We start from the raw sequence: 69,364 nt of genomic DNA, 5'->3' as shown, positions 1-69,364 counted from the left end.
GAATTTCCCTGTAACATTCAACCCCAGTGATGGTCCTTTCATGTCACAGAGGTTCTGAGGCCATCCCACAGCACAGCTCCAGCCCTCAGTAAGATTCATGGGTAGCTGGTTTCTGTGTCTGTGACTTACAGAAAAATGATTCAAACAAATCATCAAAAATTTGGGGATAGGAAAAGAAATCCTTGTTAGGCAAGAGCTAAAGGGCTCCCCCTGATTATCTTGCCTGAAGCAGAGAAAAATGCTGACTTTGGTATATGTTTACAGGGAAAGATTGTCTGGTACTAAGAAACTTCTAAATCTGATTGAAGAACACACGAGTCTGACTGGGAGCTAAAGAATTAAATGGATCAGCAGCAAGGCAGGAGCTCTGGGGGTGCTGGAGGTTAAACTGTGCCACCCAACCAGCGACTGGTACCTGCTCCAGCTCTGGCCAGGAACGGTGACCAGCAAGAGCTTTTCTAGGAGCCAGCAGCAGAAAGGCTCTGTGAGGATGCTGCAAATGGGAGAGATCCTCCCTGCAGGGCTGTGCTCAACCCTGCTGGGGCCAAGGGGCACTCAGAGCCCCACCCCAGGCATTGCTGTGGCTTAGGAAATGCAGGAGCAATGGATCCCCCGAACACACTGGCCTCCTGTGACGCAGCCCTGTGTGCCCTGCACAGCTGGACACTGTGAATCCCTGCACATTGTGACCCCAGCCCCTGCACAGCTGGGCACTGTGAATCCCTGCACATTGTGACCTCAGCCCCTGCACAGCTGGACACTGTGAATCCCTGCACATTGTGACCCCAGCCCATGTGCCCTGCACAGCTGGACACTGTGAATCCCTGCACACTGTGACCCCAGCCCCTGCACAGCTGCACACTGTGAATCCCTGCACACTGTGACCCCAGCCCTGCACAGCTGGACACTGTGAATCCCTGCACACTGTGACCCAGCCCAGCGTGCCCTGCACAGCTGGACACTGTGAATCCCTGCACACTGTGACCCAGCCCATGTGCCCTGCACAGCTGGACACTGTGAATCCCTGCATAGCTGGACACTGTGAATCCCTGCACACTGTGACCTCAGCCCCTGCACAGCTGGGACACTGTGAATCCCTGCACACTGTGACTCCAGACCTGCACAGCTGGACACTGTGAATCCCTGCACAGCTGGACACTGTGAATCCCTGCACACTGTGACCCCAGCCCTGCACAGCTGGGACACTGTGAATCCCTGCAGACAGGTCCCTGTGTTACAGACAGGGCAGAAGCTGCTCAGCTTTTTGAGTGAAAAAGAAACTGCAAACAAGTGAGACATTTCCTGGCACTTCAGCTGAGTGCACATGCCCCTGCACACATAGACAGAAAAATCACAATCTCTCCAGTTAATCCTAAGGAAGAGATTATAATAAGATTTTGTGCATAGCCTGTTGTTCTGCATGTTGACACCAACAATTCCAAGGCACACAGGGTAAGCAAAAGGAGATAAGATGCAAAATGATTCTGTAAAGGGTGCTGAAGATTTTCTGGGGAAGGGATTTTTTTATTTGTTTGCTAAGCTTTCAAAAATAACACTGACATTTATACAATAAGGAGATTTTTATTTTTCCCTGGAGGTTAACAGCCTGCTGTGTCCCTCAGTGAGTTATCCTGTGGGCACTGCTAGCACAGGTAGAGGAATTGCAGCTTCTAGTCCAGCTGCCAGCACCCAGCAAGGCAAAAATTTGGTGGTGTTAATAATGGATTTAATAAGAAGCCATTAGCAGTAATTCCATCAGTGCACTCAGGCTTCTGGTGGGCTGGGCTGCAGGCTCACAGGGCTGGGCAGCGACAGCCTGGGTGCCTTCCTGGCACGCCCTCTGTGTGTGCCCAAGAGAGAAATTGGCAGGCACTGAGCCAGCAGGATCCCTCACTGCCTGCCTGTGTCCTGGCCAGGAGTGTGGCAGGCACAGCTGTGGCTGCACTGGGGCAGCTCTGGCATGACAGCAGGGAGGGAAGGGCCACGAGGGCGAGGGCTGGGATCCTCTGCAGTAAGGGGGGCAGAGACAAGATCAGGAGGTAAAAGCACCCACTGGGTAGTGATGCTGTCTTTGTCCAGCCCATGTCCAGCTGGAGCAGTGTCTCTCACACCAGTGACAGACCAGTACATTAGAAATTCCATTCCCTTTGCCCATCAAGGAGCTAACAGGGCAAACTACCATTGAGATCATACAATATATTCAGAATATGTGCAAGCTTGCATTAGCTGCTGCTGGAAAAAACCCCCCAAAGCACATCCATGCAGTGTCCTGCAATGTGACACGTGTGTCAGATTAAGGCTGGGACACACAGCTGTATCTGATGGCACCACAGCCAAAGGAAAGACCTCTGAGTCTTTGCCAGCCTCTTTGCAAAGCTCCAGCTGATGGTTTTGTGCTGAATGAATAAATAACTTTTCCTCTGCTCTTCTACAGAAGGCAGATAAGAAGCCAAAACACAAATAAGCACAGCAGAACAGCAAACATATTTGCTTTAAGGAGGGGAAGCCACGGCTAAGTTTCTAGACCATGAAGCTACAGACTAACTCAAATGAAATTAATTTAATGGTTTATACATTTACTCTGTAGAGACGTGGGCACTGAAATGTGCAGGGGCAGGGGAGGCAGGGAGGCCTGGCAGACACTCATGTCACCCCTTGGCACAGCACAGATGCCATGTGTACATCAGGGACAGCTGGGAGAGGGGTGGGTGTTCCAGGCAGCGCCCTGCCCTGCATCCTCCAGATCTGCCCTGCTGGCACCAGCCCTGCCTGCCAGAGCCAGAGCCAGAGCCAGAATCAGAGCCAGAATCAGAGCCAGAGCCAGAGCCAGAGCCAGAGTCAGAACCAGAGCCAGAGTCAGAACCAGAGCCAGAGCCAGAGCCAGAGCCAGAGCCAGAGCCAGAATCAGAGCCAGAGCCAGAGCCAGAGCCAGAGCAGAGCCAGAGCCAGAGCCAGAGCCAGAGCCAGAACCAGAGCCAGAGTCAGAGCCAGAGCAGAGCCAGAGCCAGAGCCAGAGCCAGAGCCAGAGCCAGAATCAGAGCCAGAGCCAGAGTCAGAGCCAGAGCAGAGCCAGAGCCAGAGCCAGAGCCAGAGCCAGAGCCAGAGCCAGAGCCAGAATCAGAGCCAGAGCCAGAGCCAGAGCCAGAGCCAGAATCAGAGCCAGAGCCAGAGCCAGAGCAGAGCCAGAGCAGAGCCAGAGCCAGAGCCAGAGCCAGAGTCAGAGCCAGAGCCAGAGCCAGAGTCAGAGCCAGAGCCAGAGCCAGAGCAGAGCCAGAGCCAGAGCCAGAATCAGAGCCAGAGCCAGAGCCAGAGCAGAGCCAGAGCCAGAGCCAGAGCCAGAGCCAGAGCCAGAGCAGAGCCAGAGCCAGAGCCAGAATCAGAGCCAGAGCCAGAGCCAGAGCAGAGCCAGAGCCAGAGCCAGAGCCAGAGCCAGAGCCAGAGCCAGAATCAGAGCCAGAGCCAGAGCCAGAGCCAGAGCCAGAGCCAGGCCAGAGCCAGAGCAGAGCCAGAGCCAGAGCCAGAGCCTGAGCCAGAATCAGAGCCAGAGCTGAGCCAGAGCCAGAGCCAGAGCCAGAGCAGAGCCAGAGCCAGACCCAGAATCAGAGCCAGACCCAGAATCAGAGCCTGAGCCAGAATCAGAGCCAGAGCAGAGCCAGAGCCAGAGCCAGAGCCAGAGCCAGAATCAGAGCCAGAGCCAGAGCCAGAGCCAGAGCCAGAGCCAGAGCTGCCCAAATCTGGGAGTGAGAGCCAGGGCTGCCCAAATCTGGGTGTGGGAGCCAGGGCTGCCCAGACCTCAGGAGGGGAGCCAGGGCTGCCCAAGCCCCACGAGGGGCTCTCTGGGGCCCCAGGCACTGACTGGCACTGCAGCATCTTCCACCCTTTCCCCACTCCCAGCTCTGCCTCCAGCCAAGCCCTCTGTGCCTTCACTGCTGGGAAGGGGCTGCGTTCCCACACTCCAAATTCGTTTTTGCTCATTTGGCCAAGTTCTAATTCATCTTCTGTCAAATATTTTTTCCCCCTGCCGAAAGCAGGGCTCCTGTTTCTCACATCCACTCTGGCCTAACACTGTCTGTAAATAAGGGATTTGCATAATGAGCAGGATTTACGAAGGACAATTGCTCTGTGTGCAGGTGACCTTGTGACTTCAAACATGCCATGTGCAGGGATGCAGGGATCATGGCTGTGCCAGCACCTCACCATGCCTGCCTTCCTGGCTTCTGGCTGCACTTGGCAACCCAGATTGTTCTCACAGGAATGTGCTGGGCTCCCTCAGAAATGGTGGTGGCAGTGGCAGACCACGTCCAGTACCAGTGGCACCACCTGCTCACTCTGGGGACCCTGCACAGCACTCAGCCAAGCTGCAGGGACAGAACCGAATCCAGAAACAAACTGCTATTTCCTCATCACTTGTTAATGATCAGTGATTAATTATTAGCAATAATTAATGCCAGTATGATGCAAACACTGGGGCCCTGTTGCTCTCCACAGCTCCCTGAGCAGAGGCTGCAGCCAGGGCAGGTCAGGCTCTGCTCCCAGGCACGAGCAGAGGAAATGTGCTCCAGGGCTGGGAGCCTGGAGAGCAGAGCCAGGGGCAGCCTGGGCAGCACTGACACCCAGCAGCAGCAATGGGCTGGGAGGAACACCTTTGGGACTGCTCAGGCAGGGACAGGGCTCTGAATTCTCTGTTTCACAACGTGAGTTTGGGTGTGACCACAAAAGCCAGAAAAAAACGAATGCAGTGAAAAATGAAAGTGATGGAAAAATGCAGTGATGAAAAGTTTGCTCAAAAGTGAGGAAAATGCTCCTAATTCCTTGGGCAATGATGGAATCCAACATGCTCAAAGTCTTATTGATATTTTTTAAAGAGTTAGGATAAAAATTTGGATGGATGAGGAGAAAAGTAAAGAAAATTGTCTGGTAAAAAAGTTCAGTTTTTCAAACTCATTTTGGCTTGGAATAGGAGGAAGAAATTGCTTTTCCCATCCTTTTCCAACAGATCTGGTTTACTAAATTTCCATAATGAGTCCATCTCATCTTTGTTCTTAAATAATTCCAGAGGTGATGCGGAGAACTGCAAATCTGAGCTCATATAAAACCTCCTGAGATGATAAAACTTGGGCTGCAAATGGAAGTCATTGTGCTAATACCAGGTTTCTCTGAGCTTTGCTGAACACGTGCAGCTGGCAGCAAGTGACAGCCTTGCCCCTACAAGTTACACACAACAGCTTGGTTAGCTCACCAGCAGGAATCTCAGGTATTTTGTAAAATATCAGGCTTTTCCAAGCATCACTGTAAATTTCCCACTTAATTTTATAACATCAAACCTGCCCTCATTTTTCCCTCCTCAGTATTCCATTTGCTCATGAGATCATGGAGTCCCTGCTGAGAGCAAGCTGTGATAAATTAAGTTTATCACTTAAAAAAAATATATTTGAGTTATAACCATTAACTCCAGCTGAAATAATTCTATGGATTCTCCTGAATGCAAAGAATTTCAGTCAGGAGAGTGGAGTTCTATACCTCTGTGATTTATATGCGTAAATATGAAAGGCATCAGCTAATTGGAGAATTAGAAGTGTCAGAAGCTCTGAGTGTAACACCCAGCACTCCCTGTCCAGCATTAAGTGTGGGCAGGTGGGATGTGCCCTGGAATGAAGAACCTGGGGGTGCTGGCACAGAACCTGTGGGCAGGTGGGATGTCCCCATGGAATGGAGAACCTGGGGGTGATGGGCACAGAACCTGTAGGCAGGCTTTGCTGGACCTTCAGCTTCATCCTGCCTCAAGAAAGTTGCCTTGGAAAGTCCAAGCCCCTGGGGGAACCCTGGATTTCCAGGCTGGGACAGGGGGGTCAGGACAGCCTTTCCCTCCAGTGCAGGTTTTTCAGGATGCTCTGATGGTGTCCCAGAAACATCCTGGAGCTGTTGGGGCAGATTGCCATGGCCTGGCTGCTGAGAGCCTGGAGCAGCCTGGCCTGGTGGGAGGTGGGACAAGAGGGGCTCCAAGGTCCTCTCCAGCACAAACCACTCCTGATTCTGTGGCCCATGGCTTCGTGCTCCTCTTGGTGATGGACCCTGATGCCACACACCGTGCCAGCCCTGGGGCAGCCCTGCCAGGGCTGGGAGCAGGACTGGGAATTTTCACTTGGAGCAAACCACTGGCCCTTGGGCCAGAGACCTCCTGCAAACCTGAAGCAGAAGAGAAAAGAAAATCCTTGAGGCAGAAAAACCTGGAGTCATGGACCTGAGCTGTGTGTGGCTGCCAGAGGTTTGGGATGACATCCTTGGGGACAGCATCATGGCCCTGGCACGAGCTCCAGAGCCAGGTGCTGCTGCTGGTGCTAAAGGGTCACTTGGACCCAAAACTGGCTGAATGCATTTATCACAGAAAGAACAATCCTTTTTCATTTATTTTTACTTTAAGTGAAATGTTATTTTAAAATAAAATTTGTATTTTAAGTGAAGCTTTTTAAGTGAGACCATTTCAGCCACTAATCTCTAGAAACTGGGAGAACATTGCAGGATTGCAGGCTCTGATCTCTTTCCCAGTTAAGTGCTGTCAGCCAGTGTGCAAGTCTGCCACCTTTGCTTTTAGGTCTGTCTCATTCCTGCACAATGTATTTCACATTAATTTTGGCACATTTTTGCCAGACTGCCAAATTTTCTGGCTCCAGGATTTTCTCTGCAAAGTCAGCCTGTGTTTTCCAGACCTGGTCTGTTACTCCCAGCATGAGGCTTCAGCTCCTGCCCTAGTAACGGGTTTGCACAGAGTTTTAGGATCTGGGATTTGGAAGCACACTCCTTTCTGGCACACCCCATGCTGGATAAATGATTATATGGACTTTTGGTTGGACCTAGTGGCTGTTTGTGTCTTCTGCTGTGTCTCTCAGGGTGGGAAATGGGGTTATCTCTCATCCTGCAGAAATAATACACTTATAGTCCCTGATAATCGGTATATTTAAGGTAAAAACTGTAGCTAGAGGTTCTATTTTTAGTAGAACCTCTGGTATGGTAGGTGAAGTTTCAGATGTGAAGTGCTGTTGTTTTTGAATCATTGTCTGTTTTCCCTCAGGTCAGGTGTCAGGTGTTGAGGTGAAGGACCATCTTCTGTGCCCCAAATCTCCCTCTCTCCCCCCTCAGTGCCTCGTGACTGCAGCAGCCACCCCATCCTGTGAGATGAGCAACATCATTTCTGTCCTTTGGGGAAAGCACAGCAGGCTTGGGGTCCCCCCAAGCACTGGTTTTAAAATTAGCCTCACTAAGCTGCTTATGCAGAAGATAATTTGATAAAAAGTCCCCTATAAAATGGAAAGTTCCCTTGGATTCCCACAGCAGGAAGGAGCTGCTTTCACGCCTGGTGCTGCACTGATGCTGGTGCAGGTCAGCCAGGCACACGGGGAGGATTGTCTGGGGCTGCCCAGGTGCTGCAGAAGGGAGCCCCTTGCAGGCCCCCACCTTCCAGAAACCCGCTTGGTCACACACAGACCTGTTTCAGTTTCTAATGAGTGGCACAACTGATGGCACGTGAGTCATGTGTCATAGGATGATCATAGGCTGATACCCTGTCAGACACCATTCCTCAAACCTTGTGGGGTTTGGCTTGTTCAGGTGTCCCCTCAGGTTCAATTTCTCTTTTTCCTGGGTTTTATGCATTTATTCAGTCTGTACTAGAGAGTGGTCATTATTCAGCACTGGACCACCTGGCAGAGCTCTGCCTGGAGTTTGGCTCTCTGGAGGTGCCTCATTTGTCTTGTGTTTGCCTTGAACATAAGTCATAAGCCACCAGGGCTGCCTGGAAATGCACCATTTTTCTGAAAGAAAAATCACTCCTCAAAAATCAAACCAAAGACACAATTAAAATGTAAATTGTGTGGGGTTTTCATGGCCGGGTTTTGGGAATGGGGGAATTACAAGGGGTGCTCCTGTGAGAAGCTGCCAGAAGCTTCCCCCTTTTCTGATGGAAGCAATGCCAGTGGCTCTGAGAGGGATTCACCTGCAGCTGACATCCCCCAGCCTCCCCATCCCATCCTGCTGCTCCCCTCCTGTCCCTGCTAACGGATGTGCTCCCAAACTCATCCTGAACAGGGTAACAAGCAGCTTTCAGGGAGGAAATTGCCATCTGGTGTGTGAAACAATGAGGGGAGAAAGCAAAGAGGAGAGGAGAGAGGAGAGGAGAGAGAAGAGGAGAGAGAGGAGAGGAGAGAGAAGAGAGAAGAGAGAAGAGAGAAGAGAGAAGAGAGAAGAGAGAAGAGAGAAGAGAGAAGAGAGAAGAGAGAAGAGAGAAGAGAGAAGAGAGAAGAGAGAAGAGAGAGAAGTGCAGCCTCAGGGCTGGATTTCTTTTCTTTGTTAGTACAAGGTTTTGGGAAAGTGGAATTGGAAAAAAAATCCCTTAATTTGAATTTCATTCAATGTCAACCTTCTCACCATCAAAGAATAGTAACAATACTGGTGGGCTGTTTAAACAAACCACAAAATGCCCACAAACCTGCTCTGAGGAACTAATAGGGAATCTGGGGGTTCCAAGGCATCGCTTGAGAAAAACAAAAAGCCAGATCATAATCGTATTTGGAGTGCCACTTTCTTCAGAAATGTTGTCTTGCTTGCTTCCACGAGATTCTCTTAGGCGTGTTTCCATCCTCATCATCTTAGCCACGGACTGAACTGAAATTTCCCCGCTCAGGAGAAGGTGCCAGTCGTTGAGTTTGGGGCTGAAACGCTGCCCCTGTTCAGCTGAGGTCATGGATGGGTTTTTGTCATGCAAACGAGATCCTCACAAGCCCTCCAAATGGGAGCCCTCCAGTCTCCTTACACAAGTCTTAATTCATTATTAACAGAGTAGCACTGCTAATTGTGCCATTGTAACGGAGCATTTGGTAATTGCTCACTGTACAAACACTGTGAAGCCTTAGAGAATGCGTCTAATTATGGGCTGTTGGCAGAGAGCAGGCTGGAAATGAGTCCAGGGCTGCTGAAGTGAGCGGCTCAGCCTCCTCCTCCTCACGGAGCGCTGGCAGACGGACTTACAAGCCAAGTGGATCCACTAGCCCGTGGCCACCAAAAGGGGAAACTTTCTTCACCCCGTTCTTCCACATGCTGCTTCCCTTCCAGCTGTGCTGTCCAGCTGCTGTAGCAAAGGGCTGAAGGGAGTTCCAGGGGTCATCTGTGGCTGCATTCTGGCATTAGTGGGGATGTAACTTAAAACTAATCCCAGAATGGACCTGGCTTCTACTGATCCCATGGAAGCAGTGTTGAGCACTTCGGAGTGGCTGTCTGTGAGTTGGCTGTGATGATTTCTTGCTGGGATGAAATCGATTTTCTTCCAGCAGCTGGTCTGGGGCTGTGTCTGGGATCTGTGCTGGAACCAGCATGCATCCCCTGGGATGGGTCAGACTGCATAGTGCCAGAGGCTGCTCTGCTCCTCAGCAGCCCAGGGGCTGGGGCACAGCTGGGACACTGATCCCGTGTCCCAAGGGATGTTCCAGCCCACGGGACCCTGCCCAGCAGAGCTGGGGGAGAGGGATGGGGCACGTTTGGGGTGATGGGGTCTGCATTCCCAAGTCATTGTCGTGTGCTGGAGGCTGGCTGGCTGAGGGATGGCTGAGCCCCTGCCTGGGATGGGAAGTGGGAATGAATTCCTTGGTTTGCTGTGTCTGCATGCACAGCTTCTCCTTCACCTGTTAAGCTGCCCTTACCTCCACCCAGCAATGCTCTGCTCCTGCTCTCCCTGCTCTCTGCCCACCCCACAGGGCCATGCAGGGCCAGGGGGAGCTGAGCTGCTGGCTGGGCTGGGACCAGGGCCCCGAGGGGCCAGGGCTGCTGGAGCTGCTGTGGCTCCTCAGGGACCTGCCTGAGCCCCAGCCATGGCTGGCACAGCCCTGGGCCCCAGTGCCAGCAGAGCCCCTGCCTGGGGTGTCCCCAGTGCCAGCCCAGCCCAGAGCCCTGGGGCTCACAGAGGGACTGGGGCTGTGACCCAGGGCCAGCCCCTGCTCGGGCCAGCAGCCCCACAGGGCACCCAGGGCAGCACAGCCCTGCCTGGCCAGCAGTGGTTTCACATCTTTCATTGGACCCATGTGAAACGTGGGAAAACCTGCACAAAGGAGCCTTGGTATTTCATGTGTGAGCTCTCTCAAACATTTTGGTGTTTCTCATGTTTGGAGAGAAAAGAAGGAACAAAAAAGCTCACTTCTGTCTTTCTGCTGGAAATCTATTGAGGTTTTCTGAATTGACAGGATAAATTTGCTTTAAAAAACTAGCCTAAAATCAGATGGAACGAACAGAATCTCTAGAAACGTTTTTCCAGTCAGATGGGCAAGGCAAAAGGTTATTTCTTTTTACTTCTGGTTTTTTAGAAAAGAAGTTAATTCACTGTTGTTGTTTCAGAGAGAGAGCTCTCCTTGCACTGCTGCTCTCAGACATGACCAGCAATGCAATCCTACCTGAACTGTGCCAGGGCCTTCATGACCTGTCTCAGATGTCACAAGTGATCATAGATGAAGCAGATTTTTGGGTCTATTGACTGAGAATGTCTTATACATGATATTCGTAATTTTCCAGAAGGTAAAAAGCTTTTCTGGAAGCAGCTCGTGAGGCTGTAAAATAGCTGTGGTGAAGGTTTTGGGTGCTTTTTTTATAACACACTAAGAGAGTAGGGCCAGGCAGGCAGGGTGGGACTGAGAGCAGAGGAGGGTGATTTTCCCACACGAGGGTGATACTGACACAGGACAGTGATGCTGACACAGGACAGTGATGCTCACACAGGAGGGTGATGCTCACACAGGACGGTGATGCTCACACAGGACAGTGATGCTGACACAGGACAGTGATGCTGACACAGGAGGGTGATGCTCACACAGGACAGTGATGCTCACACAGGAGGGTGATGCTCACACAGGAGGGTGATGCTCACACAGGACAGTGATGCTCACACAGGACAGTGATGCTCACACAAGAAGGTGATGCTCACACAGGAGGGTGATGCTCACACAGGAGGGTGATGCTCACACAGGAGGGTGATGCTCACACAGGAGGGTGATGCTCACACAGGACAGTGATGCTCACACAGGATGGTGATGCTCACACAGGAGGGTGATGCTCACACAGGGGGGTGATGCTCACATAGGACAGTGATGCTCACACAGGAGGGTGATGCTCACACAGCACAGTGATGCTCACATAGGACAGTGATGCTCACACAGGAGGGTGATGCTCACACAGCACAGTGATGCTCACACAGGACAGTGATGCTCACACAGGACGGTGATGCTCACACAGGGGGGTGATGCTCACATAGGACAGTGATGCTCACACAGGAGGGTGATGCTCACACAGGACGGTGATGCTCACACAGGACGGTGATGCTCACACAGGACGGTGATGCTCACAGAGGACAGTGATGCTCACACAGGAGGGTGATGCTCACACAAGAAGGTGATGCTCACACAAGAAGATGATGCTCACACAGGAGGGTGATGCTCACACAGGAGGGTGATGCTCACACAGGGGGGTGATGCTCACACAGGACGGTGATGCTCATACAGCACAGTGATGCTCACATAGGACAGTGATGCTCACACAGGAGGGTGATGCTCACACAGGACGGTGATGCTCACACAGGACAGTGATGCTGACACAGGACAGTGATGCTGACACAGGAGGGTGATGCTCACACAGGACAGTGATGCTCACACAGGAGGGTGATGCTCACACAGGAGGGTGATGCTCACACAGGACAGTGATGCTCACACAGCACAGTGATGCTCACACAGGACGGTGATGCTCACAGAGGACAGTGATGCTCACACAGGAGGGTGATGCTCACACAAGAAGGTGATGCTCACACAAGAAGATGATGCTCACACAGGAGGGTGATGCTCACACAGGAGGGTGATGCTCACACAGGGGGGTGATGCTCACATAGGACAGTGATGCTCACACAGGAGGGTGATGCTCACACAGGACGGTGATGCTCACACAGGGGGGTGATGCTCACATAGGACAGTGATGCTCACACAGGAGGGTGATGCTCACACAGGACGGTGATGCTCACACAGGACAGTGATGCTCACACAGCACAGTGATGCTCACACAGCACAGTGATGTTCACACAGGACGGTGATGCTCACACAGGACAGTGATGCTCACACAGGGGGGTGATGCTCACATAGGACAGTGATGCTCACACAGGACGGTGATGCTCACACAGGAGGGTGATGCTCACACAGCACAGTGATGTTCACACAGGACGGTGATGCTCACACAGCACAGTGATGCTCACACAGGGGGGTGATGCTCACACAGGAGGGTGATGCTCACACAGCACAGTGATGCTCACACAGGACGGTGATGCTCACAGAGGACAGTGATGCTCACACAGGAGGGTGATGCTCACACAGGACGGTGATGCTCACACAGGGGGGTGATGCTCACATAGGACAGTGATGCTCACACAGGAGGGTGATGCTCACACAGGACGGTGATGCTCACACAGCACAGTGATGCTCACACATGAGGGTGGTTGGTGTCAGCTCCAGAGCTCCGTTGGAGCCAGGCTCAGGCTGCTGTGGGCACACAGCTGTGGGGACCAGGCTGTGAGTGGGGGGACAGAGCTGACAACCCTCCTGGGTGCAGGAGGTGCCAGGCTCTTGGGCTCTGTGCCAGCACACTGGCACCCCAGGGGCCCCACACCTTTCTGGGCAGCTCTGACACAAAGGGAAAAGCACCTGTTTTCCTCTGATTTTTCAGCATTTCTCAACCTGCTCAGATGACCAAACCCTTTTTGCAGCCCCCATTTTCAAGGCTATGTGTCAGCACCAGTCTTCATCCTTCATGTCCTGTGTGGGCTCCCAGACATGTGACCTGTCAGGGCAGCAGCTTGAGGGTGGAAAGAGAGGGGTTTGGTCTGCGGGTGGCAGCACGGTCCTCAGCAGCCCCTCATCCCCTCCTGTTAACCCACACATAAGGAAATGTTACCCAGGGCCTGAGAAACTCAGGAAAAGCAGGAAAACATTCCTCTTTTGGGAGCTGGACTTTAAAAGAGAAGGAAAAACATCCCCGTGTTTGGAAGCTCCAGTGGGAAACAGAAGAGGAGAAGTAAAACATGAATTTTTGTCGAGGACAGCAGGACACTGGAGCATCTTGCCCAAGGGGCCAATCGAGTTTTTCCTGCTGAAGTTGTATTTCTTTAGCCCAGTCTGGATTCATTTCCAGAAAAGCTTCAAGCAGCAGCGAACCCACGAGCCGTGGCTTTGTGCCCTGTGGCTCTGTGTCTGTGCTCTGTGGCTCTGTGCCCTGTGACTCTGTGCCCTGTGGCTCTGTGTGCCCTGTGGCTCTGTGTGCCCTGTGGCTCTGTGTCTGTGCCCTGTGGCTTTGTGCCCTGTGGCTCTGTGTCTGTGCCCTGTGGCTTTGTGCCCTGTGGCTCTCTGTGCCCTGTGACTCTGTGTCTGTGCCCTGTGGCTCTGTGTCTGTGCCCTGTGGCTCTCTGTTCCCTGTGGCTCTGTGTCTGTGCCCTGTGGCTCTCTGTGCCCTGTGGCTCTATGTCTGTGCCCTGTGGCTCTCTGTGCCCTGTGGCTCTATGTCTGTGCCCTGTGGCTCTGTGCCCTGTGGCTCTGTGCCCTGTGGCTCTGTGCCCTGTGGCTCTGTGCTCTGTGCCTGTGCCCTGTGACTCTGCGCCCTGTGGCTCTGTGCCCTGTGGCTCTGTGCTCTGTGCCTGTGCCCTGTGACTCTGTAACCTGTGACTCTGTGCCCTGTGGCTCTGTGCCCTGTGGCTCTGTGTGCCCTGTGGCTCTGTGACTGTGCCTGTGCCCTGTGGCTCTGTGTGCCCTGTGACTCTGTGTGCCCTGTGGCTCTGTACCCTGTGGCTCTGTGTGCCCTGTGGCTCTGTGTCTGTGCCCTGTGTCTCTGTGTGCCCTGTGGCTCTGTGCCCTGTGACTCTGTGCCCTGTGGCTCTGTGTGCCCTGTGGCTCTGTGGCTCTGTGCCCTGTGGCTCTGTGTGCCCTGTGGCTCTGTGCCTGTGCCCTGTGACTCTGTGCCCTGTGGCTCTGTGCCTGTGCCCTGTGACTCTGTGCCCTGTGGCTCTGTGTGCCCTGTGGCTCTGTGCCCTGTGACTCTGTGCCCTGTGGCTCTGTGCCCTGTGGCTCTGTGCCCTGTGACTCTGTGCCCTGTGGCTCTGTGTGCCCTGTGGCTCTGTGCCCTGTGACTCTGTGCCCTGTGGCTCTGTGCCCTGTGGCTCTGTGTGCCCTGTGGCTCTGTGCCTGTGCCCTGTGACTCTGTGCCCTGTGGCTCTGTGCCCTGTGGCTCTGTGCCTGTGGGCTGTGTCTCTGTGCCTGTGCCCTGTGACTCTGTGCCCTGTGGCTCTGTGCCCTGTGGCTCTGTGTCTGTGCCCTGTGACTCTGTGTGCCCTGTGGCTCTGTGCCCTGTGGCTCTCCATGCCCTGGCAGGCCAGGCTGGCACGGTGCCCCTGCACTGTGCCTTAGGGATGGAGCCCTGCAGAGTGAGGGTGCTGTCCCGGAGAGGTGGCAGTGGAAGGAGTGCAGAGCTCCTGGCAGCAGGAGGGAGGGGGGGATCAGCAGTGCCAGCTCCTGACCCCATCCCTGACCCCTGGAAGGAAGCTGTTAGTCAAACACTGCGCCTTCCTAAGAAACAATTACCGCTAATTACCCCGAGTCACGGCATGCCGAGGTTCTAAACGCAGTCTGGAAGTCCTGTGTGATCTGAGACCTCAGGTGACTGTCGAAGGCGTTTCCACGCAGCACACACCTGACAGGGAGGTCGTGTCAAACAGCAGACTTTCAATGATGTTTAACCTGCACATAATGTTATTAAAGTAAAGCAGCGGGGAATGCGGGGGAGCAGGGGATGGGGGGAACAGGGGAACAGGGGATGGGGGGAGCAGGGGAACAGGGGATGGGGGGATCAGGGGATGGGGGATCAGGGGATGGGGGGATCAGGGGATGGGGAGCAGGGGATGGGGAGCAGGGGATGGGGGAAAAGGGGAACAGGGGATGGGGAGCAGGGGATGGGGGCGCAGGGGATGGGGGAGCAGGGGATGGGGGAGCAGGGGAACAGGGGATGGGGGAGCAGGGGAACAGGAGATGGGGGGAGCAGGGGATGGGGAGCAGGGGAACAGGGGATGGGGAGCAGGGGATGGGGGAGCAGGGGAACAGGGGATGGGGAGCAGGGGATGGGGGAGCAGGGGATGGGGGAGCAGGGGATGGGGAGCAGGGGAACAGGGGATGGGGAGCAGGGGATGGGGGAGCAGGGGATGGGGGGAGCAGGGGATGGGGGAGCAGGGGATGGGGAGCAGGGGAACAGGGGATGGGGGATCAGGGGATGGGGGGGGAGCAGGGGATGGGGGGAACAGGGGATGGGGAGCAGGGGATGGGGGGAGCAGGGGATGTCTGTGCTGTTTTCTGCTGCAGATCCTCTTGGGACTCTCGAGGAGGTTTCCACCCGCTCAGAGAGGTGTAGCAGTAATGCTGAGCCTGCAGAAACAAAAGGATAGTGGGTACCAGGAGCAATGAAGTGATTTTTAGCATCTCTGTATCTCCAGAAAGGGTTAAATCCAATCCTGCCTCAGGACCCTGAGCCTCATTTGTGTTATGGACACACACAAGACCCTGGAAGTGAATGCCCAGACCAGAGAGAAGAGCAGATCCTGGGTTGGAAATGTGAAAAGTGTTGTGGTTCAGCTGAGGAATTCAGCACTTGGAAATTGCTGAGCCTTTGCCTTATTAGATTATCTTGCTGCTCTTTCTTGCTCCTCTGTAGGGTTCTTTATTCACAATTTTCTCAAATATTTTCCTTCAGAAGATTTAATATCTCAAAGTGCAAATATCCAAACCCTGTATCATTTTGTAATTTCATACTCTGTGGTTCTTTCATATGCATATCAATCATTTGCCATCCTTTTGAAGGATGCAGCTTGAGTAATGGTAGTGAAAGAAAACCCATTCAGTGTTGATTTTAATTGAACAAGCTCAGAAGCAGTGGGGATCCATGCCAGACACCACTTCGCTCTTTTTTGAAGAGTTATTACTAGAATTCTTTTGCTTCTGTGTCTCTGATTTTTTTTCCAATTAGCAACTTCTCAAAAATATTAGTTATCCTATTATTTTCCTGGTTCTGCTTGTTTGGAATGCTTATGCATAATAATCACTAAATTCACTTTCTCCTCCTGTTTGAATGGAATATTGTATTTCTTGTCTCTGCTGGAGCAACACTCCAGCCTGCATTCCAGAGAAATTTTTGCAGTGAAAATTAACTCATTTTTGGTGCAACATTTTGATGTGGTTATAGCAGTGGTGAGCTCCTGTATGCTCTTCACTGCAACTGTAGAGACTGTAAACATGATAAATGGAAGACTGCATAGACCATAAATAAAATTTATTCTTTCTTCTGTGTACAAATGAGGTGTAGGGTAGCTTTTCATTCTCCCACCATAATCAGTTGAACATTAGACCTCAGCTAATGTTGCTGGGATATAAGAGAGGAGAGGGAATATCCAGAAGAGTCATAGTTTGAATTGCTGGACACCCTTTTCCATGCAAAACTTGGCTTAAGGAGAAGACTTAAATCTGCAGCTGGAAGAACAGCAGATTTCTGTCTGTTATGGGAGCGAGCTCTGCACGTGGCTCTGGCAGTGCTGAGGGAATTGGGGCAGGCTGGTGGCGGAGAATTTGCTGTTTTCTACTGAGAAGTCATCTGGACAAAAAGGAAAGAACTGTGTAAGAAAGAAATGGGAATCAGGAAGAATTTTAGAAGGCCGAGACCCAAAACTCCAACATGAAGAGAGTGCAAGTGAGAACCGCTCACCTCCGAGAGCCGCTCACCTGTGAGAACCACTCACCTCCGAGAGCCGCTCACCTGTGAGAACCACTCACCTGTGAGAGCTGCTCACCTCCGAGAGCTGCTCACCTCCGAGAGCCGCTCACCTCCGAGAGCCGCTCACCTCCGAGAGCCGCTCACTTGTGAGAGCCGCTCACCTGTGAGAGCTGCTCACCTGTGAGAACCGCTCACCTGTGAGAGCTGCTCACCTGTGAGAGCCGCTCCCCTCCGAGAGCCGCTCCCCTCCGGCCGGGCAGCAAGGAGAGCGCTCCGGCAGCAGCGGGATCGGTCCCGGCCACTTTTCGTACAATACAACAGCTCCCCCATCTTACAGACTAAAGAACTGAAAATGGAAAAACATGCCCTGCTGCCCCGCACTGCCGCCCTGCACTGCTGCCATGCACTGCCGCCCTGCACTGCCTCCCTGCACTGCTGCCATGCACTGCTGCCATGCACTGCCGCCCTGCACTGCCGCCCTGCCCTGCTGCCCTGCACTGCCGCCCTGCACTGCCGCCCTGCACTGCTGCTCTGCACTGCTGCTCTGCACTGCTGCCATGCACTGCTGCCATGCACTGCCTCCCTGCACTGCTGCCATGCACTGCCGCCCTGCACTGCCGCCCTGCACTGCTGCCATGCACTGCTGCCATGCACTGCCGCCCTGCACTGCTGCCCTGCATTGCCGCCCTGCACTGCTGCTGCTCTCCTTTAGGGTGCACACGCAGCACGCGGTACCGGCGCTCGCTGCCGGGGAAACCTGCTCGGAGCAGCGACCACATCCCCCAGCAGCTCCTGCTCAGCCCATGGCACGGCCACCGCAGGGCAGGCACGGGGCACCGGGCATCCTGTGCCACAGCAGCGCCGGGGTGCTGCTGGCTCCGGGCACGGCTCTGGGCACTGTGGGCACTGCGGGCACTGCTGGGCACTGCGGGGACTGCTGGGCACTGAGGGCACTGCGGGGACTGCTGGGCACTGAGGGCACTGCTGGGCACTGCGGGCACTGTTGGCACTGTGGGCACTGAGGGCACTGCTGGGCACTGCGGGGACTGCTGGGCACTGCGGGCACTGCTGGGCACTGTGGGCACTGTTGGCACTGTTGGCACTGTGGGCACTGAGGGCATTGCTGGGCACTGTGGGCACTGCTGGGCACTGCTGGCACTGTGGGCACTGAGGGCACTGCTGGGCACTGTGGGCACTGCTGGGCACTGCTGGCACTGCTGGCACTGTGGGCACTGAGGGCACTGCTGGGCACTGCTGGCACTGTTGGCACTGTTGGCACTGTGGGCACTGAGGGCACTGCTGGGCACTGCGGGCACTGCTGGGCACTGTGGGCACTGAGGGCACTGCTGGGCACTGTGGGCACTGCTGGGCACTGCTGGGCACTGTGGGCACTGTTGGCACTGAGGGCACTGAGGGCACTGCTGGGCACTGCTGGGCACTGTGGGCACTGAGGGCACTGCTGGGCACTGTGGGCACTGAGGGCACTGCTGGGCACTGCGGGCACTGCTGGGCACTGTTGGCACTGAGGGCACCGAGGGCACTGCTGGGCACTGTGGACACTGTGGCTGCAGGGCCACGGCATGGGCAGCCCCTGAGGCACTGAGGGTGTGGGCACTGTGGCCAGCAGGCTGGGTGAGCAGGGCACCCTGTGGCCAGCACGGTCGGTGAGCAGGGCACCCCGTGGCCAGCAGGCTGGGTAAGCAGGGCACCCCGTGGCCAGCAGGCTGGGTGAGCAGGGCACCCCATGGCCATCAGCTGCAGCACGGTGCTGGTCCCGTGCCCAGGTCCCAGGCCCCTCCTTCTGGGGGTGACTAAGGGTTAGAAAGTGCACAAATGAGCTCTCTGTGTTATTTAAACAAAATACTTTCCTCAAGGTCTCATTATTTCAGCAAAAGAAGAGAAATGATGAAATGATTTAAAAACCATACCTGTGAGGGGAAAAAGATTTCAGGTTAAGGAGTTACCAGCTCTGTCAGGAAAAAAGCATTTTAACACTAGTTGGCGAGAGCAAGGCAAAACCCCCAGCAAGGGCTTGTTCAGAAGGGTAACAGGGGAGGTGACTGAGCCCCAGCAGGGGTGAGGGTCCCAAGGCAGGGTGAATCCTGGCCAGAGCTAGGTGGGAGCTTACCTGAGTTATCCTGAGCCCTCCTGGTGCCAGGGCCATGCAGGACAGTGCTGCCCATGAGGTACACTGCCAGGGAATAACCATGCCAGGACACAGAGCTGCCCCATCCCAGGGCACTGAAGCTTGACCCACAGCAGCCTGACCCTGGGCACTGAAGGCACAGACACGCCTGTGGAGTCACTGGGGGCAGCCAAGAGCACCCGAGAGACCCCGGGAGAGGCCCCAGCAGAGGGGGAACAAGAGGAGTGGAACAGTTCCAGGGCAGGGCCTGCCCAGCACAGCAGCCACCCACTGCCCCTTAGGCCTGGGTCCAGGAGCCCACAAACAGCTTTCCATCCCAGCCATGGGTGAGCGACCCTCCCCAGCACCCCCACAGCTCCCACACTCCCAGATGCCCCAGGGGTGCAGTTTTCCCTCTGGGCACATTGACTGGGCAGTGCTGCCATCAGTCTCATGGCCAGGAGGGATTTAGGCTGACAAAGAAGGCACATCAGCCCTTGCTCCAAGGCCAGAGAGCTCAGGACTTGCTCAGCCCTTGCTTTATCTGCAAGGCTGTGGAGCCCCTGGGCTGTGCTGTGCTGGTACCAGTTCAGAGCAGCCCTGAACCAGCCCCCACAGTGTGTTTGTGCTGGATGGTGCAAACCTGTGCACCCCCCAGCACGCACCAGCCTCTGAGCACAAGCTCCCACTGAGTTTCCACCGAGCTCCTCCTATGGCCAGGGAAGCCGCACCCCGATGTTTGCACACACTGCTGGCACCCCCTGCCTCTGGGGGGACTGACAGAGCAGCAAATGCTTGAACCCGAAGCCCAAGGCACTGGTGGATGCCAGCCAAGACCGTGGATGTCTTACCGGGGAGCAACTTACTGTCTCTCTTCTCTCCACAGGGGAGCACACTGTGAACACTAAATCAAGGCTGAGCATGACACTGCCTCCAGCTCCAAAGGAGACCAGGGCTAGGACTGAGTGTGGGGCAGAGACCACCCCAGCAAAACCTGCTGACATGAGTTTCCCTTTGGGGGAGAGAAGATTTAGACTGATTTCCTCCTGCCAGCCTCTCTGCCCCTGTAACAGCTCGCACTAGCTCTGTGAAACAGCAGCTGGTACTTGGAGATAAACACTAACTCAGGCCCAGCCTGGCAGCCCAGCCCTGGACAGCTTCAGAGGCTGCCAGAAGGACAGAGGATGCCAGTGGCTCTGGCAGCTGTGTTCCTTGTGAGACCAGGGTCACAGGCTGCTGTGGAGACCACTTCAAAATCCTCAGGTCACACGGTCAGCCTTGAGTCCAGGAATACTGATGCGCTCCCTCTTCTCACCCTTACCGATGCCAACGCTGCATCCCAAGGCACAGAAAACTGCGCGGTATCAGCAGAGAGGCACGAGGGCTGCCAGTGTTGTCCCGTTTCTGGAACGGGGCTCCTACCGCGTGCATCCCCAGCGAGAAGATGCCGGTGTATCCCAGCAGCATCGCTCCCGTTGCCTCCAGGCGTGCCCAGCAGCCCATGGGATTCCCCTGCACCCTCAGCAGCAGCGGACACGCAGGCTGGTCCGGCTGCAGAGTCCCGGGGCAGCCCCGGAGGAGCCTAAAACTGCCTCCCATCGCAGGGGGAGAGTGTCGGGGGAGACGGGGCCATCGCCCAGTGGTGGCAGGGCACATCCTCCAGGTGCGGGGTCACCGGCCGCTGACGAGGTTCGTTAATTAGCTCCTCTTCCTCAGGTCCTGCAACATTCCCGGCGGTTCCCCACAAAAGAGCACTAGAAAAGGGTGTCAGTGTTCCATAGCACGAAATGCACTCTCCTTTCTTGTTAGAGATCCGGGAGACAGGTAACGATGCCGCAATCCCCAAAAGCGCTCCAATTTACTGCCCCCCCAGATGACCCAGCCTTTCCTTCTCCTGCCAGGATCATCCCTCCTGGAAGTGCGGTGTTGCCGTCCCTGTCCTCGGAGCGGCAGGATGCGGGGAGCTGCGTGTTCCGAGGGTGGTCAGGAGCCTTGGCCACGCCGGGCGGAGCGGAGCCGCCGCCTCGCTCCCGCCCCGCGCTGCCGCTCCGCGGGACGGCTCCGCCGGTGCCTCTGCGGCCGGGTCAAACTGCGCGCACCGCGCACACCCGCTCCGGCCCCGGGGCCCCGGGCGGCGGCCGGGAGAGGGCTGTGGGGTGCCCCGAGGGCCGCTGCCGCTCTCGGTGCCCGGCGCCGCAGCCCGGCCCCGGCGTGGCGGGGCAGGCGGAGGCGTGTCCGTGTCCGTGTCCGTGTCCGTGTCCGTGTCCGTGTCCGTGCCCGTGCCCGGTCCCGGTCCCGCCCGCGCCGCAGCCCCGAGCCCGGCGCGGCGGGGGGCGGCCCGGCCGCACGTCTGCGCGGCGGCGGTCGGGCGGCTGCGGCTCAGCCGTGCGTGCGGCGGGGCGGGGAGGGCCCGGCTGCTCCAGCCCGCCCCGGCGCGGCGCGGCGCGGCGCGGGGGAGGCGGCGGCTGCTCCATGCGGCAGCGAGCGGCGCGGCTGCCCGCGGCCGGGGCCGGGGCCGGGGCCGGGCGGAGGCCGGCGGCGCGGAGGATGGGCGCAGCTGCCGCCGCCGCGGAGGGCCGAGCCGCGGGCGCCGCGCTCCCCGCTCTGCCCCGCCGCAGCGCCCGCCGCCGCGGCTGCTCCGCCTGAGCGCGCCCGGCGCGGAGCGGCGCGGAGCCGCATGGCCCTGCCGCCGGCCGCCCCGCGCTAGCGGCACCGCACCCGGCAGGCGCCGGCCCGGCGGCGGGGCTGCCCGCGCCCCGGCCGCGTCCGTCTGTCCATCCGTCCGTCTGTCCGTCCGTCCGTCCAGTGCTGCGCCCGGCGCGCAGGATCCCGCAGCGAGGCGCGGAGCGGCATCGTTGGGCGAGGATTAACCTGGCGCAGGTACACGACAAGGTCAGCGCCGGCGGGAGCAGAACGGGGCGGGCTGCCCGGTGCGGGGCGATGCGGGCGGGCTGATGCGGGCGGGTTGTCCCGCGCCTCCCGCCCCCGCCGCGCGTGTGTGTGCGTGTGCCGCTGCCCGCCCGAGCCGCCGCGTGGGGCCGTCCCCGGGCCGCCCTGCCCGCCCCGGCCGCGGGCAGCTCCGCCGCGGACCCGCGGTAGGATGCGGGCGGAGAGCGCCGGCTCGGGGCGGAGCGGCGGGCAGCCCGCCTGCCGCCAGCGCCCGCAGCCCGCCGGGGCCCGGCCGCGGCCGCACCCGCAGGGGACGCGCTCCGGCCGCCGCCCGTCCCCGGAGGCACCAGGTAACGCAGGGGAGTCGCGCCCGGCACATCTGCATTGCACCGCGGTACCGGCCCAGGGGACCGGGCGGGAGGGTGAGGGGCGGCCCGGCCGGTGCCAAACGTCCCGGTCAGGACGGCCCCAGGGCGCGGCGGGGGCGCCGGGACGACGCCCTTCCCGGGAGGGCGGCGGCCGCGGGGAGCGCGGAGCGGCGGGGCGGGTGCTCCGCGGACGGGCCGGGTCGAGCCGAACCGAACCGAGCCGCGCTGCCGCCGCTGCCCGCGGGACGGCGCCGGCGGCTGCCCGCGCTGCCTGGGCTGGGCTGGGCTGGGGATGCTGCGGGGCCGGAGATGCTGCCAGGCTGCGATGCTGCGGGGCCGCCCGTGCCGCGGCCGCCGCCCCCTCCGCCGCGGTGCCGCCGCCGCCCGGTTACCGGCACCGCTGGCGCTGAGGCGCTGCCCGAGCGGGCGGAGGCGCCGCCGTGCGCGGAGCCATCCTGGGGCGGCTCGGGGTGCTCGGGGGGCGCGGGGCTCTGCCAGAGGGCACACGGACCCCGCGGCTCCCCGCGCCATCCTCCCGCCCCGTCCCGCCGCCCCGGCCGCCGCACACCCGCCGCTGTCCCCGCCGCTCTGTCCCCTGGGCCGCCGTGCTCCCCTGCGTCCTGGGATGCGGCTGCGGCCCCCGCTCCTCCGTCCCCTCCGCCCCTCCGCGGCGAACACCGCTGTGTGCGGGAGAAGAAATGTAGGGCAGGATGGACCTTCCCCGCCGGCAGGTTCCCGCTGGGGAGGCGGCGGAGCCTCGCAGCCATGTTGGTGTCGGAGCATCAGCCCTCGCCGCTCCGGGAGCCCAGCTGCGGCTGCGGGAGCGGGCACGGCCGGCCCAGGTGTGCTGGGGGAGCCTCCTCCCGCTGGTCCTTCCAGCGCAGCCTGGGGAGCACTGGCTCTGCGGCTCCTCTGCATCCTGGGACACCGGCTCTTCCCCTCCTGCACTTTCGCCTCCTCCCTCCCAGTCTGTTGCGTCTCCGGGGCACTCATCATGTTGTGTGTGTGTAGCAGAGAGATGTGTTGGTCCCAGCTGTGGTCATGCACCCGGCCTCACCAGCCCTGGGGACCAGGGGTGGAACAGCAGGTGCCCCCAGCCAAGCCCAGCCGGTGGCCTTTGGCTGAGTGCCGCGGGACCGGGCAGGCTGGGAGTCCCTGCCCTTGGCCATCGCGCTGTCGTGCTGCTGATGCTCCCCACCCACGCTTCCATTTCGCATGTTCCTGTGTGACACGTGGTGCCAGCTCGATCCTTCTGAGCATCCTCGGGTGAGCTGCGTGGCCAGGGCTGCTCAGGCCAGCACAGCCAGACAGCACACGGGCGAGGCGAGGGGAATCCGTGCTGGAATTGAAGCCTCTTTGGTTCCAGCTGTGCATCTGCAGCTGGAGAGGTCTGGGCTGGCTCTGGCAGAGAGATCCTGGCCGTGGCTGTGCCCAGGAGCACGGGGCAGTGCTGCCCAGATGGACTGCGTGTGCTGGGGCTGGTCTGTCCTGGTGTGGCATCCCAGCCTGGACTCCTGGGTGCCACAGGGACTCTGGGCGGGCTCTGGTCCTGTGTACAGTGCTCTGGTATTGCCACAGGCGGTCCTGGCAGGTAGAGATGTGCCAGGCCTGGCAATTCTGCTGCTGCTCTGGGAGTCAGGTTTGATTTTGCTCAAGCAGCTGTACCAGAGACTGAGTGTTCTCAGTGCCCAACACCTTCCCAATGCACGTTGCTAAATATATACTGCACTCAAGGGATTATGCATTTGTTTAAATGCATAATAAATGTGTTTAAATGCGTAAGACTGGATCATAATGCACACCAGAGCTTGCCAGTTTGGCCTCCAGTTACAAGCCTTTCTAAGATACATCTCCTGGCATATTACTTCATCTTTCTGCTTTCAGAAACAGCAGTTCCTGGTTTTATCATGGCAGGGCAGTCAGTGGAAGCAAATCCTGGATATCTCAGGTACCCAGCACAAGTTAAAGCTGAACTAGTTTGCCTGGTCATCAAACACTTCCAGCTACAGGAGGGGACTTGAGATTGACCCATTCCACCAAACACATGCAGATGTGGGACTGGGCTCCAGATTGTCCTATTCCAGTGGGAGCTGGTGGGCTGAGTGCTTGTGTCATCCTTACAACCAAGAGAAGCTGTGCTTGACTGCAGCACTGCTCAGGATAGTGTCTCAGGTGCTTGGTTTGAATTTTTTATGCAGGTCTGCTGTCTGGAAAGGCTCCTGTTGGTTATTGAAGGTGTGAGTGGAGCTGGGGGGGAGGCTGAGAGGTGGCTGCCCAGCCCAGGATCTGGGCTGCCTGGGAATGTGGAGAACCCAAGAAGAGATGTGGCGGAGCAGCACGGCAAGAAAAAACCAGATCTTCACAAATTTTTGTGAAAGATTAGAGGGGATGTGAAAGCAGGGGCATGGGGAAGGATGGCCCGGGCACACAGGTGCCTGCCTTGGGGAGATGGAGCATCCCGAGGTGCCTGGAGGGCTCGTCCCTCCACTGGTGCATGTGGAGATGGTTCAGAGGGGAGCTAATGGCTTTGCACTGCGGATCGATTGGCCTGTGCTTTCAGATGTGGTGAGGGGCTGGGTTTTACAGAGCCATCTCTGCATATTCCTGCACAGGCAGCTGGGCCCAGCGCCGCTCTAATGGCCTCGCTATTAGCGGGCTCAGAACCTGAGCCAGCCTGAAAGGCTCTGTAAGTGCTGCTCAAGCGTTTTGGGCCAGGCATATTCCATGCATTAGGGAAGATTTGTACTCCTTGGACCAGACATCACTGAGTGTTATCTATTTATACACATCTAAATATATCCTCTGCAGTCTTTAGACTTTTCTAGCTAGTAGTAAAATTACTTTTCAATATCATGCTATTAAAACATGCTTGCTGACAACTATCCGATGAATTTCGTGCTAGGAGAGGCTTATGTGTGTGTGTTTATTTTAAATAAAAACTGTTCTTGAGATACTTACCCAAAATGCTTTGGAAACAAAAGCTTGTTGTCTGTGTGGCTGGGAGAAGTGTTGTTGAACAGAAGCAGCACTGGAGATATGCTCAAGCCTGGAAAACCAAATCCAAACCTTATCCAAAGTATAAGGTTTTGTTGCTGAAGAGTGAACCATTCTTCCTAGAAATTTTTTACCAAATAATCATGCACTTTGCAACAAAATAGAAACATTTGCTTCAAATTAGTCAGATATACCTTCTGGTACTCTGGAATTTGAGATGTCATTCTGAAAACAGAATGACAAATCTTGAAGTAACGTCGGTTATGGAATTCCACTGCAGTGCCCAGACCCAGGCTGGTGAGGGTGTTCCCACAGGCCCTGCTGGGGGGGGCTCTGTGTCCCTGTGTGCCATTCTCTGCAGCTGGACTTGGTCTTGGTGGGGCTCCCCAGGAGGGGGGAGACCCCGGTACGTCCCCAGGTAGCCCCTGGGCTTGCTGGCCGGTGCTGGTCACAGGGTGGCTGGCTGGGTCCCTGCAGCCTGACGTGGAACAGTGTCCATTGTTCTGTTCTCTGGGAGCTCTTGCTGTCGGTGCCTGGAGAACTGAGGGGCTGCAGGGGAAGGGAAGGGGTTGATGCTCACAGGTGAGATGAGGAGAGGAGAAGACAGGGCGCTTGGAGAAGGCCGTGGCCCAGAGCCCCTCGAGCCAAAGGCAGGTGCTGATCCCCTGGGCCACCTCCCCCGGTCCCTTGGCTGGGGCTCTGGGCTCCACGAGCCAGAGGTGCGTGGTGTGGTGTCATGGTGTGGTGCTGTGGTGTGGTGTCATGGTGTGGTGCTGTGGTGTGGTGCCATGGTGTGGTGCTGTGGTGTGGTGCCATGGTGTGGTGCCGTGGTGTGGTGCCATGGTGTGGTGCTGTGGTGTGATGCCGTGGTGCAGTGCCGTGGTGTAGTGGCACGGTTTGGTGCCATGGTTGTGTGCCATGGTGGGGTGCCATGGTGCGGTGCCATGGTGTGGTGTCATGGTGTGGTGCCATGGTGCAGTGCCGTGGTGTAGTGGCACGGTTTGGTGTCATGGTGTGGTGCTGTGGTGTGGTGCCATGGTGTGGTGCCATGGTGTGGTGCCATGGTGTGGTGTCATGGTGTGGTGCCATGGTGCGGTGCCGTGGTGTAGTGGCACGGTTTGGTGTCATGGTGTGGTGCTGTGGTGTGGTGCCATGGTGGGGTGCCATGGTGCGGTGCCATGGTGTGGTGCTGTGGTGTGGTGCCATGGTGTGGTGCCGTGGTGCGGTGCCGTGGTGTAGTGGCACGGTTTGGTGCCCTGGTGTAATGCCACGGTTGTGTGCCATGGTGTGTTGGCACGGTGGGGTTCCATGGTGCAGTGCCGTGGTGTAGTGGCACGGTTTGGTGCCATGGTTGTGTGCCATGGTGTGTGCCATGGTGGGGTGCCATGGTGGGGTGCCAGGTGCCGTGCCCTGCCCTTAGGTGGTGCCATGGTGCCTGGTGTCCTGTGGGCTCCTGCCCGAGGGCCCCATCCCGCCTGGCTGGCTGGGCTCTGCAGCCTGGCTGGGCACGCCGTGCCTTCTGCCCGAGCTGGGCACCAGCTGCTGGGCTTCCGTGGCAGAAATGGCTCTGCAGGGCCTGTGTGTTCCGAGCAGGCTGGATCACGTTGCAGGTGTTTTGTCAGGGGGCTGAGGCGGTAACGGGAGCCGTGGTGGCTGCCTCTGATTGTGTAGCCCGTGGCCAGTGGGGCCTCAGAGTATCTGAGCCAGTTCCCAACGCTGCAGAGCTCCTGTCCAATGCTGTGGTTTTGAGTTTGCTCCTGTGGATGAGGCTTCTCCCCAGGAATTGTCTCATGGCAAAACATTTCCATGAAAACATATGATTAGGTAGCTTTGCTTTAAAGTGGAACATCTTTTTTCCCTTGAAGTTTTTATTTAGGCTTCTCTGTCAAGATCATTCTGGAATTCTTTCGGATTGGAGACAGATAAAACTCTCAGTTTTCGTTGCCTCAGCATTGTTTCATTGCCAGACAACTGATATTCCCTGCATATTTATTTCTAGTTATTTATACTTCCTGGTCTCTGTAGTTGGCCATGGGGAATGGAGAAGCAGGAGCCCACCACAGTGAGCTGTGACAGCTGTGGGACTTCTGCAGCAGGACTCACCAGCTGTGGAACAGCAGGAGTGCAAGGAAAACACAAACTAAGAGGAAAAGTGTGGTGGAGAAAGTCATACTGAGGGGAATCCCCAGGGTGTGTTTCTTTGTCCCCTGGTGCTGCTGGTCCTGGGCTTGGGATGGGATTGCTTTAGCTCTACTGAGGAGTCACAGAGACATTCTGCTGCACATGAGGTGATAGTTCTGTGTGTTTAAACCAGAGTTTAGAGTTTGCTTGGAGTTTGAAGTGATGTGAAGTGTCTGTCCTGGCACAGGAAGGCAGGTGCCATGGGCACAGGAAGACAGGTGCTGTGGTACAGGATGCCAGGTGCCATCAGCACAGCAAGGCAGGTGTTGGTGGGCACAGGACGCCGGGTGTTGCTGGGCACAGGGCACAGGACGCAAGGTGCTGTTTGGTGGAGGGCACAGGAAGGCAGGTGCTGTTGGGCACAGGACACCAGGTGTTGCTGAGCACAGGGCACAGGACGCCAGGTGTTGCTGGGCACAGGGCACAGGACGCCAGGCGCCGTGGCAGCGCTGCCGGGCTCTGGAGCTCGTTGCTCGTTTTCCCCAAGCACTCTGCACTCGGCTGTACCGCTCCCTGTAGGGCTCGTGGGAGCGGGTCTGAGTAAGGCGAGCGGGATTTGTCACCCTGTCAGTGTGAGTCAGTGCTGCTGCCGGGTACGCCGCGTTTCCAGGAGCCTTCTGCTGCCGCCTGTCACTGCGTGTGGAGCTGGGCTCTGCCTGCTGTGGGCAGGCTCAGTGTCACCATGGGCAGGCTCCGTGTCACTGTGCCGTGGGCAGGCTCGGTGTCACCACGGGCAGGCTCGGTGTCACCATGAGCCGGTTTGGTGTCACTGTGGGCAGGCTCAGTGTCACCATGGGCAGGCTCGGTGTCACCATGGGCAGGCTCCGTGTCACTGTGCCGTGGGCAGGCTCGGTGTCACCATGGACAGGCTCGGTGTCACCATGAGCTGGTTCGGTGTCACTGTGGGCAGGTTCGGTGTCACCATGAGCTGGTTCGGTGTCACCATGAGCTGGTTTGGTGTCGGTGTTGCCGTGAGCAGGTTCGGTGTCACCATGAGCTGGTTCGGTGTCGGTGTTGCCGTGAGCAGTTCGCTGTGCTCGTGGCTGCTCCTGACACGTCAGTGTGTCTCATCTCCGCCAGCCCAGCTGCGTGACGCTGCTCCTGGGGACCAGGCTCCCAGCTGCACTTGCTGAGCAGTGGCTGCTGCTTTCCTGCCTCCATCAGCAGCATCAGCTTTGGCTGTGGCGGCCTCTGGGGACAGTGTGCTGTGTCACAGGTGTGCGGGGAGGGCTCTGCACACCAGCAGCACCTGGTCAGGAGAGCAGCTTGGTCAGGAGAGCACCCTGGTCAGGAGAGCACCCTGGTCAGGAGAGTGCCCTGGTCAGGAGAGCACCCTGGTCAGGAGAGCGCCCTGGTCAGGAGAGCGCTCTGGTCAGGAGAGCACCCTGGTCAGGAGAGCACCCTGGTCAGGAGAGTGCCCTGGTCAGGAGAGCGCCCTGGTCAGAAGAGTAGCCTGGTCAGGAGAGCGCCCTGGTCAGGAGAGCACCCTGGTCAGGAGAGCAGCCTGGTCAGGAGAGTGCTCTGGTCAGAAGAGTAGCCTGGTCAGGAGAGCACCCTGGTCAGGAGAGTGCTCTGGTCAGAAGAGTAGCCTGGTCAGGAGAGCGCCCTGGTCAGGAGAGCACCCTGGTCAGGAGAGCAGCCTGGTCAGGAGAGTGCTCTGGTCAGAAGAGTAGCCTGGTCAGGAGAGCGCCCTGGTCAGGAGAGCGCCCTGGTCAGGAGAGCGCTCTGGTCAGGAGAGCGCCCTGGTCAGGAGAGCACCCTGGTCAGGAGAGTGCCCTGGTCAGGAGAGCACCCTGGTCAGGAGAGTGCCCTGGTCAGGAGAGCGCTCTGGTCAGGAGAGTGCCCTGGTCAGAAGAGTAGCCTGGTCAGGAGAGCACCCTGGTCAGGAGAGCAGCCTGGTCAGGAGAGCACCCTGGTCAGGAGAGTGCCCTGGTCAGGAGAGTGCCCTGGTCAGGAGAGCAGCCTGGTCAGGAGAGTGCTCTGGTCAGGAGAGTGCCCTGGTCAGGAGAGCGCTCTGGTCAGGAGAGCACCCTGGTCAGGAGAGCAGCCTGGTCAGGAGAGTGCCCTGGTCAGGAGAGCACCCTGGTCAGGAGAGTGCCCTGAGTGCCCCAGCTGGGCCTGGGCAGGCTGGCACAGACACTGAGCATCCCCCTGTGAGCAGCCAGGACAATGGCACAAACCGAGTCTGGGCTGCAGTGCTGCCTGCCAGCGGTGGGTGTCCTGTTAGGAACTGTGCAGGGCCCTTGGCATGGCCTGTGGTGGGTTGGAGATGTTCTGCAGGTGCCTCCAGGTGATGGCCTGTCCTCAGAATATGGGTCTGGTGACAGTCAGGGCCAGGTGCTGTGCTGAGGAGCAGGGATGGGGATGAACACGGGAGACCCTCAGCCACCCTGGTGACATGTGGCCTCAGAGGCTCAGCCAGCAGAGCCCCTGAATGGGGACTACTCTGTGGGCGAGCTGGCACTTGCTGCCCTGGCCTGCTGGGCCACGGCAAACAGATGTGTCCTTGTCCCCAGGTGCATGGCAAGGACTGCATTCAGGGACTGGAGGGTGCAGCCTCCTTCCTGGCACAGAGCCCCTGCTCATCTGCAGCTGGATCCTACGGGTGTCCCACACACACCTCCCCTCTCTGCCCTCCTGCTTTGTGAGCACGAGGATCCCTCCAGCAGGGTCTGATGTTCTGAGGTGCCTGAACTGAGAGGTTTCTCCCCAAGGGCTGGCATTCCTGTTGTGTTCATTACTGCCCATCCTGCCCTGCGCTGGACATGCCTAACCTGTGCTATTTAAACAGCATTCTGCAAACATGCAGCTTCTGTGATTGAAGCAATCCCCCATCCTTCCCTGATCTAGGAAGAAAACATTATAAACACCATGGGGAAGCCATGGCAGGTCAGGATGGGTGGTTGCAGCTGCTGTTAGTGCCAGATGAGGATTGTGTTAATTTCTAAGGGAACAGGTGTGGTCAGTAGTTTTTCAGTGAGCATTGTGCTGTGTGTGCAGATGGGTACCAGCTGAACTGCCCAGGTGAGTGCTGTGACTGTGCCACCACAGCCCCTCCGTGCTCACACTGCTTCTGTCAGGAACTCTGTGGTGTCACCAGCAGGCACTAAGGGCTGAGCTGAATAAGCTTCATTTCTTCTTAGGAGCATTAAAGGAGCCAATCAATATACAGAGCGTGTGACTGCACTTCAATTCCACCTGGAAAGTTATAACAGTAAATAAAGAACAATAACGAGGAGTGAGATTGTGTGGCCAGCAGGATGTGAGGCCTGGAATGCTGAGGAGAGGCTGGACTTGCTCCTTGCCATCTGGAATTTGGGTGTAGGTGTTAATAAGGTGTTAATTACTGACCCCAATGGTCAGTAATGCTTCCCTGGTTTGTACTCGGCATGTGAGGAGAGCTGAAGGCCAAAGGAGAGTGAAGGATGATGTATTGCAGAGGAGTCACTCGTACTCCAGGGGCACAGCACGGTGTTCTGTGATGCCAGGCACAGAAAATCTAGACCAGGTCTCTGGGGAGCAGCACACAGGACTCTGGTGTCCCTGTGTGGCAGGGACAGGCAGAGCACGCGGGTCCCAGCTGCACTCCTGTGCCCATGTCCCCATGTGCCCATGTCCCCATGCTCTGTTCCCTCTGTGCTGTTGTGTGGTCAGCAGTGCTGTGTGCTCTGTGCCCTGCAGGGTGGCCAGCTCGTGTCTGTGCCCTGTTCTGTCCCTGTCCTGAGCATGGCCAGCAGTGCTGTGTGCTCTGAGCCCTGCAGGGTGGCCAGCTCGTGTCTGTGCCCTGTTCTGTCCCTGTCCTGAGCATGGCCAGCAGTGCTGTGTGCTCTGAGCCCTGCAGGGTGGCCAGCCCGTGTCTGTGCCCTGTTCTGTCCTTGCCCTCAGCGTGGCCAGCAGTGCAAGCTGGAGCAGTGGTGCTGGTGTTTGGAGGCTGGAGTGGATTTTGCACAGCACAGCTGATCCTGAGCTGCTGTGTGTCATGGGGCAGGGTGCCTTCCCTCTGCCAAGGCTTTTGGAGTGTGCTGAGTTTCATTGACATGGTTTTGTTACATCTGCAGTAGCAAGTTGTGTGAGGCAGCAGAAGGGGGTTTCTGGGCTGAGGTGTTGGCAAGGCACGAGGAATCGAGCGTGGATAGGGGGCTGGAGGCTCTGGTGGGGCTGCAGTGCCCACGATGTTGGATCTGGAGGGGCACTGGGTGCCCTCTGGGCAGCACACCGGGGTGGGACCAGGGGCAAGGGGGCATAGGGGACACAGAGAGCACAGGGGGCACAGGGGACACAGAGAGCACAGGGAGCAGAGGGGGCACAGGGAGCACAGGGTGGACACAGGGGACACGGGGGGGCACAGGGGGACACAAGGGGCACAAGGAGCGTAGGGGGCACAGGGGGCACAGGGGACACAGGGGGCACAGGGGGCTCAGGGGGCACAGAGAGCACAGAGGGCACAGAGAGCACAGGGGGCACAGGGTGGGCACAGGGGACACAAGGGGCACAGGGAGCACAGGGGGCACAGGGACACGGGGCACAGAGGCACAGGGCTGAGGGGACTGGAAGGATGGGTCTGATGCCAGCTCCTGCTGGTGGTGGCAGCTGCACAGCCCTCAGGAGCAGTGCTGGTGGTGCTGGCTGTGCTGGGGTGTGGGGCAGGGCTGGGCTGGGGTGTGGGGCAGGGCACAGGGCTGGGGGTGCTGGCTGTGCTGGGATGTGGGGCAGGGCAGAGGGCTGGGGTGTGGAGCAGGGCAGAGCTGGCTCAGCTCCCTGCCCAGCCCAGCCCAGAGCTGGCTGCTGGCATGTGACACTCGTTATCTCTCCTGCTCAGAAACGCACTGCTCAGGGCATCCTGATGGATTTGTGACACCTCCCATGGGACTCTATGCTCATAAACCAATTAAAGGATTACATCCTTGTAATGTGGAGAGTAGTCTTTGTTTATTAAGTAATGCAGGTATAATTCAATTAGTGACAGGCTGACCTGCTGATGTCAAGTGTGAGTGCCAGTCAGGTTGGTCCCAAGCTCTGACCCAGATGGGAGCATCAGGAGCTGAGGGCAGCAGCTGCCCCTCCTGTAGCTCCCTGTGCCTGGCATGGCACTGTGAGGGTTTTATGGCTTTTACAGACACATTTCCTTTACAGAGTCACAGAATCCCAGAACTGGAAAAGACCTTATGGCTCATCCCAGTCCTGCCATGGCAGGGACACCTCCCACTGCCCCACTGCTCCAGCCCCAATGTCCAGCCTGGCCTTGGGCACTGCCAGGGATGCAGGGGCAGCCACAGCTGCTCTGGTACCTGTGCCAGGGCCTCTCCCCGTCACAGGGGAGAAGTTCTTCCACAGAAATGAAGTGGTGTGTTGTTATGGAGTGGTTTCAGCTGGGCTGGGTGTTTGCTCGGAAAGCCCTGTGCCACCACACGGTGTCCAAAGCACAGCCTGTGCCCCCGTGGGGGCTGTGGCTGCTGCAGAACCTGCTGCCCCAGCTCAGGCTGCCCCTGCTCCTGCCCCACTGTGTCTGGCTGTGGGCACTGCTCTGGGGGTGCTGGGGGTGGAGGGGGTGCAGCCTCTGCTCCCTTCCCTGAGGGCATCCCTCTGCTCTGGGCCTTGGACAGCCCGGGGAGGCAGAGGGCTGCAGGCATTTTCCCTCTGGAAAGGGGAGTTCAGGGGTTTGTGGGTCCCTCAGGGTGCCTGGGACCTGCCTGCCAGCAAAGATGGGGAGAGGCAGAAGTGTGAGATACCTGTGCACCAGTAAGGCTGTGCAGGAGGGACTCTGGAGCACAACAGGACTGATTCAGCAGGTTTGCAGAATAAATTAAAGCTCAAATCTCAGAAAGGGGCGGTTTGCTGCTAGGTGAGAGACAGTGCAGCTCGGACAGCACAGCACCAGTGTGTGGCTGGGGACAAGTGGGTGCAAAAGGTGTTTCCAGACTGCCAGACCTTTCCAGAAAAACCGGTATGTTTCAGTGTCCTGAATAATAAATGCTGGTCAGAAGCCTGCTCTGGTTTTCCATGCAATCTCATGACAGAATTGTGCTTAACTTGCAGCACAGATCAAGCAAAACTTCATGTGTTGAATGCACATGCAATGTGGAAAATGAGGATCTGCACATGTGTGGGCTAATAGAGGCACAGAAGCAGCTCATGTAGCCTGGTACTGCTGGAGGAACATAAGCACCTGACAGCAGAATTATCTTGAGGACCACAGACTGACTTGTAAACTGTGGAATAAATTGCTCTTATTTTGTAGCATTTACTTGCTCAGCTGCACTTCACAGGCATTTGCTTGTCTGGCAATTCCTGTGTGTCAGGTGGAAGCCCTGGACTGCTGGGGCTGGCAGCTGGTGAGCTCTGAGCAGGGCAGAGGGTTCAGCCATGGCAGTGAACTCTCTCCCTGACCAAGAGGTGAAGGTGGAGGGGCCAGGAGGTGACCCTGGCAGTGGGGCCAGGAGGTGATCCTGGCAGTGGGGCCAGGACCACTGCAGCCTCCTGGCCCCTCTGCCCTTTGCCAGTGAAGCCAGCCCTGAGCAGCCCATGCCTGCCCTGGTGGGCTGTGGCACAGGCAGTGAGGGCTGCCTGGAGCACAGTGCCTGCTGCAGCAGCCTGGGGCTGCTGCCTGTCCTACCTGCCTGTGACATGGCAAACCTCAGCTGCTGCTCTGTCGGTGGGGCTTGAGCAGCTTTGAGTCCTTCCAAAACTATCAGCTTTGAATTGCTCCTGCTGCAGCCAGAGGTGGAGGCTGGGGCAGTCTGTGCTCATTCTCAGGCTGGCAGCTCACCTGTCACGCTCACCCTGGCAGTGACCTGCCCTGCAGTGTTCCCTGCTCCTGTCCTGGTGCAGACCAGTGCCTGACCTGTCCTACCTGCCTGCCTGCTCACCTGTGCATGCTGCTGCCCCCAGGCCATGGCATTCCAGCCCCAGAGGGGTTTGTGCACTCACACACTCACACACGTGGCTAAGGGATTCAGTTTGGGTCCTTGGGAATGGCAGCTGGTGCTGATGCTCAAACGCTGTTTCCCCATGAATGAACTGCAGGTACAGCCCTTGTGGGCAGGCAGGAACAGCATCCTGCATCCTTCATCCTTCATCCTGCATCCTTCATCCTGCATCCTGCATCCTTCATCCTTCATCCTGCTCCCTGCATCCTTCATCCTGCATCCTTCATCCTTCATCCTGCATCCTTCATCCTTCATCCTCCATCCTGCTCCCTGCATCCTTCATCCTGCATCCTTCATCCTGCATCCTTCATCCTGCATCCTGCATCCTTCATCTTGCTCCCTGCATCCTGCATCCTTCATCCTGCATCCTTCATCCTGCATCCTGCATCCTTCATCCTTCATCCTGCATCCTTCATCCTTCATCCTGCATCCTTCATCCTGCATTCTTCATCCTGCATCCTGCATCCTTCATCCTTCATCCTGCATCCTTCATCCTGCATCCTTCATCCTTCATCCTGCATCCTTCATCCTGCTCCCTGCATCCTTCATCCTGCATCCTTCATCCTGCATCCTTCATCCTGCTCCCTGCATCCTTCATCCTGCATCCTGCATCCTGCATCCTGCTTCCTGCATCCTTCATCCTGCATCCTGCATCCTTCATCCTGCATCCTTCATCCTGCTCCCTGCATCCTTCATCCTGCATCCTTCATCCTGCTCCCTGCATCCTTCATCCTGCATCCTTCATCCTGCATCCTGCATCCTGCATCCTTCATCCTGCATCCTTCATCCTGCATCCTGCATCCTTCATCCTGCATCCTTCATCCTGCATCCTTCATCCTGCATCCTGCATCCTTCATCTTGCTCCCTGCATCCTGCATCCTTCATCCTGCATCCTTCATCCTTCATCCTGCATCCTTCATCCTGCATCCTGCATCCTTCATCCTTCATCCTGCATCCTTCATCCTGCTCCCTGCTCCTGAGGTCCAGTAGCAGAGTGTGAAGGAGCTCGTGAGGTGGAGGGGCTGCAGCTGGGAGGGAGTCAGTTACTGCTTAGTGAGGGGAAAGGGACAAGGGAGGGATGTCCCCTCACAGCACATGAGAATAATGGACACAGCAACCTGCCCACGTCTCTGGTGACTGAAAGATGATGCAAATCCTTGCAGATGTTTGTTTCCCCTCTGCAGGGTTTGTGGTGAGCTGTGCTCCTGGAGCTGTGGCAGGACAGGATGAGGGGCAGTTCAGGATGGATGGGCATGAGCTGAGGGATGGGGCAGGCTCCCAGCAGACTGGGGGGAGGAGGAGGAGGAGGAGGAGGCACTGCTGGCCTGGGCAGTGGTGCTGGGCTGCCTGCAGAGCACTTGGGGCTCAGGAGGAGGAGGGCTGTGCTGAGAGTGCCTGGTGGGCACAGTGCTGTCAGACAATGCTCTCCTGTGTCTGTCCTGCCCGTGCTGGCCATGGAGAGAATCCTGCAGGAAACTCCTCATTGTTGGGCTGATGCTGGATGATTTTTTGCCTTTTCTTTTATATATCTTTTATATGCCTTTTATATATCCTCAGTACTCTTAGCATGCACACCTGTAATTCCTGAAGGCCAATAACTTATCAGTCCTAGTATTCTGTTAGGCCAGGGGAGCAAACCTCCTACACCTCGTGGTAGGAGGCAGGGAAGCCCTACTCTATCTTGGGGAGCCAAGGTCCTCTCCAGAACATAGCCTGTAAACTAGAGATTTGGCCCATGCAGTATCACACCATTCATTCATCCAGCCTCCCACTGGGGCATCCTTGTCAGGTGTGCTAATGTGTAAGGTCTGTAAATTGTACAGGGGATCTATTGTGTGTGTGCATTGTGGCACATTCTACCTTGGTGAAGAGGTGCACCATAAAGGGTCTTTGTTAAATACTGAGGGAAAAACCCCTTGTCCCTTAACCGTGTCTGGATCTCGATGTTTTAGGAGCAGGGAAAGGCATCAGGACCGTGGTGTGCCATTGCTGCAGAGGTGCCAGTGCCCCTGGCACAGCCAGGGCCGTTTGTCACAGGGTATCAGTGTGTTCCCAGGTGATATCACAGGGAGCAGGGCTGATGATGGAGCTGTCTGCTCTGGCTGTGGGCTGGGCTGTGTCTGTCAGCCCTGCTTATGCAGGATTCCAAACACGACCAGTTTGCTTTGGAAAGAGTCTGTTTCAGTGTGATTGCAGCTGTGCCCTGGTGGCTGCTTGTGTGGAGTGCCCATGTGGGGAAGGGAATTGCATGTGAAAGTGGCTCTTGCACTGGGGGTGCAGTGAGGACAGCTAGAGCTCACTGGGATGATGAGAAGGAGGGGCTGCCTGAGGAGATCCTGTTTTGTGAGACCCTGCTCTGTTAGACCCTGCTCTGTTAGTCCCTGCTCTGTTAAACCCTGCTCAGTTAGACCCTGCTCTGTTAGACCCCCCTCTGTTAGACCCTGCTGTGTTAGACCCTGCTGTGTTAGACCCTGCTCTGTGAGACCCTGCTCTGTTAGACCCTGCTCAGTTAGACCCTGCTGTGTTAGACCCCGCTCTGTTAGTCCCTGCTCAGTTAGACCCTGCTGCAGACCTGTGTGTTTTTGTACCGTTGCAGGTGGCACATGGCACAGCACAGATCCCTGACAGCCGTGGCTGAAGCAGAGTGAGCACTGCTGTGTCCTGTGCTGTGGCAGTCTGCACAGAGCTGCTGCACTGTGCCTGTGCCATCCCCCAGTGCCAGAGCCACCAGTGGGGCTGCTCTGTGCCTGTGCCATCCCCCAGTGCCATCCCCCAGTGGGGCTGTTCTGTGCCTGTGCCATCCCAGCCTGAGCAGGGAGTGGGAGCTGGTGGCTCCCTCCTCTCCCTGGGTTCAGGGCAGGATTTCCCAAGGGGCTGTCCTGAGGGGCGCTGTGTGTCCTGGAGCTTTGCTCTCCTCTGCTGTCTCTGACAGCCTCTTGTGCCTGTGCCCCTCCCAGCAGCTCCCTGGGTGTTGGCAGCCATGGGGCTGATGTTGATGTTTCCAGGGGCTTCCTCTGCTCACACTCATCCTGAGAGTGGCAGTGTCATGCCAGCATGTTTCACTTTTGGCAAATCTACCTTGCCCCAGCAGCCTGCTCTAGTGGAACATGTCTCTGCCCATGTCAGGGGAGGGAACTGCATGTCCTTCCAGATCCCTCCCAACTCAAACCATTCTGGGATCCTCTGTCCTTCAGAAGATCCTCAAGTGCTGTCCCTTGGGGCTGTGTAAGGTCACTGTGCCACAGAATCAGTGGTGCTGGAGCTGCTGGCTGAAGAAAGGACTTCACACGAGTCAGTCCTGTGAGCAGGACTGGAATTGCTGCCCAGGGCATCATTCTGCTCTGCTCTGTCCCCTTGCTGGGACACTGAAGTAATTTAGTTTTCTCCAGCTCCCCCACTCATTCTTAATTACAAAAGTGAACAAGAAGACTGGACAGCAAAAGAGAGAGGCAAGGGAGAGCTTAGATAGCTGAGAATTCAAAACAAGTTATGAATTCCTTAAAGTAAGATTTTTTTTTTCCAGTGAAAGACTTTCTTATTAAAAGAGATTAAATTGGCATCAGATCTTTGCAGCAGAAATTAAGTGCATGCAAAAATGTTGTGTATCTCAAGAATCTCCAGTACAGCAGGAAGGGCATGATGCCTTTGCTTTCCTGTTGCTTTCTTTAATACAAGAAAACTTGAATTAAACAGTGAAATAATTAAAAAAAACAATCAGCAACAACCCAACTGTTGAAATGTTGGCAGAGGGCTGTGGTACTTATCTGGCACTGGGATCTGCTGCCATGGCCCCTCACACTGTACCAGGACCTGCCCCCTATCCCCTCTGCTGCACTGGAAGCTGTCACCTGTCCTCGTCCCTGGGGCCACTGGATGCAGATCTTAGCTGGGCTCCAGCCCCTGGGTGCTTCAGAGCTCAGGTGCACAGAGCCCTGGGTGAGTCCAGGAGTGGAACCACAGACAGAGCCCTGGGTGTGTGTCCAGGAGTGGCACCACGTGTGTCCATCTCCTCATGGCTGGGAGCTCTGGGTGCGAGGAGGAGCAGTGTACCTGAGCTGTGTGCTGATCCTGTGTGCTGATCCTGTGTGCTGTTCCTGTGCTGATCCTGTGTGCTGTTCCTGTGCTGATCCTGTGTGCTGATCCTGTGCTGATCCTGTGCTGATCCTGTGCTGATCCTGTGTGCTGTTCCCGTGCTGATCTCATGCTGATCCTGTGCTGATCCTGTGTTCCAGAGCTGTGTGCTGATCCTGAGGCTGCTGCTGCTGCCTTGCCATGGTGGTGCCAGGCAGGGAACCCAAGGGCAGGGCTGAAGGTGCTGACTGTGCAAGCTGCATTCCAGAGCTGGGAGGGCTCATGGAGCTGAGTGTGTTGGGGCTGGCAGTGCCTGAGAATGACCCCCACATGCTGGATTTCCCTTTGCTCAGGAGAGAAGTGTTCTGTTGTTCTGAGCTGTGGGCTGCTGTGCAGTCCCACCAATGCTGCCTACACCTGATGGGACTCAGGAGCTGCCTCTTAGATTGGTTCAGAGTCCAGTGCTGCTCCTGTGGGCTGTGTGAGATGTTTGGGTGTGCAAATGTGGGAAAAGCTCCTCAGGATCTGCCAAGATCTCTGCCTGCTGCAGGCCATGGCTGGAATGCAGGACAAACCCTCCTAGAGCAGGCAGGCAGCGATGGCAGAGCCTGGCCTGGCCCTCAGCAGCTGCTGAGCAGCTCCTGCACAGCTGGCCCACAGCTGGACTGAGGTGTGGGCAGAGGCTGCAGCCCCAGCTCTACAGCTGCATTTGGGGTCTGCATGGCCCTCTGTTGGCATCCATTTCTTGAGCTCTGTGGAAATCTTACCATAGCAGCGCGGTTGATCAAATTCTGAGGCAGCAATTAAAATCTAAATTTCTTTGCCAAAACCTTAAGTATGTCTCTTATCTGAAACGCTCAGACTCTGCTGAGTGAAGAACATTAGGACCAAGAGACCCATTAAATTCTTTGGCACAGATGAAGGAGATAAATCCTGCAGACTGATGGGATCGCATGTGGCAGATCTGATGGTGTCTGCTTCATGCACTGAGATGCAGAGGAGGAAAATGACCTTTCAGAATAATTTCTCTGGGCTAGAAGTTTTGGAAGTGGCTGTCTTTTCTTTTTCCTGAAATCTGTGTAAAGTAGTTTTGATCTCGTCCAGCTGAAGGGAAACCCATTTTATTTGCTTATATTACTTTTTCTGTCCTACAAGATGTTGGATCTGTCTTTTGGAAGCAGAGAAAAGGACACAGTGCCACTGTGTCAGCCCTGCCTGAGCAGTTCACACCAGCTCTGGTCATCATGTTCACAAACTTCTCAGAACTGTCATTCTGATGTAGGTGAGGTCACAAACAGTGATGGTTCAGCTTCTCCTGGTGCCAGTTATGCTCTCCTCCACTAATCCATGGCCAGCAAGCTCAGGAGCTGTGGCTCATTAATGGGAGCAGCTCCACTCAGCTCTGAGCTGTGCTTTCTAGCCAGAGCCTCCATCCTAACAACCAGCAAACACCAGTGTCAGCACTACCCCAGTGGCCCTGACAGCAGGGCTTGCTGATGTGAGGAGACAGGGGATGGAGAAGTGGCTAATTAACAGGTGAAATAATGAGGCACTGCCTTGGTGGCAGCTTGTTTAGAGCTGTGGGTCTGAAGCAGGGGAGCCAGCAGTGCTGGGTGAGGGGCTGCAGGGGCTGCAGGAGCTGCAGGGGCTCAGGGGCTGGAGGAGCTGCAGGGGCTGCAGGAGCTGCAGGGGCTCAGGGGCTGCAGGAGCTGCAGGGGATGCAGGAGCTGCAGGGGCTCAGGGGCTGCAGGAGCTGCAGGGGCTGCAGGAGCTGCAGGGGCTCAGGGGCTGCAGGGGCTGCAGGAGCTGCAGGGGCTGAAGGGCTGGAGGAGCTGCAGAGGCTGCAGGGGCTGTAGGGGCTGCAGGAGCTGCAGGGCTGGAGGAGCTGCAGAGGCTGCAGGGGCTGCAGGGGCTGCAGGAGCTGCAGGGGCTGAAGGGCTGGAGGAGCTGTAGGGGCTGCAGGAGTTGCAGGGCTGCAGGAGCTGCAGGGGATGCAGGGGGCTCAGGGGGCTGCAGGGGCTGCAGGAGCTCCAGGGTCCAAGGTTTCTGCTGCAGCTGCCCATCTCACCCTCTCACAACCCACATTTCTGCCAGACCACTGAGCTACAGAACCATCAGTGCTGCAAGAGCTTTCCAAGAGCCTCAGGTCCCAGCTGTGCCCTGTCCCCAGCCCAGAGCTCCTGTGCCACCTCCAGGAGCTCCCTGGACACCTCCAGGGGTGGGGGCTCCAAACCTCCCTGGGCAGCCCATTTCAGTGACTGACAGCCCTTTCCATGAAGAAATTCTTCCTGTGTCCAAGGGGTTTAATTCTTTGCTCCACTGCCCAAAAATGTGTCTGCACACCGAAGGTCTATTTTGTGCCCAATATCTGAGATTGGTGGAAGTATTCTAATGAAAATGTTCAATATCCTTGGGTCAGGCACCAGGTGCAGGATGGGGATTACATTTGAGTACAAACATAAGCTTGTTACAAGGCTGGACCTCACAAGGCAAAGCAGGAAATACATTGGGTGATACAGAGGTTTTCTCTGATTATTTCTGTTTGCCATTTGCAAAGGAGCAGCAAAATGCAAACTCATGGCAGCTGTTTTCTACTGCTACAGGAGCTAAGAAAAAGGTTAAAAAGTGGCAGTTTAAGTAAGGCAGTTTAAAAGTGGCAGAGCTGGATAACTGGTACCCAGGAGTATTAAAATAATTGGCCAAGGAGCTCCCTGAGACAGTAATGGTTTATTTTTAACAAATCCTGAAATGCTGAAGATGAACCAGAGGCATGGGAAAAGGCTAACGAAAATTGATAGAAAAATTAAATATTATTTGGTCTAGAGGGAATTGTGCCATCTGCTCCTCCTGGGCTGGATCCCTCTCCCACTGCTCTGCTCTCCTCCCACTCCCTCGTGGTTTCCACCACAGGCTCTTCCTGCACACCTGGACACAGGAGGCAAAGAGGTCTCCTGTCCTTCCTGCTGCTGTGGGATGTGTTGGTGGGACAGCCCAGCTGTGCTCAGCCTCTGTCCCACCCTGTGCTGGCACATCTGTGGCTGGGCAGTGGTTTGGGTGATGGATCAGAGGCTGTGGGGCAGATGCGGATCCTGGACACTGGTTCCATGGCAGTGCCACAGCCTGTGCCAGCTGCAGCAGCCCCTGGTGTCCCCAGCTGGGCCCTGTGGGGTGTGACCTGTGCTGGAGTGGTGACCCAGCAGATGAGCAGTGCCAGTCCCAGAGGCCAGGTCCCTGTTCCTGCCCTTGGCTCCCAGCCCTCGTTCCAGAGCCAGGCTGTGCATGCCACAGGCTGCTGGCGCTCTCCTGTCTCCATCTGCCCAACTCAGCTCTCCTTACACGTTTCCTTGGGCACAGAGGCCTCACATCCTCTCCAAAGCAGATCTTTAACCCTTTGGCATGATTACTGTGGTGCCTCTCTGCAGTCACAGTTAGGGAAGGGCCGAGGAGAGCACAGAGGTCAGCCAGATGACTTCCTGTGATCTGTGCTCTGCAAATGTGCTTCTCCTTCTTTCTGAGAGGGTCAGCTCCCTGAGTGTGTAACCCAGCAGGGATGCAAGTGAGTTGTGCTGTGCCTCAGTCTGGGTCCTGCTGGAGTGGGGCTGCTGCAGCAGCCCATGAGCCAGAGCTGTTGCTCACTGCTGTGCTGAGGGTCCCATAGACCCACCAGAGCAACCTGAACTGAGGATCTTTGTGCCCAAACATCCCTGCACAAAGACACCCTGTGCTGGAGCATTCCTGTGCTGGAGCATCTGGAGCTTCTCTGTGTGTGAGCACATCCCTGTGTGTGAGCACATCCCTGTGTGTGTGAGCACATCCCTGTATGTGTGTGAGCACATCCCTGTGTGTGAGCACATCATTGTGTGTGACCACATCTCTGTGTGTGTGACCACATCCCTGTGTGTGAGCACATCATTGTGTGTGACCACATCCCTGTGTGTGTGAGCACATCCCTGTGTGTGTGTGAGCACATCCCTGTGTGTGTGAGCACATCCCTGTGTGTGAGCACATCATTGTGTGTGTGTGAGCACATCCCTGTATGTGTGTGAGCACATCCCTGTGTGTGTGTGAGCACATCCCTGTGTGTGTGTGAGCACATCCCTGTGTGTGTGAGCACATCCCTGTGTGTGTGTGAGCACATCCCTGTGTGTGTGTGAGCACATCCCTGTGTGTGAGCACATCATTGTGTGTGAGCACATCCCTGTGTGTGTGAGCACATCCCTGTGTGTGAGCACATCCCTGGGTGTGAGCACATCCCTGTGTGTGTGTGAGCACATCCCTGTGTGTGAGCACATCCCTGTGTGTGTGAGCACATCCCTGTGTGTGTGAGCACATCTCTGTGTGTGTGAGCACATCCCTGTGTGTGAGCACATCCCTGTGTGTGTGAGCACATCCCTGTGTGTGTGAGCACATCCCTGTGTGTGTGAGCACATCCCCGTGTGTGTGTGAGCACATCCCTGTGTGTGAGCACATCCCTGTGTGTGTGAGCACATCCCTGTGTGTGTGAGCACATTCCTGTGTGTGTGTGAGCACATCCCTGTGTGTGTGTGAGCACATCCCTGTGTGTGTGAGCACATTCCTGTGTGTGTGTGAGCACATCCCTGTGTGTGTGTGAGCACATCCCTGGGTGTGAGCACATCCCTGTGTGTGTGTGAGCACATCCCTGTGTGTGTGTGAGCACATCCCTGTGTGTGTGAGCACATCCCTGTGTGTGAGCACATCTCTGTGTGTGTGTGAGCACATCCCTGTGTGTGTGTGAGCACATCCCTGTGTGTGTGAGCACATCCCTGTGTGTGTGACCACATCCCTGTGTGTGAGCACATCCCTGTGTGTGTGACCACATCCCTGTGTGTGTGACCACATCCCTGTGTGTGAGCACATCCCTGTGTGTGTGTGTGAGCACATCCCTGTGTGTGTGAGCACATCCCTGTGTGTGAGCACATCCCTGTGTGTGTGTGAGCACATCCCTGTGTGTGTGAGCACATCCCTGTGTGTGAGCACATCCCTGTGTGTGTGTGAGCACATCCCTGTGTGTGAGCACATCCCTGTGTGTGTGAGCACATTCCTGTGTGTGTGTGAGCACATCCCTGTGTGTGTGTGAGCACATCCCTGTGTGTGTGAGCACATCCCTGTGTGTGTGTGAGCACATCCCTGGGTGTGAGCACATCCCTGTGTGTGTGTGAGCACATCCCTGTGTGTGTGTGAGCACATCCCTGTGTGTGTGAGCACATCCCTGTGTGTGTGAGCACATCTCTGTGTGTGTGAGCACATCCCTGTGTGTGTGACCACATCCCTGTGTGTGTGACCACATCCCTGTGTGTGAGCACATCCCTGTGTGTGTGAGCACATCCCCGTGTGTGTGTGAGCACATCCCTGTGTGTGTGTGAGCACATCCCTGTGTGTGTGAGCACATCCCTGTGTGTGAGCACATCCCTGTGTGTGTGAGCACATCCCTGTGTGTGTGTGAGCACATCCCTGTGTGTGTGAGCACATCCCTGTGTGTGAGCACATCCCTGTGTGTGTGTGAGCACATCTCTGTGTGTGTGTGAGCACATCCCTGTGTGTGTGAGCACATCCCTGTGTGTGTGTGAGCACATCTCTGTGTGTGTGTGAGCACATCCCTGTGTGTGTGTGAGCACATCCCTGTGTGTGAGCACATCATTGTGTGTGAGCACATCCCTGTGTGTGTGTGAGCACATCATTGTGTGTGAGCACATCCCTGTGTGTATGAGCACATCCCTGTGTGTGTGTGAGCACATCCCTCTGTGTGTGAGCACATCCCTGTGTGTGAGCACATTCCTGTGTGTATGAGCACATCCCTGTGTGTGAGCACATCCCTGTGTGTGTGAGCACATCCCTGTGTGTGTGAGCACATCATTGTGTGTGAGCACATCCCTGTGTGTGTGAGCACATCCCTGTGTGTGAGCACATCCCTGTGTGTGTGAGCACATCCCCGTGTGTGTGTGAGCACATCCCTGTGTGTGTGTGAGCACATCTCTGTGTGTGTGTGAGCACATCCCTGTGTGTGTGAGCACATCCCTGTGTGTGTGTGAGCACATCCCTGTGTGTGTGAGCACATCCCTGTGTGTGTGAGCACATCCCTGTGTGTGTGTGAGCACATCCCTGTGTGTGTGAGCACATCCCTGTGTGTGAGCACATCCCTGTGTGTGAGCACATCCCTGTGTGTGTGTGTGAGCACATCCCTGTCCCTGAGCACATCCCTGTGTGTGACCTGTCCTGTCCTTGCCAGGCTCCCTCAGGCAGTGCCTGGGGTTCACTGCTGCCTTCTTTCACTCCTGTCCTCCCCTGACTCTGTTGCTGATCCCAGTTTGCTGTCTGTCCTGCTGCCAGAGCTCTGTAACATTTCCTGCAGCTTATCATTACTTTCTCCTGTTCTTGTTCCTTATATCAGGAAACCATAAATATGTATTTTAGAGCCGTCAGTTTTTCGAGTGTGTGGAGTGCTGCCTCCTGAAAAATCCCAGCAGCAGATTTTGAGCCAAAGGGAAGATTGCAAAAATAGTTTCTCCCTTATGGCACATTGAAAGTTTCCCTTTTAGGCGAAATTGCCCAACCCTGACAGATGTATCTGAAGTTTTAAAAAAATATGAGTCCCTGTATTTCACTTAAACTGTCATTCTTGGTAAAGGAAAATATTCCTTTTGGTATGCCCATTGATTTCCTTTGGATCTAAATCCGGGCCCGGTCTGTGGGGCTCCTGCTGCAGCTGTGTGGTCACTGAGCTCCGTGGATGGCTGGGCAGCTGCCCTGGATGGTTCTGTGCTCAGGCTGTGCCCTGAGCTCCTGTGGCAGCTGCAGGGACTGCCCAGAGCCCTGGCAGGAGAGCAGGCTGGTCTCTGAGCCCCTCAGCACAGACAGAGGGGATCTGCTCCAAGCTCGCATTGCTGGGGACTGTGGGACCCCACTTCTCCCACAGCCTTCAGCTGAGAGAGCAGCTGCTGCTCCTGCCTGTCCTGTGTGTGCAGAGTGCCCTGAGCAGGGTGCACAGGAACTGCACTGCTGCTCCTGCCTGTCCTTTCTGTGCAGAGTGCCCTGAGCAGGGTGCACAGGAACTGCACTGCTGCTCCTGCCTGTCCTTTCTGTGCAGAGTGCCCTGAGCAGGGTGTACAGGAACTGCACTGGTGCTCCTGCCTGTGCTGTGCCTGCAGAGTGCCCTGAGAAGGGTGCACAGGAACTGCACTGCTGCTCTTCCCTGTGCTGTGCCTGCAGAGTGCCCTGAGAAGGGTGCACAGGAACTGCACTGCTGCCCCTGCCTGTCCTTTGTGTGCAGAGTGCCCTGAGCAGGGTGCACAGGAACTGCACTGCTGCTCCTGCCTGTGCTGTGCCTGCAGAGTGCCCTGAGCAGGGTGCACAGGAACTGCACTGCTGTTCCTGCCTGTGCTGTGCCTGCAGAGTGCCCTGAGCAGGGTGCAGAGGAGCTGCACTGCTGCCCCTGCCTGTCCTTTGTGTGCAGAGTGCCTTGAGCAGGGTGCACAGGACATGCACTGCTGCTCCTGCCTGTGCTGTGCCTGCAGAGTGCCTTGAGCAGGGTGCACAGGAACTGCACTGCTGCTCCTGCCTGTCCTGTGCGTGCAGAGTGCCCTGAGCACGGTGCAGAGGAGCTGCACTGCTGCCCCTGCCTGTCCTTTGTGTGCAGAGTGCCCTGAGCAGGGTGCACAAGACATGCACTGCTGATCCTGCCCCGGCTGCATGGCCAGCACCTGGGGCTGGTCTGGACTGCACTCAGGAAACAGGTCTGAGCAAGGCTGTGCCAGAGTTGTGCCTGGGCTGTACCAGAGCTGTTCCAGAGCTGTACCAGAGCTGTACCAGTGCTGTGCCGGGGGCTGTACCAGAGCTGTTCCAGAGCTGTACCAGTGCTCTGCCAGAGCTGTGCCAGGGCTGTACCTGTGCTGTGCCAGAGCTGTGCCAGAGCTGTGCCAGGGCTGTACCGGAGCTGTTCCAGAACTCTGCCAGAGCTGTACCAGTGCTGTGCCAGAGCTGTGCCAGGGCTGCATCAGTGCTATACCAGGACTGTGCCAGAGCTGTGCCAGGACTGTGGCAGAGCTGTACCAGAGTTGTGCCAGAGCTGTGCCAGAGCTGTGCCAGGGCTGTGTCAGTGCTATACCAGGACTGTGCCAGGCTGTGTCAGGGCTGTGCCAGAGCTGTGCCAGAGCTGTACCAGGGCTCTGTCAGGGCTGTGCCAGGACTGTGCCAGAGCTGTGTCAGTGCTATACCAGGACTGTGCCAGGGCTGTACCAGGCGTGTACTGGGACTGTACCAGGACTCTGCCAGGGGCTGTGTGCTGGGTGCCACGCAGTCAGTGCCAGTCCTGCCAGGCAGGATTTTCTGGGTTTCCAGACGAGATAGCAAGCTGGATTAATTAGATAGTGAAGTGCTAATAGCAGTTGAAAAGAGATGTGCTTGCTGTGTGCCCCAAGTTTGGATTTATTACTACTACTTTCTGTATGGCCTATTAATTTTTGATGACTTTAGATAAATTGCATTCAGCCTGAAATAAATTAAAATAAGTGCATATAAATCATGTTCTATTCTTGGCTTCTGCAAAACAAATTTCCATTTCATCTCTTGTTGTCCTTCCTTTATTACATGTATCCTGCCGGCGCGTGTCACCCGCTATTGTGATGGAAATGTTTTATCTCCTTGAGATTCCCTGGGTTTGCCTTTGAAGTGTCAGGGCTGCTGTAACATGGCACATCTTAGATCATCTCAGCAGCTAATTTGGCCACATCTGTTTGATTTGCCAGTTAACAAGCCAGACCTAAATACTAAATAGGTGTTCTTCCACGAGAGCGATCTGCGGTTTGTACCCAGCACTCCTTGACATTAAATTAAACTTCAGAACTCAAAATCCACCTTGTTTTATGACTCTCATCCTCAAGAGATGTGCAGGCAGGTGTCGAGGCAGCCCTAATAAATGCCTGGGTTTAGATTGTTTAATTTACTATATGTTTATGTAAGAGTACAGTGACTAAGATAAGAATTGGCCTCAGTTAAAGCAGCGATGATTGCAAGATATTGTTACTCAGATAATAAATGTCCTTCTGGAGTAGATCATTGTTAGTTTACTTTTCATTTAATTTGGTGTGCTGTGCAGAAGCAAGGCCATGGAAGAAATAAGTTATTTTTACAGTACTTGATAAAACCTGTGAATTGTTCAGGCTTGGAAATCTGCTTATGGTTAATCCCGTTTTGCTCTGGTGTGTCGTGCTGACAGTGTCACCCTCCACAGTGCTGCTTCCTCTGCTTCTCATTCCCCCAGTTAAGCTGTGTGTGTTGAGTGGGCACACTGAGTTTGGCCTCAGTGCCCAAGCCAGCTCCTGGCTCCTGCTTCACCCTCATCCCTCCACAGTGCCCCTTGGGAATGAGAGTGTTGGTGCATTAAAAGTGGTGGCATTTGCTGGCAAAGGAAACCTTAAGAATAATCTTATTCATAGTCTCATAGAATCCCAGAATGGTTTGGTGGGGAAGGGGCCCTTAAAGTTCATCTTGTTCCATGCCCCTGGCGTGGGCAAGGACACTTTCCACTAGACCCAGTCTTGCCTTGAACATTTCTGGGGATGAGGCACCTCATTTTCCCATTATTCATATTTATCACAGCAATAAGTTAGCGATGGCCAACGCTGGGTGTCCTGTCCTGCTGTGGGTGGTGTCAGGGATGGAGAGTCCCAGGAGTTTGGGGTGTGTGGGAGGCTGTTCACCCTGTGTGTGCTGGTGTCTGTCAGCTTAGCGTTTGTGGAGTCGCTGTCCTTGCTCCCCTCAGCACCTCTGGCAACCACACGCAGCTGTGAGGTGTGGTCCCCACCTGGAGGGAGGGGGCGGCATCCCAAGGGACTCTGCCAGGCTGGAGAGGTGGCAGTGGGTGGAGCTGAGCACTCCCCACGGGGAGCAGAGGAGGGCTCCCAGCCCTGGCAGTGTGCTGGGCTCTTTGGAGACACCCTCCCACTCGGTGTGATCATGAGCCGTGCAGCCCACAGCAACTCGAACTTGGGCTCTGTAGACAGATGAGTAACTCAAAATGATCAAATGTAGCAAAGAATGATGTAAAGACTAGTGTATGTGAGAGGCTTTTTTTGTGAATCACAAATGTCACATGAAGAGCTTGGCTACCCTTGTCCTATTGCAGGCAGCGAGCAGTAAATGAGCAGTGCTCACCTTCCCAGGAAGCTGGCATTTGTTTTATGTATGAATGCAGTTTTCTTTCTGGTTTTTTATCTTTTTTAAGCAAGTAATGGGAATCACATATTGCTTTCATTAGTCAAAAAGATGTTTTCTGCAATGAGCTCTAAGCCATGTCAGCGCTGGTATCTTGCAAATTATCTGTGTGTGGGATGAGGTATTCTGGGAGAGGAGGGGACACATGCCAGGCTGACTTCCAGCAGAAGTGTTTTTTGATGGCTGTCCTCCTAAGCCACCAGGTCCTGCAGTTTGTGTTGTTTTCTGGAATGCCTCAGTGCTGAGGCACAGCCACAAGTCTGCTGCACCAAGCACTCTGGGAGGAAACGCTCTGTGTTTTTTCAAGGAGGTGAAGACTTTGTGCTGCCCCTGCAGCAAGGGCTGATGGCAGGCCGGGGAGGATGGGCTGTCCCCATCCCTGCACAGCCTGGGGCACACGTAGATCCGGGTGTGGCCTTGCTGTTTCCATCAGCTGGGGCATCCAGGTGCCAAATCCTCCCTGGCTGCACTCGGGGCTGGTGGGTGCTCAGCACTCTGATCCACCAGGACCTCTCCATAGGCTCCTGAGGGCTCAGTCCCCCCAAATTCAGTGTCATGGGCAGATGTGTCAGGGGTGCACTCACCTCCCTGCCCACTCACTGAGGGGGACACGGGAGAGGACTGTCCCGAAGCCCAGTCATGGGGGCAGTGCTGGCCACTGGCCACTGGCTGCAGCCCTTTGAGCCTCATGGTCACTGATGGTGTCGCATCCAGCTCTGGCCATATGCTGGGTGTTTGGCCAGAGGACATTGGCAGAGACAATATCCAAAAGTTTCTTAGCATCCAAAAATCCCCCCTCTATTGGTAGGTAACTTTGTGGTAACCTTGTCACCCAGCTGTTGTTTAAGTTGTTTCATCTTGTAATGGCATTTCCAACCTCATGAACTTGCTGATTTGGGCTCAGGCTTGTGTGTGTCCTAGGTAGCTCTAGCAGTGGACCTGGCTGAATCCAGGCACGTGGCTTTAATCATGGCCATGCACCTAAATTGGCAGCATTAACTTGTCGAATTTAAATGGGTGTGGTGCCCCAGCCAAGGTGTCCAGGAACCCCAGTGGCCCTGCTGCAGGTGCCCTGAGCTGCTGAGCCCTGCCCAGTCTGGTGCTTACCAGATGTACATCCAAGGAGCAAGGTCCCTCCTGGAAAGGACAGGTGACAGTCCCTGGCCATGAAGAGCAGTGCTAGGCTGGCAGGGCCGTGGGTGACAGTGGGTTTGGGGGCTGCAGCAGGCAGTTCCTCCACTGCTTGGCATTGCCATTCTCCTGCAAGTCCTTGTCACCTGCAGGGCCACACTGGTTTGCAGTGATGTGATGCAAGAACAGTGGTGGTTATACTGGTTTTGGGAGCAGCTCCCAGCACTGCCCGCAGCAGCACACTCCACTTTGGACTGCAGTAGCAGTCTTTTATTTTTCCAGTGGGAACTCAAAAGTTGGAGTAGTCCTGAACACTTACAATCCCCAGAAGTATCAGGGAAAAGTGCATTGATTGTGCTGAAAAGCAGGGTTTAGGGCTGATAATTTCACTAATCTTTTTGTTGTCTCTGCTTGCACAGCACAACGGATTTGCTTTGGGTTGTGGATGGACTGGACAGCCAGAGCAATAATTGTTGTTCTAACACTGAATGTCTTTAAATATCAGTGACGGTTCAAGACTTCTGCTTCCGGCTAGCTGTGAAACTGCATTTTAGCTGAGTTTCAATAATGCATCTCTGGGATGGCAATGGGTCTGAGTAATCTGATCTGAACACGTGCAGTTGTGCCAGTCCCACAGGGAGCCGAGTGCTCCAGTGGCAGCGTGGAGCCCCTTGAGCCCCTCCTCACAGAGGCACCAGCTCCCTCTCAGACACGTGGGTGCTCTGCACAGGGCTGTGCTCCCACCTGCTCACGCAGGAGCATCCCCAGCCCTGCCACTGCCGAGCCTGAAGCCTCTGGCACCGTCACTGCTGGGTGATCTCACTGAGCTGGCGTGGGCACGGCTGCTGTCGGCCCTGTTCCCACTTGCCACCAGAGCTGGGCCTGGCAGTGTGAGCAATAAAGCTGATTGAGCTGCTGGGCTTTCCAGGGGGAGCCGGAAAGCTGTGATCAGCTAAAATTAGCCCAAGATCCATTTTTAGTTAGATCTCTGTTGTGAGGAATTTTTTCTTTTTTTGGTTTTTCTTTTGTTTTGTTTTGTTTTGTTTTGTTTGCATTTTTGGGGTTTGAATGACATAAAATTAGCTCCTTCTGAGTTTATTCTGAAAGGAGCATTAAAGAGCTTAAATGTTCAGTGGAGTTGTCTGTAAACCCATTGAGCTGCTGCGATTTCAAGGCCGCTGAGAGTTTCAGCTGAGCAAGTGAAGCACACATGAAGCACTCCTTGATTTCTGTACCTGGACATTTGTCACTATGGCCCGGGAGGCTCTGTGGGATGTGCAGGTGTGCTGGGCAGGGTGGGCTCTAGCAGGGGTGGCCAAGGGGCAGCAAGTGGCTTCCCAATGGCTTTGTCATTTCTAAGTGTGTGGGGTGTGTATACAAACATCCCTGAGTCTCGGCTGTACTCCTGCAGGCACTCTTGTGTCATCGTGGGGCAATGGAGAAGAGCCAGGTAACACGGTGAGGGCGACTCGCTGCTGCCTGAGCTTCAGTCCCATGGTTTGTCTGTCTTGGCTTTTTTATGATGCCCATCTTATCTCACAGAGACTAACGGCCATTTGCTCTCCCTTGCAGGCTCTTGAATCTGTTCTACAATGGAAAAACTGCTCTTGTTTCTGCTGTTCATTGGCGTAGCGGTGCGAGCTCAGATCTGCCCCAAGCGCTGCGTCTGTCAGATCCTGTCTCCCAACCTCGCCACCCTCTGTGCCAAGAAAGGGCTTTTGTTTGTTCCTCCCAACATTGACAGGAGGACCGTGGAGCTGCGGCTGGCAGACAACTTTGTTACAAACATTAAAAGGAAAGACTTTGCCAACATGACCAGCCTGGTGGACCTGACGCTGTCCCGGAATACAATCAGTTTTATCACACCTCACGCGTTTGCCGACCTGCGCAATTTGCGGGCTCTGCATTTGAACAGCAACCGATTGACTAAGATCACTAATGACATGTTCAGTGGGCTCTCCAATCTCCACCACTTGATACTGAACAATAATCAGCTGACTTTAATTTCTTCCACAGCTTTTGACGATGTTTTAGCTCTTGAGGAATTGGATTTGTCTTACAACAATCTGGAAACCATCCCTTGGGATGCCGTGGAGAAAATGGTCAGTTTGCACACTCTCAGTCTTGACCACAACATGATTGATCATATTCCCAAGGGGACCTTCTCCCACCTGCACAAGATGACCAGGCTGGACGTCACATCCAACAAGCTGCAGAAGCTTCCGCCTGACCCGCTCTTCCAGCGTGCTCAGGTGCTGGCAACCTCAGGAATTATCAGCCCCTCAACGTTTGCGCTGAGCTTTGGTGGGAACCCCTTGCACTGCAACTGTGAGCTGTTGTGGCTGAGGCGCCTTTCCAGGGAGGACGACCTGGAGACCTGCGCCTCTCCCACGCTGCTGTCCGGCCGGTACTTCTGGTCCATCCCCGAGGAGGAGTTCCTGTGCGAGCCCCCGCTCATCACGCGGCACACGCACGAGTTGCGGGTGCTGGAGGGGCAGCGGGCAGCGCTGCGCTGCAAGGCCCGCGGCGACCCCGAGCCAGCAATCCACTGGATTTCACCGGAGGGAAAGCTGATTTCCAACGCCACCAGGTCCACGGTGTACGACAACGGGACGCTCGACATCCTTATCACGACAGTGAAGGACACGGGCTCCTTCACCTGCATTGCTTCCAACCCGGCGGGGGAGGCCACGCAGACGGTGGACCTGCACATCATCAAACTGCCCCACTTGCTGAACAGCACAAACCATATCCACGAGCCTGACCCGGGCTCCTCGGATATCTCCACGTCCACCAAGTCGGGCTCCAACGCCAGCAGTAGCAACGGGGATACTAAAGTCAGCCAGGATAAGAAGGTTGTCGTTGCGGAAGCGACGTCCTCCACGGCTCTGCTGAAATTCAATTTTCAGAGGAATATACCCGGGATACGTATGTTTCAAATCCAGTACAATGGTACTTACGATGACTCCCTTGTTTACAGGTAAGGCAGCTCCATCCTGCCCACATGGGACCATGCTGGTGCTTGGTGCTGGCGTGTGGTGCCTGCCTGGGCAGCCCCTCTGCTGGAGCTCCTGGGCCGAGCGGAGCCCAGCCCTGGCAGCTCGTGGTGGGACCCTCAGGAAGGACTCGTGACATTTCTACTCTCAAATGGGAAAATCACTTAGAAGAGTTGTTTTTAGATAATCCAAATGGATCTCTAATCTTCTGAACTGATCTGAGAAAGGCTGTGAAGGCAGATGAATTAAATGGATCCTAATGTGCTCAGCTCTATGGAAGCACAGGGAGGACAGTGTCTGTGACCATGTTCCTCACAGAGCTTTCTGGTGCTGCCTGTGCTGGGGGAGTGCAGGAGGGCTCTGAGCTGCCAGGTGCACCCTTCAGCACTGGCTCTGCTTGGTCATTTCTTCTGTGAATTTCTTTATCCATTACTAGAACATGGAATGCTGTCTTTAAACTGAAAGAGGGTAGATGAAGATCAGATAACTGAAAAAAATTCTTCCCTGTAGGATGGAGAAGTCAGACCCTGTCACAGGTTCCTCAGAGAAGCTGTGGGTGCCCCATCAATGGAAGTGTCCAAGGCCAGGCTGGACAGGGCTTGGAGCAGCCTTGTCTAGTGGAAGGTGTCCCTGCCCATGACAGGAGGGTGAACTGGCTGGTCTTTAAATGCTGCTTCCACCCCAAGCCATCCTGTGATTCTGTGGTTTTGCTGTGGTTGTTCTGATGGGTGCTCTGCCGTGCTGAGCCGTGCCAGGGGGCAGGGCAGTGCTGCTGCATCAAAGGCTGGGCAGGAGCTGCTGGGGGGATGGAGATCAGCCCCACGGACAGACAAGTCGTGGTGGTGCCCAGCATGGCCTGGGCTGTCCGTGGGTGGGAAGGTGCCGGTGTGCCCGCCAGGTTCATTCACGCTGCTTTCCTTCTCCCCAGAATGATACCTCCCACGAGCAAAACCTTTCTGGTCAACAACCTGGCTGCGGGCACCATGTACGACCTGTGCGTCCTGGCCATCTACGACGACGGGATCACCTCGCTGACGGCCACCAGGGTGGTGGGCTGCACGCAGTTCACCACCGAGCAGGATTACGTGCGCTGCCACTTCATGCAGTCCCAGTTCCTGGGTGGGACCATGATTATCATCATCGGTGGGATCATCGTGGCGTCCGTGCTCGTGTTCATCATCATCCTCATGATCCGCTACAAGGTGTGTAACAACAACGGGCAGCACAAGGCCACCAAGGTGAGCAACGTGTACTCGCAGACGAACGGGGCTCAGGCGCAGGGCTGCGGCGGGGCGCTGCCGCACTCCACGTCCAAGCAGGCCCTGGGCCACGACGAGGGCATCCAGTGCTGCAAGGCCGCCAGCGACGGCACGGTGCAGTCCCCGGACACTGGCTCCAGCCAGGACTCAGCCACCACTACCTCCGCCCTGCCTCCCGCCTGGACTGCCAGCGCCTCGCTGCCGCCAAAGCAGAAGCGAAAGCCGGGGCTGAAGGCGGGCGGCGAGGCGCAGGGCGAGGCCGGCGGCAGCGCCGAGCCCCAGAACTGCAACAGGAACAACTCCACGGCCCTGCAGCTGGCCGGCCGCCCGCCCGAGGCCGCGCCCTCCCGCGCAAGAGCACAAGCCAAGCCAAGTAAGTTCCTGACGCTGCCGGCCGAGGCGCGGGCCCAGCGGCGGCGCTCGCTGGGCGGCGAGCGGCCCGAGCCCCGCGGCCTGCGCTCCAAGCGCAGCCTGTCCATGAACGGCATGCTGCTCCCGCCAGACTGCGCCCCTGCCGCGGGCCGGAACGCACCTTGCTCCAGTGCTGACTGGATATTGGAAAGCACTGTGTGACCTGCTTTTTTTTTTTTTTCTTTTTTTTTTTTTTTTTTTAGTTTCTATTTTAACTCAAAACAAAACACCAAACATTGTGTGAAACTCCCTTTCGCAGGGAATTGGATTTGGATGTCCACTGCTGTCTCGCTGATTAATGGCTTGTTCATGCGGGGTTCTGTAAAAGCCACCCAGTGCACAACGGGGGTCATTTAGTTTCTGTTTGGTTTTATTTAATATCAAAACCGAAGGCAACATTCAGAGATTAAAAAAAAAAAAAAAAAAAAAAAAAAAAAGGAAAAAAGATTTTAAGGGGTGAAAAAAAGCACGAGACAGCACCAGTGCCTTCCCTGCTCTAGGACTGGCTTCCTGGTTCTGCGTAGCAGAAAACAAAAGAGAGTTTTCACAGAAAAAGCCTTTTATAAAGGAAATGCAATTTCCTCCAAGCTAACAAATAACCACTTCTGGATCAATCAGTAAAATGATATTTTTTAAACCGGTCAGACTGTATATTTCTTTTCCGTGACAATGGTGTTGCCTTTGTTTTTAGGCAGATGCTGTACAGGAGCAACAACGCTGTGTTGTTTTGTTGTGTAAAATAAACTATTCACTCGGTACGCCAGCCAGCCTCCCGGTGACTGCCCTGCCCGAGCGGGGCCTGCTGCTCCCCAGCTCCCACTGGGGCTGGGAGGATGAGGAGGCCCGGGGAGGGTTCGTGCCCTGTGCCCCACAGCTGGGGCTGGGCACTGGGGCACAGTGGGATCTGCAGGGCTCTCCTGGAAAGGAGCCTGACCCCGCAGCAGCCACATCCCACAGTGCAGGCAGAGCCTGTGCTGCACCTGGGGAGGGAGCGGGGCTGGGGCTGCTCGGGGTGCAGGGCACAGCTGAGCAGGGCCAGGGGCGGCCAGATGGGCAGGGGGCAGGTGACCAGGTGGCCAAGTGGACAAGTGACCAGGTGGGCAGGTGACCAGGTGGGAAGGTGACCAGGTGGCCAGATGGCCAAGTAGGCAGGTGGGCAGGCAGCCAGGTGGGCAGGTGACCAGGTGGGCAGGTTAGCAGGTAGCCAAGTGAGCAGGTGGGAAGGTGACCAGGTGAGCAAGTGGCCAGGTGGCCAGGTGAGCAGGCAGCCAGGTGACCAGGTGGCCAGGCAGGGCTGCAGCAGCAGGGCCGTGGCCATTTGGCACCTGGGCCCTGGCTGGGCGGGAGGTGATGTCACCTCCTGCTGTCCTGGGCTTTTGGGGAGTATTTCCCCTGAACTTTATGGTTTGATCCAGTCCTTTCCAGTCCCTGAGTGCATTGAAGGGCTGGAGGATGATGGTCTCACCTTTAAACTGCTCTTAGCTGCAGTGCCTGTGGGATAGAGTGATTTTGGGCCCCTCTGCAGGGACAGAACCCCCCAGCAGCAGGGGACAGCAGGTGCAGGTTTTGTCATGTGGACGGCAGCTGCTCTGCTCCCTGCAAAGGGAAGCCTGGAGTTAATATTAATTAAACTCATATGGTCATCTCACTCAAATTAGAGACAGCTTATCTCTGAGTATGTGAGCACTGTGCATTCTCAGATGCCAGATAATAAGCTGGGCTTTGTGGCCATAAAAGTGAGAGAACATTTAAGTTTTATCCCTGTGTGCTTGTTCCTGGGCACTGGTGCTAAGGCAGGTGCCAGAGGCCAGCCTGGCTCCAAGCAGCAGCCCCAGGGCAGCTGGGGGGAATCTCCCAGGGGGAGCGCCCCTGCACCCCCACATCAGCACAGAGCTGATGCTCTTGGCCAGGGTGATCTTATTGCCGGTCATGGAAGAGCAATGTCAGTGAGGGTGGTGTAAAGGACCTAAAAGGAAGAGGCTGCTTCTTTTTTAGAAACCTTTTTTGCTTCCCTCAGGAAATGCAGAGACCAAATAGGAAACAAAGCCTCAAAATGAGAAAACCCGCTTCCTGCTGGAAAAGTTTAAAAAAAATGCAATAAATCCCTGCTTGGATTGCTCTGGCAAGCCATGAGCACTGCAGGAACAGAAAGGAGCTATCAAATAACATGCTGTCAAGGACAGGGGTGGGCTGTGCAGGGTCTGGCAGGCTGATGACAAGGGCTTTGCCCAGGGTGGGTCAAACGTGAAGCTCTGAGCCCCAGGGAGGGTCTGTGCTGGCAGAGGCACCTTCCCCCCACGCTGGGGTAGAGGGAGAGTCAGAGGTTTGCTGGAATGGCTGGATTTAATCATGCATTTTAAAAACATCAAGTGAAAATGCTTTTATACATTGTCTAAAACTGGACCTAAATTTGTGTGGTGTTCTGTGAAAGTGCTAAAATACTAATGGTGTCTTGTGGTTTAAGGAAGTTTATTTTTATATTTGTAATTTTTCACTCAAAGGAATAATTTTCTAAGCACTGCAGCTGATGTTCTGTCCATGGTGCCTCTGTGTCAAGCAGCAGCCAGGGACCATATGGCCCTGTGTTTGCTTTGGTTCTCTGCTGAGAGTGCAGGAAAGGGGATGTGGGCAGCCAGGGGTCCCTCTCGTGCCAGCTTCTCTCCCTGGCTGAGTGGAACATCCCTTGGGAATGCCCTGGGCATGGAACCATCTGTTCCCACTGGAATAACTGTGCAGTGGGACATTCTGTTTTACTCAGGCTTGATTCAAATTGTGGGAAGCTTCATGGAGGAGGCAATTCTCTGTCCTGTTCTGCAAAAACCCCAGGTTACCAGCTGTGCGAGACAGAAAAAGTGCTGAGCTGCTCCTGGGTCAGACTAACATCAGGCTGTTTCCCCAAAGTGGAAAAACTCCTCACTGCAGGAGTGATGGAATGGGGGTGATGTGCCGTGGCCCCAGAGGGGTCTGCAGGAGCCCAAGGTGCCTCCTGCCCCTGAGGCATGGCCTGCCCTGGCTGGGCTGTGAGCTCCTGCTGAGCTGTACATTACCTGAGGGTTTAGCCATCAGAGGGTCATTATTCACCGGCCCTGCTGGAGGAGGAACTCCTTCAGGAAGCTCTGGCTCCTTGGCACAGGGTGTGCCAGGCCCTCCCTGGAGCTGGGGCCGTGCTGGGGGCTGCTGTGGCTGAAGGAGCTGAGGCTGTGCTGTGTCTGTGTGTCTGTGCTGCCTCCCTCGTGCCCAGCCATGTCCTTACCCCGAGGGCACTGTGCCCTGGCAGCAGCTGAGGGTAGTGCCAGCAGCACAGGATGCTCCTGCCTCCTGGGACCATGGCAGCCCTGCTGTCCTGGGCACTGCTCCAGGGCATCCCAGAGCAGTGCAGTGTGCACTGGGGAGCTCAGGGGCACAGAGCATCCCAGAGCAGTGCAGTGTGCACTGGGGAGTTCAGGGGCAGAGCATCCCAGAGCAGTGCAGTGTGCACTGGGGAGTTCAGAGGCAGAGCATCCCAGAGCAGTGCAGTGTGCACTGGGGAGTTCAGAGGCACAGAGCATCCCAGAGCAGTGCAGTGTGCACTGGGGTGTTCAGGGGCACAGAGCATCCCAGAGCAGTGCAGTGTGCACTGGGGAGTTCAGGGGAAGAGCATCCCAGAGCAGTGCAGTGTGCACTGGGGAGCTCAGGGGCACAGAGCATCCCAGAGCAGTGCAGTGTGCACTGGGGAGTTCAGGGGAAGAGCATCCCAGAGCAGTGCAGTGTGCACTGGGGAGCTCAGGGGCACAGAGCATCCCAGAGCAGTGCAGTGTGCACTGGGGTGTTCAGGGGCACAGAGCATCCCAGAGCAGTGCAGTGTGCACTGGGGTGTTCAGGGGCACAGAGCATCCCAGAGCAGTGCAGTGTGCACTGGGGAGTTCAGGGGCACAGAGCATCCCAGAGCAGTGCAGTGTGCACTGGGGAGTTCAGGGGCACAGAGCATCCCAGAGCAGTGCAGTGTGCACTGGAGTGTTCAGGGGCACAGAGCTGTGGTGGGTGGGCAGGGCTGGGTGGGTGCTGTGCCCTCTAGCAGGTGCAGACTCCCTGTGTGCCATGGCAGGGCTGTGCCTGCAGCCGTGGTGGGCACCCAGCACAGAGAGGGGCACACTGCATCCTTGGGAGTGGCTTCAAAGCAGCTGCAGCTGCTGCCAGGATCCCTTCAATTCCCATGGGGCAAGGGGAACCAGAGCCTCAGGGACACTGGAGCTCTGGTGGTGCTGAGCCTGAGCAGTGCCCCTCGCACAGGGCTCACATCTGCCAGCACTGATGGCCCAGGAACACCCACCTCCCTGTGCCAAGGGGCTCAGGAACACCCACCTGTGCCAAGGGGCCCAGGAACACCCACCCCCCTGTGCCAAGGTGCTGCTGCCCCTCAGGATGACCAACCCTGCCCAAAAGCTGCCCTAGCAGCAGCCACCTATTGCACCTATTGCCTTCTCTGTGCAATAATTTTAATGTTGGTCAGAGTTCTAGTTTAAAAGCAGCAAACTGTGGCCATAGGGTCCTGCTTACAAATGCCGTGGTTCTCCCATTTCCCCAAAGGCTGCTGCTGGAGAGAAAGGGAAGCTTGGCTTGGAAGGAAGGAAACTTCAAAGGGAAAGAGCAAATGTAGCACATGGCTGGCTGCAGACTCCACATCAGGGACTGTGTTTGTGTTCAAATGAACAGAATAAGCTCCAGATTTTTTGGTGCTGTGTCACCTCGGGTCATCTCAAGAACTGCACTTTAGAAGCTTCTGTGCCAGGAGTCTGGAATGTAAGCCCAGGCTGGTGTGCCTGGCTTGGTGTGGGCTGGTTTTCCTCTTGCACTGAGGCTGCTGCTCCGGAGGCACAGTGCTGTGTGTGAGCTGTGCCTCCTCCTCTGTGGGGGAAACTCCCACTGGGAGAGGCAGTGAGGAAAACCAGTCGGCACTGGAGCCCAGCCCCCTCGGGGGGCACAGGGACCCCACCTGGCCTGGGCCTGGGCTCCCTGTGGCCAGTCTGGGGGCTGTAACCCACAGCAGCCCTAAGATGAGTTCAAAGCCTGATTGGTACTTGCACATGGCAGCAGCACATTGCACTCCCCGGGGTAAGGGGGGCTGTGCTGGGTGGGGCAGTTGCCCCATGGGCTGTCCTGTGTCTGCTGTGGGGCAGGACAGTGACACATGGCACACCCTCACTGCAGGGACCTTTCCTCATGTGCACACCTCAGGGAGGTGAGTGCTGTGTCTGTGCCCACCTGCTGCTCTGCCCTGGTGTGCCCAGCTCTGCATGACACCCTGGCAGGGTGCAGAGCTGGAGTCCCTGCCATGGCCAAAGCCTTGGCCTGTGCAAGGGCAGCAGCAAATCTAGAAAATGGAGAAGTCTCTGGTTCTGGAGCAATGGGGGTTCTGGGGGTTGTCTTGGTAGGTGGATTTTCCCTGAAGCAGCAGCAGCAGCAGCAGTGCTGTGCCTGAACTCCTAGATGGTGGCGAGACTTGTGACAGAGGTGGGAGTGGGGACATTGGCCCCTGTCAGCCCAGTCTCCCATTAGCCCAGTCTCCTGTTAATCCACTCTCCCATTAGCCCTGTCTGCTGTTAGCCCATTCTCCTGTCAGCCCAGTCTCCCATTAGCCCAGTGTCCTGTTGGCTGCCATGCTCTGCCCCAGCCCCTGCAGTGCACATGGCACCAGGACAGTGGGTGCCAGGGCCAAGGGCAGGCTCTGCTGCTGCTTCCTGCCTGAGCTGGCTCTGAGGCAGCTGCTGGGGCTGTTGCTGAGTGCTTGTGGCCCCTGGAGCTGTTCCTGGGGCTGTTGGTGAGTGCTGTGCCCAGCTGGCAGCCCCTGGGGCTGTTGGTGAGTGCCCCGACACCAGCGTGGCGTTGCCCATGGCAAAGGCTGGCGCTCACTCACTGTCCCCTCACTGTGTCTGTTCTGTCTCTCTGTGCAGAAGCCGGGGCCCCTCTGCAGGACACCAGCACTCCCTGAAACTGGTGATGTCACTCGGCAGAAAACCATCCGGTTCCAGGCCTGCGAGGACTGAGGCGTGGCTCCGCACTCACCCACCAAACCTTTACTTGAAGCTGCAGCCGAGGCCACGTGGCCGCCAAGCTCGACTGCCTCGAAAAACTGTCTTCCCCTCACAGGTTTCCCATCTCCCATCTGCCACTTCAAGTCTACAATACCTGTTTTTTCTGGTGTCCGAGGTTTTTATAACTAAAAATTATGATGAAAATCTGATGGCAACAGCTGCAGTCCCAGTCCCATGTTCCATGTTGCCAGTGGTGAGGTCACGAGCTGTAAACACGGTAGCTTCAATCACCTGAACAAATAAATGTTTTACTACAATGGCATGGGCATGTTGGTTGATCTGGGGGTTGTGCCTGGCAGGTTGGGTGATGCAGAGAGGTCCTGTGACCCCAGGGTGTGTGCCCATGGACTGACCCCATGTGCCCGAGGTCTGTGTCCATGTACTGACTCCATGTGCCCGGGGTCTGTGTCCATGGAGTGACCCCATGTGCCCAGGGTCTGTGTCCATGCACTGACCCCATGTGCCCGGGGTCTGTGTCCATGTACTGACTCCATGTGCCCGGGGTCTGTGTCCATGGAGCGACCCCATGTGCCTGGGGTCTGTGCCCAGCCCAGCTGTGTGAGGTCAGGCTGGGTACTGCAGCCAGTGATGGTGCTGGTTCCTGTTACCAGTTCCTGTGCCTGGTTCCTGTTGCCAGTTCCTGTAATGAACGGGCCAGGAGACCTGCTCCTTTGTAAATCCCTTATTAGAAATCAGCTCTAGGGGGGTGAACCTGTAGGGCTGTACTTGCTGCTGCTGTTCTTGAAGGTGGTAGAAGAGAAAGAGCAGGGCAGTTTTGTCTTTTCAGGCAGTGCAGGGTCTTCTGTCCTCATGGGTCCATAGGAAAACTTTCTGAAAGGTTTTTGTCCTTTGGGGGGGTCATGAAGATCGAGTACTATCTAGATAACAGCAACAGGCCAGAGCAGCTTTAGATGGTGAATTTGTCTTTTTCCTTATCTTGCTTGACTGTGGAACACTATTTCCAGTTTCAGATGTTATTTGGGCTCATTTTCTTAGGGGTTTCAGCTTGTACTGGAGTCCCAGCATTCTTTGCATCCCCCCTTTATTTGCATACACTCCACTGATGTCACTCCTCGTCTATTGTCACAGGCACCACTTTAGGGAAGCAGTGACAGAACAACCCAATGAAGAGGAAAGGGGATATGGGTAAGAATTGGGGGGTAAAACAGGGTGAGGCTTGGAACTCAACAATTTCGATTAACATTACAGACAACTAGGAACATTTATAGAAACATACAACTTTAACTGTTATAGAACTTTCTTAGGAGCAGGATTTACCCATTACAGTTCCTGTTGCTGGCTCCTATTGCTAGTTCCTGTTGCTAGTTCCTGTTGCTGGCTCCTGTGCCTGGCTCCTGTTGCTGGTTCCTGTGTCTCTGGCTGGAATCACTGAGCTGTGCCAGCTGCAGCCCCAGCCTGTGGTGCCACTGGCCCAGTGACCAGCTGGGTCAGGCAGCCGTGCCCCAAAGCTGCCTGGCTTTGTCCCCTGGTCCTGGGCAGTGCCAGGGCTGTGGCCAGAGGGAGGCCCACCTGCCCTTGCTGCCCCACAGAGCCCCCTCTCCTGTGCCAGGAGGGCAGCCTGGGCTGTGATGGGGGACAGCACTGCAGGCTGCTCCAGCACCGTGTGCCAGGGGTGCCAGGGGCTGGGAAAGCACTGAGCACAGTGTGCAGGAGCTCTGGGCCAGTGTCAGCCCTTACAGGATGGCCCAGGCTGGGGGCACAGCTGGGGACTGGCCTGGGACTCTCACGCTGCTCCAGTCCCTCAGTTCACACAGCTTTGCCTTGCTCCTCTAGCAAGACCCAAAGGGTTTTTTTGGATTTTTTTTTCTCCCTTGTCAGCATTCCATCTGGCTCACTGATATAATTAGAGCTTCCTCAGCACCAGAGTGAATCAGCCAGCCTTAACATAACTTCAGGAGAGCAGATCACAGCTCTGGTAAGTGTGTTTTGTCACCAGGGCTGCCCACGTGGGGCTGTCCTGGGCCACTGCTGGCCCCTGTCCTGCTGTGCTGAGGATGGACCTCAGCTGGGGCAGTGCTTGTCTGGAGCAGCAGAACCATCGATACCTGCCCGGGACACAGCTGCCCATGGAGGGGAGGCTGAGCTCAGCCAGGATCCTCGCCCATCAGGTTCCCTCCTGTGCTTCCTCTTCGGGTGCTGCAAAGACAGGGGTCACCCCGTGACACCGGCAAGGAGACCCCGAGCCTGGCGCCCAGGGCTTGTGCCTGAGTGAGTTGAGGGCGGGTCTGGTCCCACAGACCCTCCGGGTGCTCCACGCAGTGCACAGCGTGCCATGCCCTGGGGCACTGCAGGGGCAGAGACATGGTCTGATCAGGGGCTGATCATCGCTCTTCTTCTCACACAGCCTGAGCAGTGATGCTTCTGCACAGCCTGGATTTCGTGTGGGTTCCAGCAACAGCAGGAATTGCTCCTCCCTTTCCTTGCTTGCAGTGCAAATGGGGTTTCGGTTCTGGAGGAGACTGAGCCCCAGAGAAACTCTTCAATAAATTGTTCAGTGGATGTTGAGCCCACAGACCCATCCCCTCTCTGCAGAGTGACTCCAGTGGAGTTCAGGACCACTGACCTTCTTGGGACAAGCAGGTGGCACTGGGGTCTGCAGAGCAGCTGGGCAGAGCGAAGCCATGCCCAGGAGTGTGAGGTACAGGAGTAGCAGGGGCTGCTGCTTCCTTCTGGCATCCTGCACTCAGCTGTGCAGCTGCTGGAGCCCTTGTCACACTGGTGTGCTCCAACGTGCACACACCACATCCGTGCTGGGCATTTCATTCCACGTTACTATCCTGTTATTCCCTTCACTCAGTGGCTCCAATTTCAGGCTGCCATGCACAGAGCAGAGCTCCTTTCCCTCTGCTGATTCCTTTCTCTATCCTTTTAATTAATTGTCAAGATAAGTTCCACGTGTCTGCTTGATGTTAACTGGAAATGCAGCTTTCATGGGGCAGAATTCACTGCAGCTGTGAGTCAGCTTTGGGGAAAAGCCCTGGAAGTGTGTGGAGTAGAGTGTGCTGGTGCTGTGGGTGATGCTCTCGTTGGGCTGGAAGTAGGGGCTGCTCTGCCCAGGATGGCGTCTCATCCATGAAGGGTTTAGAGGAACATCAGCGAGCAAAAGTCACCTATAGTGAGATCCAGAGCTTGGAAACTTGCTGAAGAGTCGTGCAAATGTCTCGGTAGCTGCAGCTGAAGGGAATTCTGGCTCAGAAACTGGTGGGTGCCCAGCAGTGCCTGTGTGGGCAGAGGCCAGGGTGGGCTCCTTGCCAGGTGGCCACTGAGGTGCTTCAGGGGCTTCCTCATGAGTGGCCCCATGCCCTGACCCTGCCAGCAGCCACTGACTCACCACTGGTGCCCATCATAGGCAGTGGGGGGGTTGTTGTGGGAATTGCTTCTCCCAACAGGGTACCAGAGGGCAGGGAACGTGTCTGTGGGCCCTGGGCACGGGACAGGGTCCAGGGATGCAGAACACCCTGTCCCAGAAGGTGGAAGGCAAACCCTTAGAGAACATTTATTCTGTAGCCACAATAAAAGCCATTCTTGAAAGAGAAAGAGTCAGTTGTAACTTTCCCAGAAGGGTCCTTACTGTAATCCGAGCGTGGGCTCAGGCTGAGCTGAAGGTGGGGGCTCAGCAGGTCCCCAAACAATGCCACAGCAGCAGAGGGGGGTGGGCAGATGGGTGTGGCCCTTGGGGTGGTGACAGTCCCAGATGTCCCACATTGCTTGGCCAGCAGATTGGGGGATTTTGAACTCATTGCACAGGGACTATCTGACACTGCAGTAAGAGATGGCTCTGGTGGAAAACGGTGCTGCAGAAGCACAGTGGGCACCAGTGCTGTTTGAAAACCTGCTGCATGGCTGCCTGTGCTGGAGAAACCTCTGCCTGCAGCTCTCTGGACTCTCAGCACTGCTTCTTAAACAGGGCTGAGATTTTTTGTGTATTTTTGCTGATGTAGTAGATAAATGTGCTGCATGAGTGTCCTTTCTGTCCCCATTGCTCCGTACATTGACTGAACAAATAACTGCTTGAGCCTGCCTGAGAGGCTGCTGGTTGTGCTGTGGAGTGATGCAGCAGGGTACAAATTGCAAAGAGCCTCTTGACAGGTTGCAATAAACTGAGCTTAAAGAAAACCCTGCAATATAGGAGAGCTGGGATTGTGTTCCTCATTTGGACACAGAGGAAGGTTATTAAGGGTGCCCTGACCTTGCCAGAGGCACGGGCTGTGCCTGTTTGTGGTGGTGGAAGTACCTGCCCTGTGTCCAAGCTGCCAGCAGCCTTGGGACCTGCTCCCCTCTCCCTGAGCAGGGGCTGTCCTGGACAGTGCAGGGGGAGGGTGCTGGCTTCAGAGGGGACCTCCTGCTTCACCATGGACTGCAGCTGATGGCAAAGGCTGTGTCCATAGAATCACAGAAGGGTTTGGGTTGGAAGGGACCTTAAATCCCATCCCATCCCATCCCATCCCATCCCATCCCATCCCATCCCATCCCATCCCATCCCATCCCATCCCATCCCATCCCATCCCATCCCATCCCACCCCTGCCATGGCAGGGACACCTCCCACTGTCCCAGGCTGCTCCAGCCCCAGTGTCCAGCCTGGCACTGCCAGGGATGGGGAGCCCACAGCTTCTCTGGGCAGCCGGTGCCAGGGCATCTCCACCTTCACTGTAAAAAACTGACTTATCTCTAATTCCTGTCTCTGTAGTTAATGGTAGATCCTGTTTCTTTCCAGCCTTTACTGATCAGAGATTTGAATGCAGATGCTCAAATATGATCCAGAGCACAATGCCAGTGGAGAGAGGAGGGAGGCTCTGCTCCTGCAGTCAGGGTGTGCTGGCTCTGGGTGCAGGGGCTCTGGGCATGGTCTGTGTCTGTGACAGGTCTGGGGCTGTGTCCATGCTGGGGCTGAACCCAAATGAACTGGGGGCTCTCACTCCTATTCAGGGGGCTCTCACTCCTATTCAGGGGTCTCTCACTCCTATTCAGGAGGCTCTCACTCCTATTCAGGAGGCTCTCACTCATATTCAGGAGGCTCTCACTCCTATTCAGGGGCTCTCACTCCTATTCAGGAGGCTCTCACTCATATTCAGGGGGTCTCACTCCTATTCAGGAGGCTCTCACTCCTATTCAGGGGCTCTCACTCCTATTCAGGAGGCTCTCACTCATATTCAGGGGGCTCTCACTCCTATTCAGGGGTCTCTCACTCCTATTCAGGGGGCTCTCACTCCTATTCAGGGGGCTCTCACTCCTATTCAGGGGCTCTCACTCATATTCAGGGGGCTCTCATTCCTATTCAGGGGGCTCTCACTCATATTCAGGAGGCTCTCACTCCTATTCAGGGGCTCTCACTCCTATTCAGGAGGCTCTCACTCCTATTCAGGGGCTCTCACTCCTATTCAGGAGGCTCTCACTCATATTCAGGGGGCTCTCACTCCTATTCAGGGGTCTCTCACTCCTATTCAGGGGGCTCTCACTCCTATTCAGGGGGCTCTCACTCCTATTCAGGGGCTCTCACTCATATTCAGGGGGCTCTCACTCCTATTCAGGGGGCTCTCACTCCTATTCAGGAGGCTCTCACTCCTATTCAGGGGCTCTCACTCCTATTCAGGAGGCTCTCACTCCTATTCAGGGGGCTCTCACTCCTATTCAGGGGCTCTCACTCCTATTCAGGGGGCTCTCACTCATGCTCCTAGCCCACTGCACTCGCCTTTGCTCCTTCTAAGCAGCCCTTTTGCCCAGCACACCGAAGGAAGAGGAAGCTGGTGGATGAAGCCTCTTGTCCTACTGCACCACCTGCAAAGCTGCCATGAGGGGATCTAGGGGAAAGGAGTCCTAAATCACACTACCAAGGCCTTCTGTGGAACTGTGTGGAAGAGAAGAGTTCAGCTGCTGAAGGAATGGGAGTTTTGTCTGTGTAAGACAGATGTGCACAGAAATACATGGAACAGTAAAACAAGACCCCCTTGCCCAGGGGTTCTCAGAGGTCTCCAACACAAACCATTCCACGATTCTCTGTACCAGGCACACACTACCCTCTTTCCTTCACCTTTCATTCCTCCAGTTGCAATGTTACCTTGGGCTGGTTGAGAAGATGCTGACAGTGACTACAAGCATAAGGAAATCATCCCAGGAAACCCCTCAAGGGCTGGATGTTGCTCCTGGGGCCCTTTATAACAATTAAACCTCAGTTACAATCGTGTGAGCCTGTGACATTGTGCCGTTGGACTTGTCCCCACACTGCTGGCTCCAGCTGCTGGACTCTCCAGACCGATGGCTCCCGGGCTCTGAGGTTTGTTCCTCTCAATGGAGACGGTTTTTTTGCAGACTGGCTGAACTGCCCTGGGCTGTGCTGGCCTGGTGGCTCCACACACACCTTGCCCAGGAAGCCAGCCCTGCTGGCTGTGCTGTCCCTCCGTGGCTCCAGGCTGGGATTCCCCTCGCCACTGGGAGGGACTTCCCTGCCTTGGCCTCTTTCCGCTTGGCTCTGATTCCAACAACGGCGGCAGAGCCAACCTACTGTCCTTAACAGCGTCTTAACAGCGGGAGTCTGCTCAGAAGGCAATTGCAATTCTTCAGGCACTTTCCTTCTGCTCCACATGAAGTGCATGTGTAGCATGGAGCGAGAATTTTAGCAAGGATTTAGGATTTGGGATAAAATCTCTGCTGCCGTTCCCGGCAGGATGGATGCACAGAGCGGTAGGTGCTGCTGTGGTGGATTCGGTTGTGTCCGGCTGTGTCCGGCTGTGTCCGGCTGTGCCCGGCTGTGTCCGGCTGTTTCCAGCTGTGTCCGGCTGTGCCCGGCTGTGTCCGGCTGTGCCCGGCTGTGTCCGGCTGTGTCCGGCCGTGTCCGGCCGTGTCCGGCTGTGCCCGGCTGTGTCCGGCTGTGTCCAGCTCTGTCCGGCTGTGTCCGGCTGTGCCCGGCTGTGTCCGGCTGTGTCCGGCCGTGTCCGGCCGTGTCCGGCTGTGCCCGGCTGTGTCCGGCTGTGTCCGGCCGTGTCCGGCCGTGTCCGGCCGTGCCCGGCTGTGTCCGGCTGTGTCCAGCTCTGTCCGGCTGTGTCCGGCTGTGTCCGGCTCTGTCCGGCTGTGTCCGGCTGTGTCCGGCTGTGTCCGGCTGTGTTCAGCTGTGTCCGGCCGTGTCCGGCTGTGTCCGGCTGTGCCCGACTGTGTCCAGCTGTGTCCGGCTGTGTCTGGCTGTGTCCGGCTGTGCCCGGCTGTGTCCGGCTGTGTCCGGCTGTGTTCAGCTGTGTCCGGCTGTGTCCGGCTGCGTCCGGCTGTGCCCGACTGTGTCCAGCTGTGTCCGGCTGTGTCTGGCTGTGTCCAGCTGTGTCCGGCTGTGTCCGGCTGTGCCCGGCTGTGTCCGGCTGTGTCCGGCCGTGTCCGGCCGTGTCCGGCTGTGCCCGGCTGTGTCCGGCTGTGTCCGGCTGTGTTCAGCTGTGTCCGGCCGTGTCCGGCTGTGTCCGGCTGTGTCCGGCTGTGTCCAGCTGTGTCCGGCTGTGTCTGGCTGTGTCCGGCTGTGCCCGGCTGTGTCCGGCTGTGTCCCGCCGTGTCCGGCTGTGTCCGGCGGTGTCCGGCTGTGCCCGGCTGTGTCCCGCCGTGTCCGGCTGTGTCCGGCTGTGTCCGGCTGTGTCCGGCTGTGTCCGGAGCCGAAGAACAGCCCAGAGTTAAAGCAGTGAGAGGGAGGAGCTGGTGCCTCCTTTGCTTTCCCAAATTCGCTTTTTATAGAGCACGAATGTAACCTCTTGAAATTGTCTTTAGCGGCTCCTTTTCGTCTCATCCATTTGTTGTTGGTTCCCCCCTCTCCAAAAAAAAAGAAAGTAACTTTGTTTACTTTCCCCTATCTGCTGCCTTTGCTTTACATTTAATCTCAGTGTCCTTTGTCTTTACCCCTATTCAGAGTCAATGGAGCGGTGAGAAAGGAAGATTTGCATGCAAAAGAATGTGTATTTGAGCACCACTTAGGTGTGTTTTGGTTTTTTGGTTGGTTTGATTTTGTTTGGGTATTTTATTTATTTTTTTTCCCGTTTGCTTTACTTTACTTTTGGTTTTTGTTGTTGTTGTGTGGGCTTTTTGTTTATTTTTGTTTTGGTTTTGCTTTTTTAATAAAAGAACTTGCTTTTACTCCTGTCCCTCTTCTGGCTGGAACTGCTTGAATTCTCATACATTTCCCAGAGTTGTTCTTGCCAATACCAAAGTAATTTCAAATATATTTTTCCCATCTAAATGTGTTAAGAAAACAGATCACCTCTGAAATGCCTTTTTTGTGTGTTCCATTAAGCGGTGCGAGGTGTTCCCCAGCACCTTTCCTGGTGAGAGGAGACTCGGACCCGGTAAAAAGGTGATGGGTGGGAGGGAGCGAGCCCTGCGGGTGCTGCGTTTGTCACCTGCCCTGCGAGTGTCACCGGCACGGGAGCTGCTGCAGCCTGGGCACTCCTGACCCGCGCTGGGAGAGCTGGGCTCAGCCTGTCTGAGGATGTCACCCGTTTATTTAAGTGTTTAATAATACACGGAGCGAGGCCGTGATGCTGGATTTGCTATTCCGCACAGCTCCAGCCTCTCCTGCGGCCTTTGGGTCCGAGGAACGGATCTCAGGTTCCCCCGGCCCCGCAGCCGCGGCAGGTGAGCGGAGCAGCCCCTGGCGCATCCTCGGGCCGGTGCTGGGGGAAGCTGCGCCGGCCGAGCTGGGCAGGGTTTGGGGTATCGGCTGCTCTGCAGCCTCTGCAGGGCTCCTATCGAGCGCTCTGAGCTGCCAACACATCGTGAGGGATCGCTTCAGTGTTTCGCTCTGCTCGGACACTCTGGGCAGCCCTGCAGTTTGTTATGGATGTTTTGCTGTAAAACGCTGGAAATGCTGCATTCTCGGCTGCTTGCCCATAAACTTAGGCTGAAGAAGTCT

General features: G+C 56.1%; 1 protein-coding gene across 2 annotated transcripts; it reads left to right on the top strand.

The window, feature by feature from the left end:
- Window positions 1-22,129: 22,129 nt before the first annotated feature.
- On the top strand, window positions 22,130-60,724 carry LRFN5 (leucine rich repeat and fibronectin type III domain containing 5). 2 transcript variants are annotated; one of them, XM_056492854.1, is made up of 4 exons: window positions 22,130-22,179; window positions 51,303-52,710; window positions 53,655-54,358; window positions 60,327-60,724. In XM_056492854.1, exons 2-4 carry the CDS (start codon window positions 51,323-51,325, stop codon window positions 60,362-60,364), a joined length of 2,130 nt encoding a protein of 709 aa, XP_056348829.1. In that variant the 5' UTR covers window positions 22,130-22,179; window positions 51,303-51,322; the 3' UTR covers window positions 60,365-60,724. The 2 variants fall into 2 exon arrangements, with proteins under 2 accessions (XP_056348829.1, XP_056348828.1); XM_056492853.1 differs by lacking the exons at window positions 22,130-22,179; window positions 60,327-60,724 and having other exon boundaries at window positions 51,310-52,710; window positions 53,655-55,135.
- Window positions 60,725-69,364: the final 8,640 nt, after the last annotated feature.

Source organism: Oenanthe melanoleuca, chromosome 5 (genome assembly GCF_029582105.1).
Source record: "Oenanthe melanoleuca isolate GR-GAL-2019-014 chromosome 5, OMel1.0, whole genome shotgun sequence".
NCBI classification, from domain to species: domain Eukaryota; kingdom Metazoa; phylum Chordata; class Aves; order Passeriformes; family Muscicapidae; genus Oenanthe; species Oenanthe melanoleuca.
Note: the sequence above shows the minus strand (reverse complement) of the source record. Positions and strands in the feature narration are given on the sequence as shown.

Excerpts from the sequence above, each read along its gene's own strand:
- LRFN5 (XM_056492853.1), top strand. The coding sequence starts at position 51,323 with ATGGAAAAACTGCTCTTGTTTCTGCTGTTCATTGGCGTAGCGGTGCGA. Across the intron at positions 52,711-53,654 it reads GATGACTCCCTTGTTTACAG|AATGATACCTCCCACGAGCA; the intron begins GTAAGGCAGCTC and ends CCTTCTCCCCAG.